This window comes from Myxine glutinosa, chromosome 2 (genome assembly GCF_964187855.1).
Source record: "Myxine glutinosa chromosome 2, kmMyxGlut1.1, whole genome shotgun sequence".
In the NCBI taxonomy this organism is placed as follows: domain Eukaryota; kingdom Metazoa; phylum Chordata; class Myxini; order Myxiniformes; family Myxinidae; genus Myxine; species Myxine glutinosa.
The window spans coordinates 189,423,196-189,484,143 of NC_136262.1; the positions used below are offsets into that span (position 1 = coordinate 189,423,196).

Genomic DNA, 60,948 nt, shown 5'->3' on the forward strand with positions numbered 1-60,948 from the left:
ACGGATTTAAAACGGGTTAATGCAGTGACCAAGACCGACTCATATCCCATCCCGAGGATTGATGACTGTATTGATAGAATAGGCCCAGCTAAATTTGTCACTAAATTTGACTTGCTGAAAGGGTATTGGCAGATTCCTCTTTCTGATAGAGCCAAGGAAATCTCGGCTTTAGTCACACCAAATGGGTTGTATCAGTACAAGGTTCTTCCCTTTGGATTGAAAAACGGGCCAGCTACATTTCAACGGCTTATTAATAAGCTCATTGCAAACCATGAGGGGGTGGAGGCTTATCTTGATGATGTCATCATCCACACCATGACCATGGAAGATCATATTAAACAAATTCATGCATTTTTCAAGAAACTGACCGAGGCAGGGTTGACCATGAACTTATCTAAGAGTGAGTTTGTAAGAGCACAGGTGGTGTTCCTAGGCCATGTAGTAGGTCAGGGTCGGGTGCAACTGGTGACAGCCAAGATAGAAGCCATTGATCGCTTCCAAGTTTCAAAAGGGAAGAAGGAGCTTATGAGATTCTTGGGTATGGCAGGTTGGTACAGGTGGTTCTGCAGGAATTTTTCTCATGTGGTAGCCCCTTTAACGTATTTGCTGAGGAAAGAGACCAAGTTTATTTGGGATGACAAATGTCAAGCTGCCTTTGCCCACGTCAAAGCGATATTAAGGAGCTCTCCTGTCCTAGCAGCCCCGGATTTTCAAGAACCATTCAAGTTGGCCATTGATGCAAGTGATGTGGGGGCTGGGGCAGTTCTATTACAGGAAGATGAGGATGGAGTGGATCACCCGGTATGCTACTATTCCAAAAAGTTTAACAAACACCAAGCAAATTATGCCACCGTGGAAAAAAAGACCCTTGCTCTCTTGCTAGCACTTCAGCATTATGAGGTGTATCTAGGAACTACTACCTTTCCTATAAAAGTCTTCACTGATCACAACCCCTTAACCTTCATTCATAAAATGAAAAATAAAAATCAGAGGTTGATGAGATGGAATTTGGCTTTGCAGGAGTTCAACTTGGAAATTGAGCATGTAAAGGGCAGGGACAATGTCGTTGCTGATGCTTTATCCAGAGTGAACTAACTTTGGAAATTCCTGTAGGTTGTTTGGAAGTTTTGTTGCTTTATTTTGGGGAATATTAATTATTGTTGCTCATGTGAATTGATCATTTGGGGGTGAGTTTTACTTTTGTTTGTTAAAAGAGTTTTTGCATGCAAAGAAAGTTTTCACTATGTTCCAACTTTCTTTCTTGAGGGGGGGAAGTGTTACGGATTCATCACTTCCATTGTTGTGATTCTCATCCACTGTAAACATTTTTGGGTCCATGTACTATTATTGTTATCGTTAAGTGAATTGGAGATAACTGTTTTCAAAAGGTAAAAAAAAGTTAGAGTTCTAAAAGAAACCGGAAACCGGATCAGCAACCGGACGAAGAAGAAGAGGAAGAAGAAGAGGAAGGAGAAGAGAAAGAAGGCGAAGCGAGTGAGGTCGGAGAAGGAGCCGAGCTGCGTTGAGGTTTTGAGCAAACGCTGGCGAACGGGGGTCGCGAGTGATCTTTGGGTTTCCTGGGAAAGGGATTCCTGCGACAGAGTTGTTATCGCTGTGACAGTTAAACCTGCATGACATGTTTTGCCGTTCTAAGAGAAACATTGGAGTGCCGTTACGTCTCGAGAACGGACCGTTGGCCATTTTGCCTCGCGCCTGATTTTGCATTGCTCCAGGTTTTTCACTTCGCTCCAACCCTTTTTTTTTTTTTTTTTTTTTTTTTTTTTTGAATACAGAGTCGAGGCTCGTGAAAGAGCTAACATTTATCAAACAAACAAATCAAACAAACAAGCAAACAAAGTATATGAAAAGGGGAGCGGTCGACAAGATGGGGAGATAAGGGGAGGAAGCACACAAACACAAAATTTGAGAGCAGGGACATCGGGAGATGTGTGGGAGGGAGAGGGCCTGGGGGGCGCAGGATAGGTATAAAACGCAAGGACACCAAGGACTTCCAGGAAAGAAGTCGACACCTCAAAAAGTGGATTTGAGGTGAAATTAGCGGGGATAGAAAAGATCAAGGTTTTGGATTGGGGAAGATAAGAGATGGTGGTGAACAGCCGTTTTAAAGACCTGGAGGGAGGAGTGGGATTGAAGAGAGTGAGGGAGTTTGTTCCAGAGGCGGGAGAAAAGAGGAATGAAGGAGTGAAGGTGAGCAGAGAGTCTTGATTTTGGCAGTTTAACCATAAGAGGGTTGCAGGCAGATCTTTTGCGACCTGTAGGAATATTTGGGGGACAGAGCCCAGAGAGAGCTGGGGGAGCAAGGCCGAAGAGGAGTCGGTAGAAGACGGAAAGACCACCAACCTGCCTGCGGTGAGTAAGTGAAAGGCCCTCGGAGATAGCGTCATCGCGGGAGATTCCAATGATTCTGAATGCTTTGGTTTCAACAGCGTGAAGACGAGCTAGGTGTGAGGCAGGAGCACCAGCCCAGAGGGGAGAGCAGTACTCCATTGAGCTGCGGATAAAAGCCTTGTATGTGGTGAGGAGCTCAGGTGTGCCAAGGAAGGACTTCACACGACGGAGGATGCCCAGTCGGCGACTGGCTTTGGAGACCAGCTTGGAAATGTGGTTTTCCCAGGAAAGATCATGGCAGATAGTGAGACCCAAAAGCTTGAGAAACAGAACTTCTTGGAGAGGATTATTCAGAAAGTAGATGGGAGGGTTGTCCAGTCGGTCTTTTCGGAGAGACATCGTAAGAGTGTGAGATTTGTCAGGATTGAAAGACATGTTCCACTTGTTTGCCCAGTCTGTGATTTTGTCCAGGTCTGCAGAGAATGAGGAGGCTGCAGACTGCCGATCTGAGGGATGAGGAATGGAGCCTTGAGTGAGAGTGGAGTGAGAGTGGAGTCATTAGCAAAGAGATAGAGAGGATTTTCAAGAGAGTCAGAGAGATCATTGATGAAGACCAGAAAAGGCACAGGGCCCAGAACACTGCCTTGGGGAACTCCAGCCTGAACAGGAAGAGGAGATAAGAGAAACCCATTCAGGGCCACACGTTGACTACGACTAGAGAGGAAGTCCGCCAGCCATGAGTGGAGATTTCCATGGATACCAAAGGAAGAGAGTTTAGTGTGCAGAGCGGGGTGCCAGACCGTATCGAAGGCACGTGATATGTCGAGGGAGACAGCTCTAATTTCCTGTTTGGCATTGAGGACCTCCATCCATTGTTGAGACAGCAGAAGCAGCATGTCCAGAGTAGAGTGACCTGGTCTGAAACCAAATTGATGATCAGAGATCAAGCCATTGGAGAAGAGAAAAGATTTCATATCCGAAGCAATGATGGATTCCATGACTTTGCTGATAATTGGGAGAAGGCTGATTGGTCTGTAGTTGCTAGGATCTGTTTTTGCACCTTTTTTGTGCAAAGCGGTGATGTTGGCTGATTTCCAAGCAGATGGCAGTTGACCTTGAGCAAAAGAGAGGGTGAAGAGAACAGAGAGAGGGAGTGAAAGAGCAGAAGAACAGGATTTTAGGACCCGTGGGCTGATGCCGTCAGGTCCAGTTGCAGAATCAGAGTCGAGGGTTGACAAAAACTTTTCCACCTTGTCAGGAGGAAAGGACACAGAGTCAAGGAGCAGCTGGATATGACTGGGTATGGTGGGTACAGAGAGGGATGGGTTTGGGTCACAAGATTTAGAGGCAAACACAGAGTTGAGGCATTCAGCTCTTTCACGTGCGGAGTCAGCTGTGTAGCCGTTTGAGGTAAGGGAGGGGATGGAGGGGGAACAAACACCAGAAACAGATTTGACCAGATGCCCCCAGGAATTGGAAGAGGGAGACAGATAAGAGAGTTCGGTCTTGAGAATGGAGAGATATTGTTTCCTGGCTCTCCTGAGGGTGGACACACACTTGTTTCGGTCTTTGTGAAAGGAACTGAGATTGCCTTCAGTTGGATTAGCCTTCCAAGAGGCAAAGGCAAGTTGTTTCTGGGCAACAGCCTCACCACAAGATTCCATGTACCATGGACGGGAGGAAGGGTATGACATCGCACATCCCTTTCCTTTCATCGCACATATGACATCCCTTTCAACGCATCCAGCCGTTAGCCTTGTTTGCATGTGCAACGTGGATTTCGAGTGGGAATTTGCGGTTCACCGTGTGGGGAGCCGTTGAACATCCATACCCGAAGGTGTGATTTCCCAGTCGCCTCTTGAGGACACCTTTGCCCATCTTTGGCAGTGTGACTGTCAACCGAGCGGGATTCTGGTCTCGATACAACATCGTTCTGACAATCACTGGAGCGTGGATCGACTTTGGCTTGAAGCCGGGACAGAGGCATTGGGAATGTTCTTTTCGCTCACTTGGAGCACAGTGAGTTACATTGTACGAAACTGATGGTACCATCATAGGAATGATATATTGGTTGTACAATTGATTAATATTGTTATTGTACTGTTATTCTTGTGTGACCTTAATACAATACTTGTTTGTTGGTAACTATTGGTGTGGTTTCACCATTGATCTTTGACACACAGAATAACACATCTTTCTGCCGTGGCTCCTCTCGGGGCTCGGAGGTACACCGTGACTGGGGTTTGGGGAGGAGCACATAACAGTAGGTTGAAGCTCCGGTCCTCAGCAATTTTTTTTTTAAACGCGGCTGCTAAAATGGCCTCCATTGTCGCTCATGAGTCTCTGGAATGCCCTGCTCTGAAAATACCAGCCGCAGAATACCAATTACGTCGTTACTCGTTGCCCCTGTTGGAAGTTTTCGAACAATAAGAAACCTGGAGTACACATCTGCGAGCAGGAGTTAGTCATTTCCATCCAGGTGGAATAAGTCTGCAGCCAGTGTTTGCCATGGCCTGGTCGGGATCTTGTGTGGGATCATTGGTTCCTGGGACCGCCGACGCTGATGGGTCTGGCAGATGTGGCAGGTGCCAATCCAGTTGTCAATGTCCTCGTTCACCTTGGGCCAGAACATGCAATTGCGTGCCCTGAGCTGGGTTTTGAGGATACCGAGGTGGCCCTCATGTAGCTTCCTGAGGATTTCATGTTGTAAACTGGCAGGGATAAGGAGCCGGCCCCCCTTCCACATGACACCATCTTCAACACTCAGCTCATCATGATAATTCCAGTATGGCCTCAGTTCACTGGGCAGATCCTGGCGCCTTTCCGTCCATCCAGTCATGATGACTCTCCTGAGAGTGGTTAGAAGGGCATCCACATCCGTGGCTTGCTGCACTTGTTGCGTCTTCTGGTGGCTGAATTGGAGGTGCTCCACTTTCATGTCAAGCTGGATAGTTGGCGCCTGCGTTGGTGCCAGCAAGTGAGACAGTCCATCGGCTAGGAGCATGTCTTTGCCAGCTTTGTACTTGATGCATGTGTCATACCCCTGAAGCCGCAGTAGCATCCGTTGCAGTCGGGGTGGGGCAGCAGTGAGGTTTTTCAAGCTGATCATTTCCAGGGGCTTGTGGTCACTCTCGACAACGAAGGGCCGACCGTATAGGTAAGTGTGGAAGCGTTCACACCCGAACACGACGGCTAGCATCTCACGCTCAATGTTGGCATACCGTTGCTCCACCTCGGAAAGGTGATGCGATGCGATACTGGCCTGGGAAGTTTCCAATGTTGTCAAATTAGTCTGGATACGTGCTCAGCAGGTCGTCCAACGTGTTAACTGGCTTGTCACCAATGCAGTTCTCTTTCACCGAGCAGTGCAGGGTGAGGAGTTCAAGGTCCCTACAGGTGGGCAGGCCGAGGATTGCGGGGCCAGCGGCCTTGACTACGAATAACTCTGCATCGACCCACTGGGTATTCCTTTTCTTGCAGGGGACGACAAGGGTGCCAAATTGCCGAATTTGCGAGCCATTGTAGGCCGTTAGTATTGTCTGGGGTTTCTCCTGAATACGACCAGGTAGCGGCAGCCCAGAGGAGTCGACATTTTGGGGATACATTTGTCTGTATATCCGAAGGGGCAAGGTATTGCCCTCTGCCCCAGTATCGACCTTGACTCTCAGGGAGTGAACACCAGCTCGGTCAGGTCATGAAATGGCCAAGTCCGTGAAAATCTCTCGCCGGGAATCCATGGTCTGGCTGTGGGTTTTGATGGTGGTGAAACTCAACGTGTCGCAGTCCACGTCGGGGTCTTCATCTCTCCCCAGGGTGTGGATGGGCTTTCGGGCGAAGGATTTGTGCCCTCTGGTGTCTGGGCGGGTTGTCTGCCGGCCTTGTTCTTGCCTTGCTCTTGAGAGACAGATGGCCTTCCAGTGGTTTTTCTTTCCACATGCCTCACAGGTTGAGCCCCATGCTGGGCATCGGTTTCGGGGCTGGGGTGGATGCTGTCTTCCACAGAAACGGCACTCTTTTGGGTGGTACCCAATGGTGTGGACAAAATTGGTTGCCTGTTGGGTCTGGGTAAACTGCTGCATTAGTCCGGCAGCTAAGCTAAATATAGCATAACAATTGTGCATTTTGTGAGGAAAGCACCAAATTTGGCACACTAGCAGACTATCATATTATGAAAAGATCTGGATATTGGGACATCTCAGATTCAGAGATTTGATTTTTGCAAGATTTCGATTCGATTGGGATCGAAGAGAACACCTTCTTCATCTTCTGTACAGTGAAGTTTGGTGAACAATAGTGATAATCAGAAAAATTGTGTTATAACTTGAGAACGGATTAACGGATTTCAATAAATCCGACTGGGGTGGATACGGGCAACTTAATTTCGGGTAATTCGGGTGTTTGTGATCCCCAAAAAAAAATTTGTCCACATTATAAAAGGTTGGTACCCCGGTTTAGAATAGGTACACGGTATCCATGCATGTCATAAGAGGCGACTAAAATGGTTGGCGTCAGGAAGGGCATCCGGCCGTAAAACATTGCCTCAAAAAGGGAACCATGACCATGACAATTACATATGGGTAGGGTACAGCCCGAAGTACCCCGTGGGGTACCACACTCCCTCTCGTCAAAACTCAAGGTGGGGAACCCGATCGAAGCAAGGGTGGAAATCACTCCATTTATGACGACGAAACGTCTGAAGCCCCACGTGGAGATCGGTTTCTGAGGTTTGGGACATGGAATATGGGGTACAATGACAGGGAGATCAGGAGAAGTGGTGGAAGTATTGGTCAGAAGAAGAGTGGACATATGTTGTGTGCAGGAGATGAGATGGAAGGGAAGTGGTGTGAGAATGGTGAAGGGGAGGCAGCGACAGAAATACAAGTTTGTGTGGCAAGGGTGCGCGGAAGGCATGCATGGTGTTGGTGTCCTGTTTTCTGAGGAGTTTGTAGACAGTGTGGTGAGTGTGACTGGAGTAAGTTAAAGGTTGATGATGGTGAAAATGATGATTGGAAAATGATGATTGGTGTGAGAAGTAGGTGAGTTAGATTATTAGTGAGAATTAGTGAGAAGCTGATGGAAAACGTGAAAGATGAGGAAGTTGTTGTGGTAGGAGGAGACGTAAATGGACATGTGGGAAGGAGTATGGACGGTTTTGAGGGAGTTCATCGGGGTTACGGATATGGTGTGAGGAATGGAGAAGGTGAAAGGATTTTGGAGTTTGCTGATGGAGCTGATTTGTTGATTTGTAATACTCAGTTCCAGAAAGAGGATAATAAGCTTGTTACATACACGTCAGGTGGGTCGACGACAACCGTTGACAACCTGATGGTGCGGAGGCTTGAAAGGGGGCACCTCTGACACAAAGGTGATCCCGGGGGAGGAGGCTGTTTCACAGCACCACTTGGTTGTCTGTGACATAAGGGTGAAAGGTGCGAGGAGAGCTCGGCTGGTGAAGTACTAATCGAGAATGAAGGTGTGGAGGTTGAAAGAGGTGACAGTGAGGGAGGCATTAAAAGAGAGGCTGAGTATAGTAGAGGATGGTGTGGTTGAGCTTTAAAGTGGTTGGATGTCAATGTCTGTTGGGAGCGGTTGGTGCGGTATGTGGATGGACAAAAGGACAACCGAGGCACTCGGAAATATGGTGGTGGGATGATGAAGTTGGAAAGAGGATTCACGAGAAGAGGAAGAAGTTCAAGGAGTGGCAGAAGGCGAAGGGTATGGGGCCAGAAAAGGCAGAGCATGAAAGTTATGAGGCAGCCAAGAAGGCTGCATAGAAAGAGGTAGCAAAGGTGCAGGAGGCATGTTGGAAAATGTTCGGAGAACGCTTGGATTCGGAAGAGGGTCAGAGAGCGGTATTCAGGATTGCAAAGCAGATAGCGAAAGAGAGGTGTGATGTGATGGGGGTGAGTTGCTTGAAGGATGAAGTGGGACAAATCGTTGTGGACCAGATGGAATTCAAGGAAGATGGAAGAGATATATGGAAATGCTGTTGAATGCAGAGAATGAATGGGATGGCAACATTGAGAGTATCCCAGTTTTAGGACCGGCAGATAACTGAGAAGGAAGTTGAGTACCATGATATGTACCATGATATGCAAATTATGTGACATTAATAAATGAAGACAAAAAACGATATCGATAACATTTTGTCTGTTGATTGTGATAAAGTTAATGCAACATGGTCCAAATTTAGTCCAATTTGGACATATCTTTACGGAGAGAGAGCCTCAGTTGCAAGTACAAAATTCACGGACCCCAAGAAATAGGGCAATCTGTGAAAAAACATCATTTTGACATAGATCGAAATAGGGAGTTAAAAAAACATAGACCAAATGAGTTTTTTTTTTGTTAACATCTTTTTCCCATTAGGGGAGATACCAATAAACAAAATGACACCCAAGAAGTAGGATCATAGGGGGGGTGCACGGTAGGCCCCTCTGGCCCATGAACTAGATGAAAGTGAGTGGTTGAGAAGAGTGATGGAAATGAATGTAGACGGAAGTAGATGACGGGGAAGACCGAGAAAGACTTGGCTAAAGATGGTGGAAGAAGAAATGCGGGCAAGGGGGTTAACAAGGAGAGATGCAGAAAATAGGGCAAAATGGAGAAAATTGTCATGGGGACCGCAAGGCTAACCCCCGCTCTAGCAGGGATAATGGCCTTAAAATTCCTGTTGTTGTTGTTGTTGTTTGTATTATAAAAGGAGCCGTGTCTGTCTGTCTGTTGGTCCTGTTATAACTTGAGAAGGGATTAAGGGATTTCAATAAATCCAACTACGGTGGATTCGGGTAACTCCCGGGAGTGTTTGTGATCACAAGATTTTTTTTTTTTTTTTTTTGACGGGTACATGGACGCGCGTGTCAAAACTGCAAATACCAACACGTGACGTTGGTTATCCCTGCACGGAGAGCAGAATCTCCCAGGAATCTTTTTTTTTTCTTACCCCATTGGTTTGGTATTTGGTATTTCCGTCAGCGAAGCGACAGGTCTTATATTCTCGTGTAAATTAAAATGGCGGTCGGTGAAATCAGCCCGACTCAGCTGTCGTACGCCGTCGTACGCCGTAATGACATCACAGACGTGATGACGTTGCGTGGCAGACGGACGGACAGAAAACTGCCGCTACTTACATTTATAGATGACGTTTTGCCGGCTTGCCGATGACGTTTGGTAAATATATAGATTTATAGATGAATACAGACGGACTGCCGCTACTTTCATTTAATTTAATATATAGATGGTGAATTTTACGCTGTATTTTGTTGTGTTAATTGTGTCAATAGGTCGGATTGGTTGTCATGTTATACGAAAAGACTGTTTATCAGGGGGCGGATCCAGGGGGGCGCACCCGTCCCGCTCCCCCTAAACCCTGCTGTCAAAAACTAATTAAAACTAGAAAGCATCTGAAAACGAAAAGCCAGTCCACGCCCGTTTGTTTTAGTCGTCTTCTTCTTCTTCTTCTTCTTTTGAATGCTCAAACGAAAACAGTTTTTAAAAACTTTTGACCCTTTACATCTAAAAAAAAATCAGCTTCTTAATTTTGATTGGTGAACCAATTCAGTGTCCCAATGTGCAATTTTTTTTAAATTTCAGGTCAATCGTATGAAAATTGATGATTCTATGTCTCGCTGTCCCTTGACCTTTTGAGGAAATTACCAGAATAATGCTTTGTTGAAAATTTGATGACAAAACTCAAATGGTAAATTGAAATTTCAGGTCAATTGCATCAATCAATCAATCAATAATCAGTTTATTACAAAAAGACTTTTGCAGCCATGTGTTGAATTAGTCAACTAGTGATGTACTATGTGCTATGCACGGGTGGGAGGTGTAGAAGAAGAAAATTAATTTGTGTACGTAATTTGTGTAAATCAAGTAGATTTACCTGAGCCTCGACTTTGCCATTGAAAATACGTAAACTTAATGAATATATATACAGACTTGGCATTTAATATGGAATATATTTTTTGTGGGGGTGAACTTACTTTTCAAGATGACTTAGAACCCAAAGTTCATTGGAATTATGTTGAAATTATTCTAGATTTTGTTAATGTGACCTTTAAAAAAAAAAAAACCCCACATTTGACATTTCGAAGCAAATAAATTGATCCTTGAAAGTGATGTAAACTGATATCGAACTCAATTCACGGACAGCACTGTGTTAAACTTCTGTGAGTTTTCCAGAAGTATCTCTTTATTTTGCACATTAGCCAAACATTTTTTTTAACAAAAACAAAAGTTAAATTACGACTGGGATTACGGACAGTAAAATTACAGTTCAGTACTTCGTGTAACCCCCACGAGCATTCAGGAGAGCACGTACACGTTGAGGCATGCTGTTCACGAGATTTGCCAAGGTTTGGACAGGAATCGCTTGCCATGCAGTTATAATAGCCTGCTGCAATTCACGCACAGAGGCAGGCTGCTGGTCCAAGTTGTCGATTTGACACGTTAATTCTGCCCACAAGTTCTCTATCGGATTCATATCCGGGGACATGGCAGGCCACTCCATATGCTCTACACCACGGTCAGCAAGAAAGTGTTGGATCATGCGAGCACGATGAGGCTGTGCATTGTCATCTTGGACGGCAAAGTTTCCTCGAAAGGCTGCACGAACAAATGGAAGCAATGTTTCTTCCAGAATGACCGTGCTTGAACTGGTTCAGGTTTCCATTCAGAACAACCAGGTCAGTTTTGTCCCCTGCATGAAAAGCAGCCCAAACGGTCACCCCACCACCTCTAGCTTGGACTCTTGACACTATACAATCTTCGTTGTAGGCTTCATGCACTTGTCTGCGCACTCGGACGTGGCCATATTGACGATAGACCAGAAATCTAGACTTGTCACTGAAGATCACGTGATTCCAGTGTCCTGGCTGCCATTGACGGTGCTCTCTGGCCCACTGAAATCGGCGCTGGCGGTGTCGTCTGGTCAGACGTGGCTTTCTCAGGGGATGCCTGGCACGATAGCCTGCTTGAACCAGTCATTGGTTGACTAGCCTTCTGGATACAGGCACATTTGTCAGTTGCTCCCACTCAGCCCTAAGCTGATTAGCTGACTTGGTACGGCCATTGCGGACTAACCGGTGCAGCTGGCGATCATCCCTCATTGTGGCTCTGCGGGGATGTCCTGACCTCGGTATTGGAGTAGGGACACCCCTCTGAGCATTTCGTTTCAGGATCTTTGATACCTGACCTTGAGTGATGCCATACTGCCGAGCAATAGCACGCTGTTTCATGCCGGAATTTCGTAAAGCCACCACTCCATGACAAACAGCATTGTCAAGTTGACGGACCATCTCCAGGGGAAGCAGCAATAACTTTTGTAGATGTGCAGCAGTTGTTTTCCACGAATACAGAACGCAACAACCCTTATATACCCGATTGTGAAGCCAATCGTCAAATGTACCTGTCCGTACATTTTGTCACGCCACCTGTGATATAATCCTGTTATTGACTTCTTGCTGCGACAGACAATCAGTGACATGGTTCTTTTAACAAATAAATCACCAAAGTGTAAAAGAAACTCACCAGATTGATATACTGAGTTAAGAAAGTAAACCCAAGTCAAGAAAAAAAAATATTCCATATTAAATGCCAAGTCTGTATATTAATCGGTGTTAACTGCATTCTATGAACTATATAACAATTCAATAGGCTCGCATTAGAGGCAGACATTCAACCCAAGCTGTGATGCCTATCTCGTTTTATAACCACGCAGCAAAGTAAGTTCGATGAAAGAATAGAGAGATATAGTCCTTTGTTAGCCTGATATTGCATATATAGTATATTTTATATGATACAACTTTTCATACGACACCTTTATACACATATGTATTAAAAAGATTTCATACATAGAACTTATAAGAATGATGTATATTCGAACTTTCTCCGACCCTGTTTTTCTTCTTTAACCGATGTCTCCATGCACGCTATCAGAAAGAGCAGGAGGCTTTGTTTACATTTGATGAAGAAAGAAAATAGCTGACCCGAGGATTGGAGACTCACGCAATGCTTGTTATCTTTCTTGAACCTTACCTGACCCCTCTCTTTGATCTCTGACTATAAAAAAAAAAAGCCATTTCACGGCACCCTCAGAGGAGTTCTTGGTTCAGTTGTGATGTATTAAATGTAGTGTTGATCTTTGTCGAATGTAGCGTAGTGATTTCGTTTTATTTGTGTATGTGTAACTCAAATGGAAGTGTATACTGTAAATACCTTTGGTGAAAGTGAATCAAGTATTACTATGTGTCATTAAATCATTAATTGTCTTCTGAGATGAAATGTGGACATTTAATTATCTTGAGTCTTGTCAAATCAATTCAAAGGCTAATAGGCTATTAAAAATTCCACAACAGAGGCCAGAGGCAAACAGACAATGCAGAAACGGCAAATGCTAAAGCATGAAACCAATTTATTCCACATTACTGTAGCACCTTCAGTCACACGTCAGACATGGACAGCAAGTTCGTGAAGGACTTCCATGAAAAACGTACCTGTTCGCAAACAAACGGGTATGTTTGTTCCATATCCAGTCAATGACGAATCTGCATATGCCGATCCGCTAATTTCACATTTAGAAAGTAGAAACCGTCACGGCATTTCGTCATTCACTTGAACTCGACATCTCTTTTTTCATTCCAAACAGCATAACTCCAATCACAAATTAAATAACATTAATATAAAAAATATACTTTTAACATTCTTGACATAAACAAATATTTATATCCTGATGTGAAGTTACGTACGGTTGGGTGAATACAATTACGAATTCAAAATCGTAATTGTATTCACTCAATTCCAATCAATTGATACTTAAACAAAATACTGTTTTAAATGACGGTTGTATTGGGATATTATCAAACCAGCTCATTGCCGTAACCTGCCCACTTCCGCATACGCGGAAGGTTCATAATTCTCATAAAAATCTAAACAGTATTTGTAGAATTTCAATAAAAGCCACATCACTGTTCATATCGGTAAACATACATTTGCAAATGCTGTTCAATTCCATTGTGTTTGGAAAAACTGGAAAATTACAAAATTGGAAAAAATGGAAAATTGGAAAAACAATACAGCCTATTTTACTCCAGGGAGGTTCCAGGATTACCCACCCCAAATTTTGTTGCGGTCGGTTCAGCCGTTTTTGCGGTACCTGGGAACGGATAGACGGACATTTGGTGAATTATTATAGTTAGATTTACAAATATTGCAGGGATAAGAACAAAAAATGGCAAATAAATGAGATAAATTGATGATTTTATGTGATCCTGGCCTTTGACCTTTTGAAAAATTTGCCTTCTCCGTATTATCATAACAAAGGTTTGGTAAAAATTTGATGACAATAGCCCAAATGGTAAAAAAAAAGAAGTTATGGCCCGGACAGACAGACAGACCCACAGAAGTGGTTACAATACCCGTCTCCTGCCGCGCAGGGGGCGTGCCTAAAAAAGTGTGTGTACCTCGAATTTAGACCAACCTGCCAGCGCTAGACTTCTCGAAGTATGCACACTTGCTTTTGAGCTGTAAAGCTTGGGTTCGAATCTCGACACAGCTATTAAACTGTTCGAATAGACGTAATCTATTCGAACAGTTTTGGGTTCGAATAGACGTAATCTGTTTTAACAAGACTGATCATGTCTTGTCATCTGAGCAAGACTGATCACATCTGATCATGTGCTTGTCAAAGTGGACATCTCTCTGACCATTCTCAGAGAGCCTCCTCAGCGTCGACGAGTCTGGCATTTCACTCAGGCCAACTGGCACGGTCTTCAAGCAGCCATCAATCATCTGGACTGGTCTCCCATCTCCACCGCCTCTGACATCAACTCATCCTGGGAATTCTTTCAAAGTAAATTGCTCTCTCTCATGCACAGATTTATCCCATCTCGTCTTCAGTTGTCATACCCTTCCTCCCGTCCATGGTACACGGAATCTTGTGGTGAGGCTGTTGCCCAGAAACAACTTGCTTTCGTCTCCTGGAAAGCAAATCCAACGGAAGGAAATCTCATTTCCTTTCACAAAGCCCGAAACAAGTGTGTGTCCACCCTCAGGAGAGCCAGGAAACAATATCTCTCCGTTCTCAAGACCGAACTCTTATCTGTCTCCCTCTTCCAAATCCTGGTGGCGTCTGGTCAAATCTGTTTCTGGTATTTGTTCCCCCTCCATCCCCTCCCTCACCTCAAACGGCTTAACGGCTGACTCCGCACGTGAAAAAGCTGAATGCCTCAACTCTGTGTTTGCCTCTAAATCTTGTGTCCCAAACCCATCCCTCTCTGTACCCACCATACCCAGTCGTACCCAGCTGCTCCTGGACTCTGTGTCCTTTCCTCCTGACAAGGTGGAAAAGTTTCTGTCAACCCTCGACTCTGATTCTGCAACTGGTCCTGACGGCATCAGCCCACGGGTCTTCAAATCATGTTCTTCCGCTCTTTCACTCCCTCTTTCTGTTCTCTTCACCCTCTCTTTTGCTCAAGGTCATCTGCCATCTGCTTGGAAATCAGTCAACATCACCGCTTTGCACAAAAAAGGTGCAAAAACAGATCCTAGCAACTACAGACCAATCAGCCTTCTCCCAATTATCAGCAAAGTCATGGAATCCATCATTGCTTCAGATATGAAATCTTTCCTCTTCTCCAATGGCTTGATCTCTGATCATCAATTTGGTTTCAGACCTGGTCACTCTACTCTGGACATGCTGCTTCTGCTTTCTCAACAATGGATGGAGGTCCTTAACGCCAAACAGGAAATTAGAGCTGTCTCCCTTGACATTTCACGTGCCTTCGATACGGTCTGGCACCCTGCTCTGCTCACCAAACTCTCCTCCTTTGGTATCCATGGAAATCTCCACGCATGGCTGGCGGACTTCCTCTCTGGTCGTAGTCAACGTGTGGCCCTGAATGGGTTTCTCTCATCTCCTCTTTCTGTTCAGGCTGGAGTTCCCCAAGGTAGTGTTCTGGGCCCGGCGCTTTTTCTGGTCTTCATCAATGATCTCTCTGACTCTTGAAAATCCTCTCTATCTCTTTGCTGACGACTCTACTCTGTCGCTCCATTCCTCATCCCTCAGATCGGCAGTTTGCAGCCTCCTCACTCTCTGCAGACCTGGACAAAATCACAGACTGGGCAAACAAATGGAACATGTCTTTCAATCCTGATAAATCTCACTCTTACGATGTCTCTCCGAAAAGACCGACTGGACAACCCTCCCATCCACTTTCTGAATAATCCTCTCCAAGAAGTTCTGTCACTCAAGCTTTTGGGTCTCACTATTTGCCATGATCTTTCCTGGGAAAACCACATTTCAAATCTGGCCTCCAAAGCCAGTTGCCGACTGGGCATCCTCCATCGTGCGAAGTCCTTCCGTGGCACACCTGAGCTCCTCACCACATACAAGGCTTTCATCCGCAGCTCTATGGATTTCTGCTCTCCCCTCTGCTCTGGTGCTCCTGCCTCACACCTATCTCATCTTCACGCTGTTGAAACCAAAGCGTTCAGAATCATTGGAATCTCCCGCGATGAAGCTAACTCCAAGGGCCTTTCACTCTCACTGCAGGCAGGTTGGTGGTCTTTCCGTCTTCTACCGACTCCTCTCTGGCCTTGCCCCCCCCCCCCCCCAGCTCTCTCTGGGCTCTGTCCCCCAGATATTCCTACAGGTCGCACAAGATCTGCCTGCAACCCTCTTATGGTTAAACTGCCAAAATCAAGACTTTCTGCTCACCTTCACTCCTTCATTCCTCTTTTCTCCCGCCTCTGGAACAAACTCCATCACTCTCTTCAATCCCACTCCACCCTCCAGGTCTTTAAAACAGCTGTTCACCACCATCTCTTATCCTCCCCCATCCAAAACCTTGATCTTTTCTACCCCCGCTAATTTCGGTCCCCTTGTGTTTTATACCTCTCCCCGCCCCCCCCCCCCCCTTCTCACGCCTCCTCCCCCCAAGCCCTCTCCCTCCCACACTTCTCCCTGCTCTCAAATGTTGTGGTTGTGTGCTTCCCCTTCTCTCCCCATCTTGTCTTCCGCTCCCTCTTTTTGTATATTTTGTTTGTCTGGTTGATTTGTTTGTGAAATAAATGTTAGCTCTTTCACGAGCCTCGATTCAGTATACAAGACATGGACTCCCCGTTGTGGATGCGCCGAATGGCTTCTCCCAGGATGCTGCTTATGTCTGTGTTGAAATTGTCATCTAAGTTACGACCCTGGTGTTATTGTACTCATTGCCACTACGCGCAGGGGCGCCGCCAGGGATTTTGGGCCCCATGAAAAGATATCACAATCACAATGGGCCCCTATGAAGCACGCGCGCACATTTTTTCCCCGACATTTTTTCCAGGTTGAAGCAATGTTTACATTTCTGCACACTATGGAATTCACTATTTGATGCAAGACTGATACCCACACAAAAAGTGCTGAAGGCCATCTTTTAGTCTAAATGTAATTTTAATGGTAAGAATTACAACATACATTAACCTCTTCAATTAAAATAAATTAACATTATCTATAGAATGATATAACAAATAAAATAATAAAATCAGCAGCAGAGTATACATACCAAGTGTAGTGATCCAATATCCATGCCATTTAGTTATGACTGGTCCTTGCTCAGCCTCACACACCAAGAGCCCAGTGCCGAACCTTGTTGCTGGCAAAGTCACTGATCAAGACTTTGAAGTCCAGCTTTCTAGCCAACTGAGTTTCAATGGACAGAAGGGCAAGACTGCAAAGCCTGGTTAATATTATATTGAGAATATTTAATATTGAGAATGTTTACCTAATGTTCTAATAATTTTTAGGGCCCCTGGAATCATCCGAACTTTCCCCCCCCCTTACAGCGCCCCTGACTACACGACTCCTATAAAAGAGACTGCCGTTCAGCGCAGAAGGTAGTTCTGTGCCATGCAACTCTAGCACCTCCGGGCTTCCGTAGAATGGTAAGGATTCTGCATTGTGCGCTGCATTCTCGCTTGACTAGATATCACCTGTATGCACCTATATGTTTCTGTAGTAACACTAATACTATGAGTGCTGGTTCTCTCTTTAGATGCTGTCTGAGATCGATGACGATTAAACTCTACTCTGAGACAATGTTGTATCAGTGATTATTACAACAATGTCTAGTGTTTGTCTTGTGGCACTGCACTTTCTGCACCTCGTGTGGAATAGTACTCGTCCCCACCACCTGTGGCACAAGCGAATCGGGCATGACGACCAGAAATGGCATTGCAAATGGGTTCAGTCGATCGGTACGGAAATAAAGCAAAGGTAGGAACTGGGAGAGTCGTAAGCGGCACAATTACATGCAAAATAAATGTACTAATCCCAGGACATTCAGAGAATCCCTTGAAATGCAAAATGAACAAAGAAGTTCATTTTAACGTTTTGATCGGACATAGTCTTCATCAGGGAGGGTCCATACTGGGCTGGCAGGATTGGCCGTGACACACGCACCTTCTCCTCGAAGCTGTCAACCCTGGGTTAGAATCCCGACTCGGTTATAAGCTGTCATCCCGGTGTTTCACAGGCAGGGTGAATCAATGTCTGCAGTCCCTCGGATGGACAATAAACAGGAGTCCCATCTGCCAGGATCCATCGGTCGACGTTAAAGATCCAACAGTGTCCTTTGGGAAGAATAGACGAGCTATCGCTGGACACCATGGCCAAACTACAAATTCCTGCCATATCCAGCAGAGGGCATTGCATCAGCGGCCCAGCCGCACCCTCGGCCAATGACGCAACCGCACGGTCTTGTGCTGCACGAACGAAGAGGAAGAAGACGACGACGTGGACACCAGAATGTCAAGACCACGGACGATATACATGTTGTACAGATGATAGGATGCATTGCAAAAATGTGGAAAACAACCTTTATCGGTGTCACACACCATCTACTGGTTACACCAGCACTTTCAGGTATGCTTGCCTGCACTTCAACAACCATCTACACTGTACATCACCTGAACATAATCGAGTTATCAAAAGAGCGTACGCTGTGTCGGCACTGGGAAAAGCGCAGGCCAAATAACGACCACGTGATGGTCTGCTTTTGCATGACGCGCTTCAGCTTGCAGACAAAGTCCTTCCGCAACCAAAAACATTCATAGACCGATCGTCCATCAAACACACTCGAGATAAAAAGTTACGGCGTGCACAATTTCATGAAAACAAGCCAACGATTTTGGAATTATCTAATCCAAAAGAAGCGAGGACCAGAGCTCAAGCAATCACAGGTAAACAATTGCATTCGAAGGTGGACAGGTGCATCGCCAACAGCAGAATTCAAAGCTATCAAAACAGATGTAATTCCAAGACCAAGACTTTTACATCGGGTTCAGTTTGTCTCCATGAGGACACAAAGATATACATGCAAGGAACTTTGAAGCACAAGACCATGCGCTCTATCAATACTACATTACAAACTCACCTGTCTACCTCCGTCATTACCAGGTTTAGTGCATTCAGTGACGTGATTATTGAGCTGCCCATGTGACACGACGTCTCGTGAGCAGCCAGCTACTTCAAGGTGCAGACTAAGCATTATGGACCAAAGAAGTCCTTCGCATGGTGTACAAGGTATTTGGCTGAAGCAGATTAGAATAGATTTCTCTTGGGGGCCGAACTAACTCAGCGGCGGAAAGTGTGGAGACATGAATACTGCACTGCCACGAGTAGTGACTTGTATTACCCTCCTACCTGGAGGCAGCGCTACACGATATGCATTTACATAGAGGATTGGCATCATTATTCGATCCTCCTCCCCAAGACCACCGGCAAAGATAAACATAGGGGCAATACCCCTGGCACAATCAACGGTATACTGCACTGACTAAAGGTATTTTAAACCAATTAGAGCGAGGAAGAGTTTTTGATAAAGATAGCCACCCCACCACCAGGACGAGGACGAGGCTCAGGTCTATCATACCGGAGGAGGGAGTCACCAGGAAGAGATAAAGGAATCCGAGACATCTTGAAGGAGGAAAGTTAAGCAGATTGCATCTGGTTTGTCAGAAGCAACCTGTAGGGAGAGATCAATCAGGTTTGAGCGAAGGCCCCGGATGTTTGAGGTCCATACCGTTAACGAAGAGGGAAGGTAAGATGAGGAGTGGGAGGAGGAGGTAGGGAGAGCTGTTGATAGTGTGTCAGATTGCAGAAGAGTTAGGAGAAAGGGAAGGATGAGGAGAGACAAAAGGTTTGATGAAGGGATGAGGCACAGTGAGGTGTTGTTTGAGGGGAGGGGGGAGCAGTGCAAAGTAGAAGTTTGGAGGGCGTAGAGGTATATGATGGAAGGGAGAGGAAGTGGGAAGGAGACCCTTGAATGAGGTGATGAGGGGGAGCTTTGAAGGAGGTGGTGAGGGGAGAGTTTTAAAGGAGAGGTGGTGAGGAGGTAGTTTTGAAGGATGAGGGGTGGTGAGGGGTAGTTTTGAAGGATGAGTAGTGAGGTAGTTTTGAAGGAGGTAGTGAGGAGGTAGTTTTGAAAGAGGTAGTGAGGAGGTAGTTTTGAAGGAGAGGTGGTGAGGAGGGGGGGGGGGGGTGAGTTTTGAACCTGAGGGATGAGGGGAGTTTTGAAGGAGAGGGGTGATGGTAGAGTATAAAGGGGGTGATGGTTGAGTATAAAGCCAAAGGGGGTGATTGTAGAGTATAAAGGGGAGGGGTCATGAAGTTCTGAAGGGGGAGGAGGAGAGATGAGGGATTAGTTTTGAGGGGGGGGGGGGAGACGAGTTTTGAAGGGGAGGAGACGAGTTTTGAAGGGGAGGAGAGACGAGTTTTGGGGGGGGGGGGAGAGAGACGAGTTTTGGGGGGGGGGGGAGAGACGAGTTTAAGGGGTGGGGGAGATTGAGGGAGGAGACGAGGGGGAGAGTTAAGGGAAGGGGCAAGTTTAGGAGGGGAGGGGCAATGGGGGGGGAGAATTGAAAGGGGGAAGTTTAGAAGGGGAGGGGTGAGGGGAGAGTTTGGAAAGTGGACGATTAATGACAAACGAACATTACAAACTGTTTGTGATTTTCAAGTCAGATCAGTTTGAAAACAATAGAGGGGTTCAATGAAGGTGTTTCGAGAATGTCGAAAGGAAGGACTAAGACAATTTTTTTTTTGAAATGGAATGAGAAAATTTAAATAAAATAAATAAACCGAAAAAAAAGCCTTTTTAGGAAGAAAAACAGCGTGTTGTAATGAACCACTGAATAAAACACTGCAGGGGAAAGTTTAAGCATATTTAAATAATATTTAAAGAAAACTGAAAAACAATCTGGGAAAATTCCCTGAAGTGAGGGCATGGATCTAAGAAAGGAGAAAAGGTTGAACGAATATGGTGGAAACGAAAATTGGAAAGGCAAGTATCGGCTGGAGATGGAAGAGATGGAAGAAAAGGAGATAAAGGGGGTGGGGAAAGACATCAGCACACATGGGCAAGGCCCACAAAGAAGGAATTTTTTTATATTTTTTAAACGTTCGACAAAGGATAAGATGTTCGGGGAAGTTAGGGGGAGAAGAGAAAAATCAAAGAGCAAATACAACGAAGGAAAGAACTTAAATTCACAAAACACCAAAGGGGAGAGGGAAGCCTCAAGGTACCATGCCACACTCGGTGCGAACAGAAAACAATTACACCCAAGTTTGCACAAATTACAAACCAAGACCAACTAGAAACACGCAGTAACAATAAAATAACCAGTGGAAATTTGACGAAGACACGAATGAGACAATACTTACACTTTGACGACGTGGAGAGATCAAAGTACGCTTCCACGCCAGGGGAACCGGAGGCGGAAGTTTGGGCAATAGATTACCATTTTTTGTTTTTGGCTATTACCATTTGCTTATAGGCTATGGCCAAATTGTATGACTTCATAATAAAATAAGTTAAATACTGTAGAAAGGGCACTATGGCGGTTTATAATCACGAGTAAAGCCACCACCGTCGTGCTTTAGGCACAACAAAATTAATGCACGATTATAGTACCCAATAATCAACTTCCACTTTTCACCAGCATAGGCCAATAGAGCACCAGTATTGGGAAAATTCCTACCTCAACAGAACCAAGTACAAAGGTTGGTTCTTCACCAGCAACATTGACATGAGCAACATGAGCAACTGTGGTCCAGGGAGAACAGACGAATCTCACTTTTATTAAAAGTTAAAGTAAATGAGTTGCACCTTAAGTGGGTCACATTCAATTTTAGTACAACATTTTGGAAAAAACAAAACAAAAAAAAACCATCAATAAAAAAAAAAAAGAGGAACTTGTAGGATGATATAAAACCCACACCAACCGATTTATCAATGAAATTCTGGGAAAAGCAAGCAGATGCCAATTTACTTGAACCACAAAACATGGAGTAAAGGGAGGTCTTGCTTTATTCGGAATTACATTTACAAAAGATTAAAACGCACAACCTCAAAATTATAGTTACATAAAAAGATGAGCATTTAAGCAAGTTTTATACAAAGTATTTACAATGTCACAGCTATGGGAGAAAGTTAAATCGATCTTTCCAAATGAATTACCCTATCACACCTCCCAATCTTATGACAGCTGCTGCGCCAGGTCCTTAACCAATTGACACTGCAAGGAGGTATTTGTGCTGATTTTCATGAACTTGCTACTTGTATACTTGTTCTTCACAGCCTAAAAGGGAAGGAAAGCAATCATGCTCAAATACACAATTTGGTGTCTGTGACCGTGATACATTCCGTCGTTACTTAAACAATCTCAACCAAAAGACTAACTTGTATGTCCTTTGACTTAGGAAAAAGGTTGGAGACATATGTCCACCTCCAAGAAAGTTTACCACCTTGAGCAAAATCAGTGTTAACATGGCTTGTCTTGACGTTTTTCCAAGGCAGTTTCGAACAACAAAAGTAACCAATTACAATAGATAATCATCATCAATTGTATATACTAGGGCATGCCCGTACTATATATATATCTAAAATTATATCCCCCCCCTCTATTTACATGAAATGGTTTGGTCCAAAGCGAACGGCTTGCGAGTACGGTGACAATCCCCCCCCTCTATTTACATGGAATGGTTTGGTCCAAAGCGAACGGCTTGCGAGTACGGTGACAATCCCCCCCCCCCCCCTCTATTTACATGAAATGGTTTGGTCCAAAGCGAACGGCTTGCGGAGTTTGGTAAAGAAATCGCCATAGCGTGCACAAACGCGCAGGAAAGCGAAAGAATCGCAAATTAGTTTTAATTAGTTTTAAAACATACTTTAACGCCAACATAGTTTGCCAACGTGAAATAAATGAATACGCTCTCAAATGTGCCGTCCGAGGCAGAGTCTGTTCGCCACGTTCGGCACACGTGATAACTCGCTGCTCTCTGATTGGTTGAATCGTTTTTTGGACATAGCTCGGTAACCACTTGTCCGATTAATATGAAACCTTTAAAAGGCACATCCTCGGGTCCCCAGCAATATACCTGGCAAGTTTCAAGTATATCGGACCCATGGTTGTCGAGAAACAGCGGTCACAGACAAACACACATACACACACACACACACACACACACACACACACACACACACACACACACACACACACACACACACACACACACACACACACACACACACACACACACACACACACACACTACTGGAATTATAGATACTAGGGCATGCCCGTACTATATATCCCGTGCCGGTACCCGTGCCCGTGCCCGGACGTGCCCGTGCATAAGCATAAAATTATATCCCCCCCCCCCTCTATTTACATGAAATGGTTTGGTCCAGCGAACGGCTTGCGTGAACGGAAAGCGAACGGCTTGCGAGTACGGTGACAATCCCCCCCCCCCCCCCCCCCCCTCTATTTACATGAAATGGTTTGGTCCAAAGCGAACGGCTTGCGGAGTTTGGTAAAGAAATCGCCATAGCTCGGTAACTACTTGTCCGATTAATATGAAACCTTGAAAAGGCACATCCTCGGGTCCCCAGCAATATACCTGGCAAGTTTCAAGTATATCGGACCCGTGGTTGTCGAGAAACAGCGGTCACAGACAAACACACAGACATACACACATACACACACACAGAGATTACTGGAATTATAGATAGATATATATATATATATATATATATATATATATATATATATATATATATATATATATATATATATATATATATATATATATATACAGTGGAACCTTGACTTACGAGTTTAATTCGTTCTGTGACCGAGCTCGTAACTCAATTTGCTCGTTTCTCAAATCAAATTTCCCCATTAAAATGCATTGAAATGCTATTAATCCGTTCCAGCCCGCCAAAAACCACACCAATTTTTTTTTAAATATGCAGTATATATAAAAATATCTCGCGCTTTATATTTCACCTGTATGCAGCATACAAGTTGGCAGGATGGCCTGGACTGGAGGTACGCACACTTGACTCTAAACTGTCCAGCCTGGGTTTGAATCCCGACCCAGCTATAACCTGTCATGTCGGTGTTTCACAGGCAGGGTGATTCATCAATGTAATGTATGTACCGCTAAACTGGGCGCCCCGTTTGCGTCCCATTAGTTGTTGGATGTTAAGGATCTCACCGTGTCTTCCACAAAGAGAAGGCGAGCTATCGCCGGCACTCTGAACAAGTTGTGGCCTGGCATGCTCTTCTCCTCTGCCGTTATATACGTCCTCCTCGGCATCTTTTTCCAGAAGAGCCCTGTCTCGTCACAGTTGAAGATTTGCTGGGGGATGTATCGTTCGGCTTCTATCAGTTCGGCAAAAGTTATAATAAAATCTTCAGCTGCCTTCACATCTGCCTCACCAAGTCGACAACACGCACACCTCGCTCATGTTTTTCGACGATTGCGTGTTTTATATCCAAGCACATCATCCTCTTCTTCTTCTCAGTACTGCCCTTGGCACTCAATTACTTAGGACCCATGGTTAAAACTAAGAAATTTTCCAAAATAACCAACATGTGAAAACAAAACAGCAGCGATATACGGCAGATATGCTTGCACGGCAAGATAACCACGTGACCGGAACCCACCTGGTGGCGGCTGGCGTAAGCTCCAAAATAACCAACATGCGAAAACAAAACAGCAGCGATATACGGCAGATATGCTTGCACGGCAAGATAACCACGTGACCGGAACCCACCTGGTGGCGGCTGGCGTAAGCTCCAAAATAACCAACATGCGAAAACAAAACAGCAGCGATATACGGCAGATATGCTTGCACGGCAAGATAACCACGTGACCGGAACCCACCTGGTGGCGGGTGGCGTAAGCTCGTAACTCAGATCTCGGCTCGCATCTCAAAGCAATAAACCGCCCGAGCGACGGCTCGTATCTCGGAAAACTCGTAAGTTGGTGCACTCGTAAGTCAAGGTTCCACTGTATATATATATATATATATATATATATATACTGAAACGCAAAAGAAACTTACCACCTTTGAAACCTTTAAATATCAATAACACTGCGTGTAGTAAATGTGTGAACTTATTTGTGGACAATAGTGTCCTCGCTGTCAGACAAAACGGTCACGGATGGTCACTTGAACCTTCAATGGTCACTTCATAGCACAGCTGTTGAACAGCCGTTTTGACTGTCAGTGATTAGCCAAGGGGTACGGGATGATTTTAATGAGCTGCACGTGATGTCTTGATATTGGCTTTAAAAAGGCCAGTGCAAAATGGGCATTTTGACCGAAAGATTTGACCATTTTGACCAACTTCAAAAAGACCGAAAACACAAAAGAAACTTACCACCTTTGAAACCTTTAAATATCAACAATAACACTGCGTATAGTAAATATGTGAACTTATTTGTGGACAATAGTGTCCTCACTGTCAGACCAAACGGTCACGGATGGTCACTTGAACCTTCAATGGTCACTTCATTGCACAGCTGTTGAACAGCCGTTTTGACTGTCAGTGATTAGCCAAGGGGTACGGGATGATTTTAATGAGCTGCACGTGATGTCTTGATATTGGCTTTAAAAAGACCAGTGCAAAATGGGCATTTTGACCTAAAAATTTGACCATTTTGACCATTTTGACCAACTTCAAAAAGACTGAAAACGCAAAAGAAACTTACCACTTGTTTGAAATGTAATAAAATTGTAACAGTTCAAAATAAAACAAACCAACAATTGCTAATTGAAACATTGGCATTTTATTGATGACATGTCAAGTTTTTGACCAAGATACACCATCTCATCAGTTTGTTCTACAGTACAGAACAGCACAGGGTGCAATGTCAGTCCCCTTTCAATCGCGTGTATGGCCACCATTGTTTTGGATACAGGCAGTGCATCGTCGGCGTATACTGCCTACCAGTCTTTGGATGGATTGCTGCTGGATTCTGTCCCACTCAGTCCTCAATGTCTGAAGCAGCTCTGCCCGTGTCCTGGCCCTGCCAACTACGCGTCTCCCAAGCTCATCCCACAGGTGCTCTATGGGATTCAGGTCAGGGGAGAGCGCAGGCCACTGCATGGTGTTGATGTTTTCGCCTTGGAGAAATGCAGTGGTAAAGCGAGCAGCATGGGGACGAGCGTTGTCATGCTGAAAGGTTCTCAGTTCTGGGTGGTCTAGCAGGAATGGCAGCAGATGAGGTCGAAGGATGTTATCCACATACCGCTGGGTGTTAAGATTCCCATCCACAACCACCAGTGGCGTCCTGTACCGGCCTGATATGGCGGCCCACACCATCACACTTGGGCCACCCCACCTGTTGGCTTGACGCACGCAACAATCGGCATATCGCTCGCCAGTTCTTCTCCAGACACGCTCACGCCCATCAGGACTGTCCACTCAGAACCTTGACTCATCGCTGAAAGCGACCTCGTTCCACTGCGCCAAGGTCCACCGCTGATGCTGCTGGCACCATCTCTGACGGTTGCGGCGATGGGCAACCGTCATCACGGGGCCTCTGTATGGTCTTCTGGCAGTCAGACCATAGTCATGCAGTCGTCTTCGTGCAGTATCATTGGAGATCCGTGGGTTTGCATGCCCCGGAGTTTCTGCCGCAGTGCGGGATGCTGGATGGGATCGATCCCGCAGGTGACTTCGGACCATCTGCCTGTCCTGCCTTGCAGTGGTGACTCTTGGCCTCCCTGATCGAGGTCTGTCATCTGCAGAGTTGTGGAGGGTGTCTCTGTCCACCAGAGCCGATATCGTCTGGTGTGAACAGCCAAGGCGACATGCCACCTCACGGTAGCTCAGTCCGCCTTGCAGCATGCCCAGGGCACGCTGCCGTTGATCCCTTGACAATCGTGGCATGTTGATTGAAATGCCCATTTTGCACTGGCCTTTTTAAAGCCAATATCAAGACATCACGTGCAGCTCATTAAAATCATCCCGTACCCCTTGGCTAATCACTGACAGTCAAAACGGCTGTTCAACAGCTGTGCTATGAAGTGACCATTGAAGGTTCAAGTGACCATCCGTGACCGTTTTGTCTGACAGTGAGGACACTATTGTCCACAAATAAGTTCACACATTTACTATACGCAGTGTTATTGTTGATATTTAAAGGTTTCAAAGGTGGTAAGTTTCTTTTGTGTTTTCGGTCTTTTTGAAGTTGGTCAAAATGGTCAAATCTTTCGGTCAAAATGCCCATTTTGCACTGGCCTTTTTAAAGCCAATATCAAGACATCACGTGCAGCTCATTAAAATCATCCCGTACCCCTTGGCTAATCAGTGACAGTCAAAACGGCTGTTCAACAGCTGTGCTATGAAGTGACCATTGAAGGTTCAAGTGACCATCCGTGACCGTTTTGTCTGACAGCGAGGACACTATTGTCCACAAATAAGTTCACACATTTACTACACGCAGTGTTATTGTTGATATTTAAAGGTTTCAAAGGTGGTAAGTTTCTTTTGCGTTTCAGTATATATATATATATATATATACTGTATACACACACACACACACACACACACACACACACACACACACACACACACACACACACACACACACACACACACACACACACACACACACACACACACACACACACACACACACACACACACACACACACACACACACACACACACACACACACACACACACACACACACACACACACACACACACACACACACACACTATGGATTTTTTTTTTTTTGTGGGGGTGAACTTACTTTTCAAGATGACAGAACCAAAAGTTCATTGGAATTATGTTGAAATTATTCTAGATTTTGTTAATGTGACCTTTAAAAGAAACAAAAACCACATTTGACATTTCAAAGCAAACAAGCGTTACGCCTAGGTCCCCCGTCGGTGGTGATGAGTTGACAAAGTTTAAGATGCAGAAAACATGCTATGATATGATATTTCGCTCACAAGGTTCAGACACACATGGAGGTGGCTATATTGGATTTTGACGTGGCCACCCAATTTTCAATAGCGTTCTTCCTTATGCCTAGATACACCCACACACCAGATTAGAAGTTGGTACTTCGCTTATTTTTCAAGATATTCTGCTCACAAGGTTCAGACATACATGGCGGTGGCCATCTTGGATTTTGACATGGCGACCCAATTTTCAATAGCGTTCTTCCTTGTGCCTAGATACACCCAAACACCAGATTAGAAGTTGGTGCTTTGCTTATTTTTCAAGATATTACGCTCACAAGGTTCAGACATATATGGTGGCGGCCATCTTGGATTTGGACGTGGCGACCCAATTTTCAATAGCGTTCGTCCTTATGCAGAGATACACCCACACCAGATTACAAGTTGGTACTTCGCTTATTTTTCAAGATATTCATCTCAAGGTTCAGACATACATGGCGGCGGCCATCTTGGATTTTGACGTGGCGACCCAATAGATACACCCACACACCAGATTAGATGATGGCACTTCGCTTATTTTTCAAGATATTTCGCTCACAATGTTCAGACATATATATGGTGGTGGCCATCTTGTATTTTGACGTGGCGACCCAATTTTCAATAGCGTTCTTCCTTATGCCTAGATACACCCACACCAGATTAGAAGTTGGTACTTCGCTTATTTTTCAAGATATGCAGGTTACAAGGTTCAGACATACATGGCATCAGACATACATAGCGGCGGCCATCTTGGCTTTTGACGTGGCGACCCAATTTTCAATAGCGTTCTTCCTTATGCCGAGATACACCCACACACCAAATTAGACGTTGGTACTTTGCTTATTTTTCAAGATATGCAGGTTACAAGGTTCAGACATACATGGCGGCGGCCATCTTGGATTTTGACGTGGGTGGCACCCACACCAAATTCGAATGCGGTCCTTCGCACGCACGCCCGCACGGAGGGGAAAGCCATAGTCCCCCTTTCGCTCCCTTGAGCGACGGGGGACAATAAATTGATCCTTGAAAGTGATGTAAACTGATATCGAACTCAATTCACGGACAGTAATGTGTTAAACTTCAGTGCGTTTTCCAGAAGTATCTCTATTTTGCACATTAGCCAAAAAATTTTTTTTAACAAAAACGAAAGTTAAATTACGACTGGGATTACTGACAGTAAAATTACAGTTCAGTACTTCGTGTAACCCCCACGAGCATTCAGGAGAGCACGTACACGTTGAGGCATGCTGTTCACGAGATTTGCCAAGGTTTGGACAGGAATCGCTTGCCATGCAGTTACAATAGCCTGCTGCAATTCACACACAGAGGCAGGCTGCTGGTCCAAATTGTCGATTTGACGCATTAATTTTGCCCACAAGTTCTTTCGGATTCATATCCGGGGACATGGCAGGCCACTCCATATGCTCTACACCACGGTCAGCAAGAAAGTGTTGGATCATGTGAGCACGATGAGGCCGTGCATTGTCATCTTGGAAAACAAAGTTTCTTCGAAAGGCTGCACGAACAAATGGAAGCAATGTTTCTTCCAGAATGGCCCTGTGCTTGAACTGGTTCAGATTTCCTTTCAGAACAACCAGGTCAGTTTTGCCCCCTGCATGAAAAGCAGCCCAAACGGTCACCCCACCACCTCCAGCTTGGACTCTTGGCACTATACAAACTTCGTTGTCGGCTTCATGCACTTGTCTGTGCACTCGGACGCGGCCATCTTGACGATACACCAGAAATCTAGACTCGTCACTGAAGATCATGCGATTCCAGTGTCCTGGCTGCCATTGACGGTGCTCTCTAGCCCACTGCAATCGGCACTGGCGGTGTTGTCTGGTCAGACGTGGCTTTCTCAGGGGACGCCTGGCACGATAGCCTGCTTGAACCAGTCGTTGGTTGACTAGCCTTCTGGATACAGGCACATTTGTCAGTTGCTGCCACTCAGCCCCAAGCCGATTAGCTGACTTGGTATGGCCATTGCGGACTAACCGGTGCAGCTGGCGATCATCCCTCCTTGTGGTTCTGCGGGGACGTGCTGGCCTCGGTGTTGGAGTAGGGACACCCCTCTGAGCATTTCGTTTCAGGATATTTGACACCTGACCTTGAGTGATGCCATACTGCCAAGCAATAGCACGCTGTTTCATGCCGGAATTTCGTAAAGCCACCACTAAATGACAAACAGCATTGTCGAGTTGACGGACCATCTCCAGGGGAAGCGGCAATAACTTTTGTAGACGTGCAGCAGTTGTTTTCCACTAATACAGAACGCAACAACCCTTATATATCCGATTGTGAAGCCAATCGTCAAATGTACCTGTCCGTACATTTTGTCACGCCACCTGTGATATAATCCTGTTATTGACTTCTAGCTGCGACAGACAATCAGTGACATGGTTCTTTTAACAAATAAATCACCGCAGTGTAAAAGAAACTCACCAGATTGATAGACCGAGTTCAGAAAGTAAACCCAAGTCAAGAAAAAATAAAATATTCCATATTAAATGCCAAGTCTGTGTATGAAGGGGCACGACGAGGGAGTTTTGAAGGGGAGCAACAAGGGGGAGTTTTGAAGGGGAGGGATGAGGAGGGTTGTGGGGGATACTGCACACGAATATAGTACCCTAATGTGCCTTATCGCTCCCATTAAAGTACAGCATAGCTGGATGGGTCATAAGTGTATGCAGGTCTCACTGTTGCCCTGATGAAGCCCCAACAAGGGCGAAACCAAGTCGGGAACTGAGTTTTTGTATGCACTTATGAAAGTATCTGAACCAAGATCTAAATTACACAGTCGGATGGTTCTTCCAGAGCTTGGCAGGCAAAGCGCACATCCGTGATGGTGACGTCACAGCGTACGGTCATTAGGCTGGAGAACTTGAATTATAATTTGATTGGTTACTCCCGGTGGCATTCAGGCGACTCAATATAATGAGTGGATAACAGATAATGCACTGCATGGCAGGCGGTGCTTAATGCTCCCATTAAGGTACAGCATAGCTGGATAGAATCCCTTAATGGTGGTTCACCACTCATGGTATGAAGTCACATAATGACACGTGTGTGTGTGTGTGTATATATATATATATATATATATATATATATATATATATATATATATATATATATCCCACATCTGTCAAGGAAGGTTTTTTTTTTTTTTTTTTTTTTTGCGCGTGTTAAGCTACCAAGCAGTGAGCAGTGTTAAGCTTGCCAAGCCAGTCGTTACTCATCTGCGGATTTGAATGGAGCGCTTGCTTAAATGCTTAAGCCACTTGGTGAGTACTCTGCAAGAAACTTTGGAATGAAACACCTGCACCTCCCCTCAACCACTTGAGGTCCAAGAAGTGTAGATCCACTGTAATCGATATTAGCAAAGACGATAACATTACTCTTCCTGCCATTCCTGGACGGAGTGGGTGCACCGGTATATTAAAATTACAACTGGGCAAAACTAAAAACCCAGGACCACCCCAATAACTCACCACAAATTTGGAGTGGCCTTCGTTCACCTTCACCAGATTTTTGGCAATGTGTTGGATCACGGAGTGTACATCAGCTTCAGCATAACCAGTGTAGACCTGAAGCGTAACAGTCTAGACAAATAGTACAGACCAAAAATAAAATTAATTAATACATATTTACAGCAAAAACCCAAACTTTTAATTGTTGTGCATTTATATAGTTATACAAGTACCCATTCCAATCCATCCAGGATTTTCTGAGACAGGCAGAGCGCAGCAGCTGCAACTTGTGAGGGATAAAAGTGTACCATGTCATAATCAACGAGGGTCAATTCCATGAGGTACTTCGCCAAAGTGTGCTGCTCAGAATCCGCCTGGAAAAAACAAGATTAAAAAGTAAAAGTTTTGGACAAAGCAGAAAATACTGAGTCACTTGCCACCATAATTAATGCCCAGTTGCCTCGTCAAGAACCACAGAACTCCATACATTTGTCAAGACTATTATAAGTGAAAAAACTAGTTTTCCAACAACTCAAATCAGAAAAAAAAAAGCCTGTACATGTTTCAAAATAAAATAAATATACATATTTATGTATATATAAAGGAATCAGATTAGGTCAATCAGGTACATTAGCATGCACTGCAGCCATGTGATGCTGAATTAACCAATAAAATGCCCGTGTGAGATATGCTTGCATTTTTGAATATTCAATTAAAAGCACATTTGAGACCGATAAGTGAGTAGTGGTCATACCAAGTGCAACTTGCAATCAATCGAATGATTGCAAGAGATTAAAGTTGTGTGGATGAGTCAACGTGACGATGTATGAGAATAATTGTCAACTCAATTTAACATCCATGTAAGTGTGTTCCACGATTGTGGAAATACTGATGCTGAGTAACATTATGTGCAATGCTAACAAACAAAGTTAGTCAACTTCCGTTACCAGAGACTTTACTATTTTACAAATATAAAGGAAGAAAAAAAGATCCCACTATTTCTACATTAAAACAATCTGTTTGGCTGAAGTCACGATCTCATCTGTTACTATGACAAAGATCAGCAATTTTTCCGTAACAGGCTGATTGGAGTGAGAGTGTGAGTGCCGATTACAGTACAAAATAAAACCCAAAAACCTGGAATAACCTTCACCATTTAGGGGAGAAATTTGAATAAATAAATTAAAGAAAATGTTGAGTTGTACACCGAGGCGTGCATAAACACTTTAAAAATACCTGGTAGTCATCACGTATCAGATGGAAAAAAATTTTGGCTCCAACTCGAGAAACAATACAGCAATCGGCTCAAATCAGGTATTAAATTTTTTTTTTGGAAACTCAAAAACAACCTCAAAAGCACACCAAATTCAAACCAATTAACCAATTGATTTTGAAGGCCTCGAGAACAAGAAAATTATCGCTCGCCCAATATGTATTTTGCTGTGTTTTGAATGAAATTTGCTTTGCACAGACAAGTATGAAACGCTTCATTTTATATCCGTCAATAGCTCGTTTGTTCAAAAATGACGATGCTGTGCCGTTCGATTAGAGCGCGATTTAAAAATGTGTCGATTCAGTCACCAACGGCAAGGTATCAGCTTAATGTGTACACAATGTACGATGTCATTATTTACCACTAATTATAAATTGGTTATTGTCCAATTTTGCACATGCACATAATCTTGGAAGCGAAAGAGCATCAAAATTGTACTCATGATAATTGGTGCAACAGGAATGATGAAGAACCTCTGACATTTTAAGAACGATCCATAGGAATATTACCACAAATGACCTACAACTGGAGGCATTTCAGGGTTCAGTGACGATCCCAAAAAGAGAACTTGGAACAAAACTGCAAAAGTTGAACAGCCTGATCCATGAACTGTGATCCCTTACTGAAGGAGGAGATGGATACTTTGGGTCCTGGGAGAACTCCGTTCCACCTCCTGAAACCTGCAAATGTAGATGACCAACGACAGGCACACGTTGTCTGTCTCCCCACAATGCATTTGAAATGCTGCCAATTGGTTGTTTTATTTTTTCATTTCACTTTGACAATATAGGTCAACTTGATTGGCCCTTAAAAATCTTTAAATGAGCATCTGGGTTAAAGTGGATTTCATGGTCGTTTGTAGAGCAACATAATATAGCCATACGTATTTTGCCCTCAAGGCAAAGCCAACCTCCACCACCCAAAGTTGCACAACCATTTCACAGTGGTTGATGCAAGTATCTGAGGGCAACACAATTAACTTTTAAAATCCAGGAAATTATTTAAATTGATCGATTAACGCAAACATTTAAAATAATTTGGGTCAGGAACTTTGGTGAGTGTTTTTACCACAGTGAATCAATTTTAAATATTGTAAAATGCCCTGAAAAAGTGACGTACCACCAACCCTCAAACCTGTCCGACTCTCAAACCTGTCTCCTTCCTCCAAATCCTGGTGGCGTCTGGTCAAATCCGTTTCTGGTGGTTGTTCCCCCCCCACCCCCTCCCTTACCTCAAATGGCTACACAGTTGACACCGCACGTGCCAAAGCCGAATGCCTCAACTCTGTGTTTGCCTCAATCTTGTGATTCTGCAACTGGACCAGACAGCATCAGCCCACGGGTCCTAAAATCCTGCTCTGCCGATCTAACTCTGCTCTTTTCACCCTCTTTTGCTCAAGGTCATCTGCCAGCATCTTGGAAATCAGCAAACATTACCGCTTTACACAAAAAGTGCAAAAACAGATCCTTACAACTACAGACCAATCAGCCTGATCCAAATTATTAGCGAAGTCATGGAATCCGTCATTGCTTCGCATATCAAATACTTCCTCTTCTCCAAAGGCTTGATCTCTGATCATCAATTTGGATTCAGACCAGGTCATTCTACTCTGGACATGCTGCTTCTGCAGTCTCAACAATGGATGGCAGTCCTCAATGCCAAACAGGAAATCAGAGCAGTCTCCCTTGACATATTGCATGCCTTCGATACGGTCTGACACCCCGCTCTGCTCTCCAAACTCTCCTCCGATGGTATCCATGGAAATCTCCATGCATGGCTTGCAGACTTCCTCCCTGGTCAGAGTCAACGTGTGGCCCTGAATGGATTTCTCATCTCCCCTCTGTTCAGGCTGGAGTTCCCCAAGGCAGGGTTCTGGCCCCTGTGCTTTTTCTGGTCTTCATCAATGATCTGACTCTGGAAAATCCTCTTTGTTGATGACTCCTCTGCCGCTCCATTCCTCTTCCCTTAGATCGGCAGTCTGCAGCCTGCAGCCTCCTCTCTGCAGACCTGGACAAAAATCAGACTGGTCAAACAAGTGGAACAAGTCTTTCAATCCTGACAAATCTCACACTTACTTTGTCTCTCCGAAAAGACCAACTGGATAACCCTCCCATCTACTTTCTCAAAAATCCTCTCCAATAAGTTTTGTCACTCAAGCTTATCGGTCTCACTATCTGCCATGATCTTTCCAGAGAAAACCACATTTCCAAGCTGGCCTCCAAAGCCAGTCGCCGACTGGGCATCCTCCGTCGTGCAAAGTCCTTCCTTGGCACACCTGAGCTCCTCACCACATACAAGGCTTTCATCCGCAGCTCAATGGAATACCGTTCTCCCCTCCTGCCTCACACCTTGCTCGGCTTCACGCTGTTGAAACCAAAGCTTCAGAATCATTGGAATCTCCCGCGATGAAGCTAACTCCGAGGGCCTTTCACTCACTCACCGCAGGCAGGTTGGTGGTCTTTGTCTTCTACTGACTCCTCTCCGGCCTTGCTCCCCCAGCTCTGTCCCCCAAATATTCCTACAGGTCGCACAAGATCTGCCAGCAACCCTCTTATGGTTAAACTGCCAAAATCTAGGCTCTCTGCTCACCTTCACTCTTTCATTCCTCTTTTCTCCTGCCTCTGGTACAAACTCCCCCACTCCCTTCAATCCCACTAATCCCTCCAGGTCTTCAAAACGGCTGTTCACAACCATCTCATATATTCCCCCATCCAAAACCTTGATCTTTTCTACCCCCGCTAATTCACCCCAGATCCACTTTTTTGAAATTCCAACTTCTTTCCTGGAAGTCCTTGGTGTCCATATGTTACACCTCTCCCACCTCCCCCCAAGCCCTCTCCCTCCCACAGATCTCTCGACTTCCCTGCTCATGTGTTGTGTATGTGTCCTTTCCCCCTCTTCCCATCTTGTCTACCGCCCCTCGTTTTGTTTTGTCGGTTTGACTTTTTGTGTGATTAATGTTAGCTTTCACGAGCCTCGATCTTTACAATAAATAAATAATAAAATTTTAAAAAAAACAGCTACAGTCACATGAGAAAGTAAGTACACCCCATGTAAAGTTTTGACTTTCAACATAAACCTATTTGATCTTCATTTCAACAATATTGATAAAGGTGATATAATATAACAAATATCATGAAACATTTACATTTTTTAGTCCATTGTAGAATTTAAATAAATATAAATGCAAATTTCACATGTGGAAAAAGTAAGGGCACCCCAACATTTATCACGACTTCAAATACCTAAAATTAGAATCAGGTGCACCAGCTCAGGTGCAAATGATTAGAACATCGTTCGAGAGGATCTTGGAGGAACCAGTCTTATTTAAACCTCAGACATTTAGTTTGGTTTGCTCGTTGTTGTTGAAGTGTGCGGCGTCACCATGCCTAGATCAAAAGAGCTCTCTGAGGCCTTCAGAAAGAAGGTTATAGATGCCTCCGAGTCTGGGAAGGGATTTAAAAAGATCTCCAAACAATTTGAAATCAATCATTCGACTGTCTGGAAGATCATCTACAAGTGGAGAAGATTCCAAACAACTGCCAACTTGTTCAGGCCAGGCCACCCAAGCAAATTCAGGCTGAGAGCAGACCGCAAGATGCTGAAAGAAGTCTCTAAGAACCCGAGAATGTCATCACGGGACCATCTTGCCACTGTTGTCAAAGTGCTCGAGTCTACCATTAGAAAGAGGCTGCACAAATTTGATCTACATGGGAGGTGTGCCAGGAGGAAACCTTTGCTGTCCAGAAAGAACATCAGGGCAAGACTAAAGTTTGCCAATGAGCACCTCAGCAAAGACCAGCACTTCTGGAACAATGTGCTCTGGACAGATGAGTCAAAGGTAGAGCTATTTGGCCACAATACCAGAAGACATGTTTGGCAAAAACCAAAGACAGCATTTGACCACAAGAACCTGATACCAACTGTAAAGCATGGTGGTGGAAATATTATGGTTTGGGGCAGCTTTGCTGCATCAGGGCCTGGGAAGCTCACAATCACAGAATCCACTATGAATTCTTCATTGTACCAGAGGGTGCTTGAGGATAATGTGAGGCAATCTGTCGGAAAGTTGAAGCTCAACCGAAGGTGGACCTTGCAACATGACAATGACCCTAAACATACTAGTAAATCCACCAAGGAATGGCTGAAAAGAAAGAAATGGAGGGTTCTGGAATGCCAAGCCAAAGCCCGGATTTAAATCCCATCGAGATGTTGTGGGGGGATTTGAAACGAGCTGTGCATGCAAGAAACCCCTCAAACATCGCACAGCTGAAAGAATTCTGCATGGAGGAGTGGGCAAAAATTTCTCAGTCGATGTCAGAGACTGGTAGACAGTTATAAGAAACGCCTACTTAAAGTTGTTTCTACCAAAGGGGGCAATACCACCTATTGGAGCCAAGGGTGTACTTACTTTTTCCACATGTGAAATTTGCATTTATGTTTACTTAAATTATACAATTGACTACAAAATGTAAACGTTTCATGATTTGTTATATTATATCACCTTTATCTATCAATATTGTTGAAATGAAGATCAAATAGCTGAATGTTGAAATATGGTGAAAAGGTCAAAACTTTACATGGGGTGTACTTACTTTTTCACGTGACTGTATGCACCCCACAATGAGTGGGAAGGGTGACGAGTGGGAGGGGTGACCGACACCCTGCCAGGACCAAAAGCAACACCTGGCAAAGGGCAGACGAGCCCCTGCAGGAAGCAAACAGCCACCCAGTATGGAGATAGTGCATCCTTATTAAAAAAAAATGGGGATGAGGAAATTCCTCTCGAGGAAATGCCCACTGGTGAGTACGGCGAGAAAAGCAGCGCCATTGTTACGTCACTGGTATCCAGAGTATCCCGGGAAGTGACGGCACTTCCGAAGCTGTGTCCACGTGTGTGCCCCATTACAAGCCTTATCCCAAGTATAAACTGGAGCTTCCAGGGAAGCAGAACTCAACTGAACTGAACTGACTGGACAACTTTAAAGTAGGTCAGTTGTCTGTACTAGATTTGACTTGAATGAAAAGCCAACAACCTTGTGTAATAATTTTAAGGTCCTTGTATCCTTATACATGTCCTTGTTTTACAATTGATACAATGTTACACTTTGCAACAACAACAACAACAACAACAACAACAACAACAACGACGACCATTTTGTGACGGATCGGGTTGGAATGCAATAGCAACCTACCTTGTGTGGTAAGGGTTAAACATTCTACGTTTGATCAAAATCTTAATATTTGTGGACGCTGGAGTGTTAACATCGAAAAGTTAATTGACGACAGATGCCGGAGGGTTCAGTATGTGATGAACTCAAATGGACGGTAGTCCAGGTGAGTTTAAAAAATAAAAAAGTACAATTTAAAAAAAAAGTAGGGGGGAGGGTGTATATAGGGAATTTGAAAGCAATCTTCAGTGGAAGGAGAGATCGATTTTGTCTGCATCGACATCGTGGAACACCGATTTAGTCATGAAAAACCAATACACTTCCATTGTGCTTTGCTTCACGATGACGACGACGACGACAACAGGCATTTTAAGGCCATTTTCCCTGCAAGAGCGGGGGTTAGCCTTGCGGTCCCCATGAAAATCTTCTCCATCTTGCCCTATATTCTGCATCTCCCCTTGTTAACCCCCTTGCCTGCATTTCTTCTTCGACCATCTTTAGCCAAGTCTTTCTCGATCTTCCCCGTCCTCTACTTCCTTCTACATTCATTTCCATCACTCTTCTCAACCAGTCACTTTCATCCTTCCTCAACACATGATCAAACCATCTCAACCTGTTTCTCTTCACAGCATCCATCACAGGCTGTATTCCCATCATCTTTCGCAATTCATCATTTGTCTTCCTCTCTCAACGATACTCCACACATCCACCGAACCATTCGCATTTCCACCCTTCGTTGCTGCTCTACGTTCATTACCCATGTCTCGCTCCCTTAAATCATAACACCTCACACATGCAGCATACACCTTTCCCTTCAGCTTCAACGACAATCCCCTCCTCGTCAGCACGCCACTCAGTTCCCGAAACCTCTTCCATGCACATCTCACTCCAGCAACCGTTGCCGAGTCTGATCCACCTTCTCCATTCAGCATGTCTCCTAGGTAACAAAATGTTTTCACACCTTCCAGCTTCACGCCGTCTCCAAGATCCAACTCAACATTTCCTCCATCTGCAACTCCCTCTGTGCACACCTTACACTTGAATGTAGCTGCCACACTGGTTAATGACTCTCTCAAGCCACGACATTTTTGATGAACCCACTCAGCGCACATTGTACATTGAATGGAATTCACTCCGACACCCTTCCTGCACACAGCACACGGCACACGGCCACTTCCCAGTTCTTTTCTCATCACCACATGCTTTACCACTTGCCATCACCTTCGTTTTTCTGATATTCACCTTCAGAACTTTTGTCTCCATACTTTCCTTCCACTTGTTAATCTTCTCCTTCAGTCCATCCATACTTTCTGCAATCAACACCAGATCATCTGCATACAACTCCCAAGGTAAACTCTCCCTTACGTTCTGAGCCAGCACCTCCATCACAGCTACAAATAGTAGTGGACTTGGTACCGACCCCTGATGCACTCCCACCTTCACCTCAAACTCACCACTGTTCCCGTCCTTCGTCCTAACAGCTGTGCGCGCTCTTTTGTACATTGCCATCACCACTCTGATCAACCATTCCTCCACTCCTAACTTCCTCAATGCCCATGTCAATACTTTGCATGGAACCCTATCGAATGCTTTCTCCAGATCAACAAACCCAAGAAACAACTTCTTCTTCTTCTCCTGCCTCACAATAAAAAGCACGTCTGTCGTTCCTCTTCCTGGCATAAATCCAAACTGCATTTCGTCAATCTTCACTTTCTTCCTTATCCTCCTCTCCAACCCTTCCCAATACCTTCATTCCATGCTCCAATAACTTTATCACTCGATACGAGCCACAGTCCAGAGGGTCACCTTTCCCCTTGTATAGAGGGACGAGGGTACTCAGTTCCCAATCCACTGGAATGCGGCCTTCTTTCACCACCAGATTGCAGATCACTGTCATTCGCTTCACACCCCAATTTACCGTTGCCTTCAACATATCTCCCACAACTCCCGTTGGCCCTCCCGCTTTTCTACTCTTCATTGCTTTTATCGCTTACTCAACTTACTTCTCGGTTATCTTCTCTGCCGGTCCTAAAACTGGGTTACTCTCTATGTTGCCATCCCATTCATTCTCTGTATTCAACAGTATTTCCATATATCTCTTCCATCTTCCTTTAATTCCATCTGGGTCCACAACGATTTGTCCCACTTCATCCTTCAAGCAACTCACCCCCATCACATCACACCTCTTTCACTATCTGCTTTGCAATCCTGAATACCGCTCTGACCCTCTTCCAAATCCAAACGTTCTCCGAACATTTTCCTACATGCCTCCTGTGCCTTTGCTTCCTCTTTCTTTGCAGCCTTCTTGGCTGCCTTATAACTTTCATGCTCCTCCTTTTCTGCCCCAATACCCTTCGCCTTCTGCCACTCCTTTAACTTCTTCCTATTCTCGTCAATCTTCTTTCCAACTTCATCATCCCACCATGTTTCCGAGTGCCTCGGTGGTCCTTTTGTCCATCCACATACCTCACCAACGGCTCCCAACAGACTATCTTTCATTCACATCCAAAACCACTTTCAAGCTCAACCACATCATCCTCTACCATATTCAGCCTCTCTTTTAATGATTCCCTCACTGTCACCTCTTTCAATCTCCACACCTTCATTCTCGGTTGGTACTTCACCCGCCGAGCTCTCCTTGCACCTTTCACCCTTATGTCGCAGACAACCAAGTGGTGCTGTGAAACAGCCTCCTCCTCCTTTGTGTCCCGGAGGTGCCCCCTATCTCGCCTACGCACCAGCAGGTAGTCAACGGTTGTCGTCGACCCACCTGACGTGTATGTAATAAGCTTATTATCCTCTTTCTGGAACTGAGTATTACAAATCAACACCATCAGCAAACTCCAAAATCCTTACACCTTCTCCATTTCTCACACCATATCCGTAACCCCCCATGAACTCCCTCAAAACCGGCCATACTTCTTCCCATATGTCCATTTAGGTCTCCTCCTACCACAACAACTTCCTCATCATTTCACGTTTTCCATCAGCTTCTCTAGAGCACACCAGAACTTGTCTTTCTCATCGCTCCGACCAACCTGCGGAGCATATCCTGAGATGATGTTCACCAAGAGCTTTCCAATCATCATTTTCACAATCATCAACCTTTCACTCACTCTAGTCACACTCACCATTGTCGACAAACCCCTTAGAAAACAGGACACCAGCACCATTCACAACTTCTGGGCTTGTAGTTGTTGTGTTTTTTTTTTTTGTTTTTTTTCAATACTGAATCGAGGCTCGTGAAAGCTGACATTTACTTCACAAACAAATCAACCAGAAACAAAATATATTAAAAGAGGGAGCGGAAGACAAGAGAAGGGGAAGCACACAAACACTTGAGAGCACACAACATTTAAGAGCAGGGAGCTGTGTGGGAGGGAGAGGGCTTGGGGGGAGGAGGCGCGGGAAGGGGGGGGAGGTGGGAGAAGTATAAAACACAAGGACACCAAGGACTTCCAAGACAGAAGTTGGTATTTCAAAAAAGTGGAATTGGGGTGAAATTAGCAGTGATAGAAAAGATCAAGGTTTTTGATGGGGGAAGATAAGAGATGGTGGTGAACAGCTGTTTTAAAGACCTGGAGGGAGGAGTGGGATTGAAGGGAGTGTGGGAGTTTGTTCCAGAGGCGGGAGAAAAGAGGAATGAAACAGTGAAGGTGAGCAGAGAGCCAAGATTTCGGCAGTTTAACCATCAGCGGGTTGCTGGCAGATCTTGTGCGACCTGCAGGAATATTTGGGGGACAAAGCACAGAGAGCTGGGGTAGCAAGGCCGGAGAGGAGTCGGTAGAAGACGGAAAGACCACCAACCTGCCTGTGGTGAGTGAGTGAGGCCCTTGGAGTTAGCTTCATCGCGGGAGATTCCAATGATTCTGAACGCTTTGGTTTCAACAGCGTGAAGACGAGCTAGGTGTGAGGCAGGAGCACCAGCCCAGAGGGGAGAGCAGTATTCCATTGAGCTGCGGATGAAAGCCTTGTATATGGTGAGCTCAGGTGTGCCAAGGAAGGACTTCGCACGACGGAGGATGCTGTCGGCGACTGGCTTTGGAGGCCAGATTTGAAATGTGGTTTTCCCAGGAAAGATTATGGCAGATAGTGAGACCCAAAAGCTTGAGTGACAGAACTTCTTGGAGATTATTCAGAAAGTGGATGGGAGGGTTGTCCAGTCGGTCTTTTCGGAGAGACATCGTAAGAGTGTGAGATTTGTCAGGATTGAAAGACATGTTCCACTTGTTTGCCCAGTCTGATTTTGTCCAGGTCTGCAGAGCGTGAGGAGTCCCCCCTTGCCACACAATCTTGTATTTCTGTCCCTGCCGACCCTTCACCATTCTCACACTACTTCCCTTCCATCTCGTCTCCTGCATACAACATATTGTTGCGGTTTTGAGAACCCACACTTGTAAATAAATATAACATCATTAAAGGTTAAAGGTAGCACCCCATAGATAGGCCACAAGCAACACATCGGTCACCATAGGACATCAGTTATTCCTTAGTATGTGTATAGATAAGGCCATTTTTCCAATAGTTGAATCTGCGTTGTGTCAATCAAATAAGGAGTAGGCCCCTCGTCCATTCTGCAGCCTCCCTCCAAGTGACGCCATTAAGCGCTAGCCATCGCCCTCGCCCTTTCGGGCCAGCGGCGTTTACAACCTCACTGGGCTTCCGCCCAAACCAGCCTTCGCTGCCCTTGAGCTTGCTCAACACCGCCATAAGCCACGAGGTGAGGTCCGAAAAAAGGGGGCAGAGCGCCAGGGAGGTGTGGCCACGTCACCCAGCCGTCAGGGCGGGGCCGGTAAGCGATAACCAGCCAACCAGGGCTGGAGTGACATCGCCCGACAGAGCGTGGTTGGGGCTTGCGGAGCGATTGCAGGCTTGACATATAAAAGCCAGCGCACAAATCCCTCGTAAGGACTGTGCGGGAAGGACTGATCGTTGTGAAAAGCGCTGATGGTATTAAAGAGGACTGCAAGTAAGCACGCCAATTACAGAACTGCACAGAGGAAGCTTATGCGCTTGATCAAAGAGGGCTCGCTGGCATTGGTATTTCAAAGCAAGACATTGGAGCGGGGGGCGCTTGGAGCGAGTAGTGCGCATACTACGTACGCGAGGCTATCAGCTTTCCCCCCCTCCCCCATCATTAAAAGTGTCCGCTCGCGTTACGCTACACGAAGAGCTGCCTGCCGGGTTTCGTCTGCTGGACCAGAGCCGGACTGGAGCCTGGACGCGCTGGTGACCTTCCAACCTCCATCTGCAATCCCCGTGCGAGTGTCTGTGTGAGACGGGCCCGTTTGTCCAGGGAATAAGTTAAGACTGTAATTAAGACTGCCCTGTGTACTTCTCCTTCCTCTTTCTTTCTTGTACATTTTTCATTTCCTCTTCTTCTTGTACATTTGTTAATAAATTGCTCTGTTCTTCCTATTTTCCTCTCCATCCGATCGCATCAGTCTTTTCTCTAATTGGGTAAGCGTGGCACAATCGCTACCGCTTAGAATCGGGTCTAGTCACTTGTTAACAGCTCGGGTCGCGGATTGCTATCCGCTCGGCAATATTCCATCCATATCCGTGATTCGAGCAGATTATTCCCTCGTTTCCGGTCAGCGTTAGTACTTAGGTAGTAGTGAATCCCTAGACCTAACAAACCCTACCTAACGCCATGCCCGGAAGGACGTTATAACTTCCAGGACTTGCGTTGGCCAGATAAAAGGACAAGGGGATTAACCCCCCCCCCCCCCCCTTGATAAGGGGAGAGCAGACGTTTGAGATCCGCAACAATATGTCCACTCTCCTTCTGACCAATACTTCCACCACTTCTCCTGATCTCCGTCATTGTCCCTACATTCCATGTCCCAAACCTCAGAAACCAATCTCAACGTCAGGCATCAGACGTTTCGTCGTCATAAATGGAATGATTTCCACCCTTGCTTCGATCGGGTTCCCCACCTTGAGTTTTGACGAGAGGGAGTGGGGTCCCCCAGGGGTACTTCGGGCTGTACCCTGCCCATATGTAGTTGTAATTGTCATGGTTCTCTTTGAGGCAATGTTTTTATGGCCGGATGCCCTTCCTGACGCCAACCCTTTTAGTCACCTCTCACGACACGCAGAGATAAGGTGTACCTATTCTAAACCAGGGTACACATCGGGGACTCACAAATCTTGGGACCATCTTGGGACCACTCACACAAACACTGATCAATGCAAAAGTCCACGGCAGTCTTGGCTTGACCTGCAATTTGTACAAGCTCCAAAACGATCCGGTTGATGCACAGTCCATTCAAAATAAGTTTTTCTTTCGTCATACCTTCGCTGCCATGGTCGCACGTCGGAGGAAGTGAAGGGGAAGTGGCCGGCCAAGGTTGAAATCTAGTTCCCTCAGCATGACTCTTTCCATCTTGCGGATCTGGATTTTCTGGAAGGTATTGTCTGTGATGTACACAAAGTCTTCAATAGTCGGTGCATACATTTCCTCATACTTGGAGGCAATAAACATGCCTGTGACCCCGACAAGCTGCAGTTCTTTCGCCAATACTCGGTGCTTCTGCAAGGTTTGAAGCATAGTGGAAAAAAATTAAAATTAAAATAAAGAAACTTCAGGTATGATAAAACATATTGATATTTTAAAAAAGAAAAAAAAAAGTGTGTATATATATATATATATATATATATATACGTATACATACACAATTTGTTCTCCAGCTTAATGAGCGCACGTAATGACGTAACCGTCATGTACGTACGCTCTGCCTGTCAAGCTCTCGGAAGAACCATCCGACAAAGCATAATTTGATCTTAATTCAGATACAGTCATAAGTGTATGCAAAACACAGTTACCGATCTGTTTTCGCCCTGTTGGGGCTTCATCAGGGCAACGCAGCAAGTCCTGCATACACTTATGACTGAAAACATTTCAGTTATGTACCAGTTATTATGCGATTTCATGCCATCAGTGGTGAACCGCCATTAAGTGGTGAACCAGTGACATTAAGTGCGCTCATCAAGCTGGAGAAACTGAACTTATATTTAGATTGGTTACTCCCGGCAATTCCATATAATGAGTGGATACCAGAGATAATGTGTGGTGTGGCAGACGGTGCTTATCACTCCCATTAAGGTACAGCATAGCTGGATGGATACCTTCATGGCGGTTCACCACTGATGGTATGAAATTGCATAAAAACAAAAAAATAACCACCTTTAGAGGCCATTTTTCCCCGCAAAGCGGGGGTTGGCCTTTTTCGGGGACCGTGGTTGTTTTTTGTTTGTTTGTTTGTTTTTTGTATACAAGATCGAGGCTCGTGAAAGAGCGAACATTAATCACACAGAAAGACAAAGACACATAAAACAAATAACATCGGGAGCGGTAGACAAGATGGGGAGAGAGGGGGAAGGACACAAACACAACATTTGAGAGCAGGGACCGAGAGACATGGAGACATCGAGAGAACTGTGGGAGGGAGAGGGCTTTGGGGGGGAGGCATGGGAAGGGGGGGTGGGAGAGGTATAAAACATATTGACACTGCCAGGACTTCCAGGAAAGAAGTTGGAATTTCAAACAAGGTGGATCTGGGGTGAATTAGTGGGGGTAGAAAAGATCAAGGTTTTGGATGGGGGAAGATAAGAGATGGTGGTGAACAGCTGTTTTAAACACCTGGAGGGAGGAGTGTGATTGAAGTGAGTGTGGGAGTTTGTTCCAGAGGTGGGAGAAAAGAGGAATGAAAGAGTGAAGGTGAGCAGAGCCGAGATTTCGGCAGTTTAACCATCAGAGGGTGGCTGGCAGATCTTGTGCGACCTGTAGGAATATTTGGGGGACAGGGCACAGAGAGCTGGGGGAGCAAGGCCGGAGAGGAGTCGGTAGAAGACAGAAAGACCACCTACCTGCCTGCGGTGAGTGAGTGAGTGGCCCTCAGAGATAGCTTCATCGCGGGAGATTCCAATGACTCTGAAAGCATGTTTTTGAAGCAATGTTTTACGGCCGGATGCCCTTCCTGCCGCCAATCCTTTTTGTCGCCTTTTACGACAAACAGGGAATTACCAGTGAACTGGTACTCAACTAGCCGACCTCGGAAGGATGACAGGCTGAGTCAACCCCCCTGGCGTTAATTCAGCGATCGACCGGGATTCGATCCTAGGATCCTAAGCTGGCACCCTAGCCGCTAGCCCAACACCAGGGTCGAGGTATGAAATTTCATAATAACTGATATATATATATATATATATATATATATATATATATATATATATATATATATATATATATATATATATATATATATATATATATATATACCAAAAGTTTTTAACCAAACAAGACCTCTGACCTCTTAACCCAAAAGTCTAATCGGTTCATCTTTAGATCACGATGCATGCCTGGACCAAGTTTGACTAGGATCCCTTCAGCCGTTCTGAAGCCATCACAGTAATGAAAACCCATCAGACAACCCAAAAACTGCCTCCGGCGACCCACCCCAATCCCCCTTTCCAAATGTCTAGTTTTCCACACCAGAGTTTCTGCTGAATCAATCTTGTCCATCGCATGCATCCTCTCCTGCCCCTCACTCATGTCAGCCTCCACCTTTGCTGTTGGAATCAACCCTGTCTGCCTCCATCTATCCATTCAGTATACCAATTATTGTAACTTCTGCGAGCCTCGACGATGCATACCAAAAAGAAAAAAATATAAATAAAAAAAACCCAGAATGTGCAAAGATTGCTAACTTGCGTGCGAGATCTCAAAAAGTTGGACAGATTCGGACGAAATTTTGGAGGTAACGTATGTTACAAACACTAATGGATTTGATTTGGTGAAGATCTGAATATGGATTCGGATATCAGATTTTTCTTAATTTCAAGTGATTCTTCACCATTGGGAGATCAAGTCCAAAATTGGGATAAAAATCACAATGTAGGTCATTTCACTAGGTTGGGACACCGACATGAAAGTGAATTTTTTAATGGCAATGAATTACATCCTCTTGCACCTCAAATGACAGAGTACATACATTGCTTTCATATTCCAAGAGATTGTGGAAAGCTTGTTGCAAAAAAATGTAAGCAGGTTGTTGATGACTGCACATATTATGCAGACGAAACATTGGCCATCCATCTCAGCGATGCTGCTACCACGGAAACGACCCAATATCATGCCAAGAAAGTCGTCTGACAGAGTAGAGATGTTTGCGCTACAATCATTGGTTGATACCATTTCCAGAGAAAGTGTGAATTTTATTCTTAAGATGAATTACTCCGATGAAACGCAAATAAACAAGACACCCACGTGGCAAATATTCTTTTTATGAGTTGGTGAGGAAAAAAAACAAAAACCTTTCAGAACAACTTTATACAATCATTCTCTGTATTCACCCCCTCAGTTAAAGTAGTTAAACTTGCCGAGACCAACGAATATCATAAGGGCTCTTGATAACGGGCCGGTTCATCGATGTAACAAGGATTTTTATTAATGGACACCATGCATGGTTATATGTTGCATGATTAACGGGGTTACATGATTGAGTGCACCGACATGACATGTAATATTCAGACTTGTGCACACATGTCTGATACTGATCTACTATTCAAGAGTATTGCTGATTATTGTCAAAACGTTTTCGTCGTGAAATGTAAATTTGAATCGATCACAGAAATGTCACTTTGGTACCTTTTTTTTTGCCCTGGACACCAGTAAGGTTTTCAAATCTAAAATATAGCATTTTCTAAAATTTTGTATTGTTCATGATATACAAGCATACACACACCTTTTACCACAAACCAGTTTACATCAGAAAATAGAATGCGATATTTTGCCCCTTTCATACATGAACTATGCCCAAGTCGGTGTGACCCAAGCTGGTGAAATGACCCGTATCTCAAAACTTTATATGGCCAGTTTCGGACGAAACTTGGTGGACAGTTTGTGTGTGACCAGGAAGAATCGATTTAATTTTGGTGAAGATCCGGATAATATAAATGTTTTTTTTTTTTAAGCGATTCACCATTGGGAGATATAGGGCAAAAAACAATACAAAGCAGGATATCTCATAAAGTTGTGGATGGATGATTTTGATTAAATGAGATCCTGTAGTGATTTTCTAGTCTACTCAAGGAAACAAAACGTAAACTGTTCACCTGGCGGAGGTATGTTCTTTGAGTGTCGTTCTAATTATAAGCAAAAAAGCCCATCAAAAATGATGGGTCAGAACAGTTTATTCGACGGTGCAGCCTCATGAGCATGCCAAAGTCTGAAGCCTCAGCAAAGCTACTCTTATGAAGGGAGACAGACATCTTTACAAACACAAACCGATTGTTTTATATCATAGATTGATCATTAAATCTTTTAAAGTATGATATCGGTAGATGGATTTCAAGGCAGCCCACGGAAAAAAAAAAAAATTGATCGAGCAGACAAAGGAAAAGCAAGAGCAACAATGTGAAATTTGGACAGAACTTTGCCCTTCTCGGGTTTGAAAAACAGTTGAAAACTGAGTGGGCAAGGTGGGGATCAAGGAAGAATAGGTTGGGTACATGAGGTTTAGAGAGAAACACTGATTTTAGCATTCCTGCCTCATCTTGAGTATCATTTAAAAGGCTGCTTGATGTAAGCAATGGGATGGAAGGGGAACAAACTAATTTACCTCTCACCAGCCATGGCTCTTCAGCAAAGGACTTCTGCGACTCACTGGGACTGACACAATCTGTCAATTTCCCGACCCGGATCTCAGTCAACGGAGCATCTTCTCTTCTGGACTTGGTTATGACAAACTTCCCTTAAAATGTCTGCTGCTCTTCTTCTGCTCCAATCGGCTCATCTGATCATGTGCTTGATAAAGTGGACATCTCTGACCATTCTCAGAGCCTCCTCAGCGTCGACGAGTCTGGCATTTCACTCAGGCCAACTGGCACGGTCTTCAAGCAGCCATCAATCATCTGGACTGGTCTCCCATCTCTACCGCCTCTGACATCAACTCATCCTGGGAATTCTTCCAAAGTAAATAGCTCTCTCTCATGCACAGATTTATCCCATCTCGTCTTCAGTTGTCATACCCTTCCTCCCATCCATGGTACACGGATTCTTGTGGTGAGGCTGTTGCCCAGAAACAACTTGCTTTCGTCTCCTGGAAAGCAAATCCAACGGAAGGAAATCTCATTTCCTTTCACAAAGCCCAAAACAAGTGTCCACCCTCAGGAGAGCCAGGAAACAATATCTCTCCGTTCTCAAGACCGAACTCTTATCTGTCTCCCTCTTCCAAATCCCGGTGGTGTCTGGTCAAATCTGTTTCTGGTGTTTGTTCCCCCGCCATCCCCTCCCTCCCCTCCCTCACCTCCCTCCCTCCCCTCACCTCAAACGGCTGACTCCGCACGTGAAAAAGCTGAATGCCTCAACTCTGTTTGCCTCTAAATCTTGTCCCAAACCTATCCCTCTCTGTACCCACCGTACCCAGTTGCTCCTGGACTCAGTCCTTTCCTCCTGACAAGATGGAAAAGTTTGTCAACCCTCGACTCCGATTCTGCAACTGGACCTGACGGCATCAGCCCACGGGTCCTAAAATCCTGTTCTTCCGCTCTTTCACTCTCTCTGTTCTCTTCACCCTCTTTTGCTCAAGGTCATCTGCCATCTGCTTGGAAATCAGCCAACATCACCGCTTTGCACAAAAAGGTGCAAAAACAGATCCTAGCAACTACAGACCAATCAGCCTTCTCCGAATTATCAGCAAAGTCATGGAATCCATCATTGCTTGAGATATGAAATCTTTCCTCTTCTCCAAAGGCTTGATCTCTGATCATCAATTTGGTTTCAGACCTGGTCACTCTACTCTGGACATGCTGCTTCTGCTTTCTCAACAATGGATGGAGGTCCTCAATGCCAAACAGGAAATTAGAGCCGTCTCCCTTGACATATCACGTGCCTTCGATACGGTCTGGCACCCCGCTCTGCTCACCAAACACTCCTCCTTTGGTACCCATGGAAATCTCCACGCATGGCTGGCGGACTTCCTCTAGTCGAAGTCAACGTGTGGCCCTGAATGGGTTTCTCATCTCTTCTTCCTGTTCAGGCTGGTGTTCCCCAAGGCAGTGTTCTGGGCCCTGTGCTTTTTCTGGTCTTCATCAATGATCTCTGACTCTTGAAAATCCACAATCTCTTTGCTGACTACTACTCTGTCGCTCCATTCCTCAGATCGGCAGTCTGCAGCCTCCTCACTCTCTGCAGACCTGGACAAAATCACAGACTGGGCACACAAGTGGAACATGTCTTTCAATCCTGACAAATCACACTCTTACAATGTCTCTCCGAAAAGACCGACTGGACAACCCTCCCATCCACTTTCTGAATAATCCTCTCCAAGAAGTTCTGTCACTCAAGCTTTTGGGTCTCAGTATCTGCCATGATCTTTCCTGGGAAAGCCACATTTCAAATCTGGCCTCCAAAGCCAGTTGCCAACTGGGCATCCTCCGTCGTGCGAAGTCCTTCCTTGGCACACCTGAGCTCCTCACCACATACAAGGCTTTCATCCGCAGCTCAATGGAATACTGCTCTCCCCTCTGGGCTGGTGCTCCTGCCTCACACCTAGCTCGTCTTCACGCTGTTGAAACCAAAGCGTTCAGAATCATTGGAATCTCCCGTGATGAAGCTAACTCCAAGGGCCTTTCACTCACTCACCGCAGGCAGGTTTGGTGGTCTTTCCGTCTTCTACCGACTCCTCTCTGGCCTTGCCCTCCCAGCTCTCTGGGCTCTGTCCCCCAAATATTCCTACAGGTCGCACAAGATCTGCCTGCAACCCTCTTATGGTTAAACTGCCAAAATCAAGACTCTGCTCACCTTCACTCCTTCATTCCTCTTTTCTCCTGCCTCTGGAACAAAATCCCTCACCCTCTTCAATCCCACTCCTCCCTCCAGGTCTTTAAAACAGCTGTTCACCACCATCTCTTATCTTCCCCCATCCAAAACCTTGATCTTTTCTACCCCCGCTAATTTCACCCCAAATCCACTTTTTTGAAATACCAAATTCTGTCCGGGAAGTCCTTGGTGTCCTTGTTTTATACTTCTCCCACAGACAGATTTCTCCCACCCCCCCCCCCCCCCTTCCCACGCCTCCTCCCCCCAAGCACTCTCCCTCCCACACATTTCCCTGCTCTCAAATGTTATGTTTGTGTGCTTCCCCTTCTCTCCCCATCTTGTCTTCCACTCCCTCTTTTTATATATTTTGTTTATCTGGTTGATTTGTTTGTGAAATAAATGTTAGCTCTTTCACGAGCCTTGAGTATACAAAAAAAAATATAAAAAAAATTAAAAAAAGACAACATCCGGCCACAAAAAGTGAGTCCTAGTCAAGGAATCTTCATGTTGGTCCTTATGCATACTTGGTCAACAGACGCCATCAAGGGCAGTACCAGTTCTACTATGTGGCAATGGCAGCCCTCCCAGGAAATCACAAACATGGTTTTGGCTGTCAGAAGATCATGGGTTTTCCCTCTGGGAATAAAGCTGGCATGCCATTGTGTGGAAATCCAAATATCACCGCAACCACAGCACTTGCTGGAAATGTCCCGATGCCAACATTGGTACCACCTGTTGGCCAGAAACCTTACAGCATGTACCAGCACTATGGCTATGCAAGGGGAGGTGATATTTGTACAAAGTGAAAGCATCACTGTAGAAAACAAGCAATGGAATTACCTGAAGGAAGCGGTCAATTACAGCAATTGCCATGTACAGAGTCTCCTGAAGGAGCCGAAACTTGAAGTGCACCTGAACAAGCCAATCCACCAGGATGGCTCTCATGCGACGCGTCACGACTTGGCCAGCAAGGTAATCAGGCTTGATGGACTGCTTCATCTGTGGCGAGACAGAAACCGATCATACCTGGTCATGTCTTTGCACAAAGATCCATTGAGCAAATAGAATGAAAGGCTGCGTTGAGTATGGTCCACAGCATCCCAAAAATTCATTAAAGACGATCAAAACTCACCAAGTAAAATTAATCTAACCACAAAAAAAAAAAAAAAAAAAAAAAAATAAATCTGACCTCAAGTTCCCTCATGTACTTGTAAATGTCCTTCACATACACACTGCACAACTGCGGATCAACACAGTCTGCATCAATGTCTTCCACATGAAGATCGAACTCGGAAAATGCCTGGCAAAGTGCAGCTTCTTTGGCAGCAATTACCATGGGTGCCGGAGAAGGTGGATGCTGTGAAGGGGGAAATAAACAATCAATGCCAACACCCATTAACTGAGCTACAGAGAAAGGCCACGTTAGCTGCAAAGCCAAACCAACACGGAGTATTTTCCCATTCGTGTGTCAAATTTCCACTGGTTGTTTTATTGCGTGTGTTAGTGCGTTTCTAGTTAGTTTTGCAATTATTGCAAACTTGTGTGAAATTAGTAGTTTTTGTTCGCACCTCGTAAGGGGCCTAGTCTCTCGAGGCTCCCTCCCCCCTTCAGTATTTTGTGAATAAAAGTTCTTTCCTTTGCTGTATTTGCTCGTTTGATTTTCTTTTCTCCCGCTACCTCCCACAAACATCTTACCCTTTTAGGGTAAGTCTAACGTTTTAAATACCAAAAAAATAAAATAAATAAATTCAAAAAACCCAGACATCTTCTCACCCCCTTGACTTGCCTTGTGCCCCACCCCCTTTATCTTCCACCTCTCCAACTCTAGTTTCCTCCATACTCATGCAACCCTCTCCTTTCTCAAATCCACATCCTCACTTAGGGACTTTCCCCAGATTGTTTCACAGTTTTGTTTAAATACTATACAAATATGTTTCAACTTCCCCTGCAGTGTTTTATTACAACATAGTTTTTCTTCCCATTTAAAAGGCTTTTCAATTTATTCAAATCATTCCACCAAAAAAAAATAAAAAAAATTCCAGTTGAGTTTGGCCTTCTTCCACATTCTCGAAACTCGCCTTCATGCCACCCCTCTAGTTTTTAAACTGATCTCTGGCTTGAAAAATCACAATGAACCCAGCTAGTAATAAATGTTCGTTTTTCATTTATCATCCACTTTCTAAACTCCGCCACCCCTCCCCCCCTCCCCGACTCCATCCTCCCACCCCCCCCAAAACCCCTCCTTCCTCCCCCCCCCAAATCGCCTCCATCCTCCCCCCCCCCCAAACACCTCCATCCTCCCCCCCCCAAAACGCCTCCACCCCCCCCACAACCTCCCCCCCCAAAAACGCCTCCATCCCCCCCACCCCCCCCCAAAACGCCTCCATCCCCCCACCCCCCCCAAAAACGCCTCCATCCCCCCACCCCCCCCCCAAAACGCCTCCACCCCCCTCCCCAAAAACGCCTCCATCCCCCCCTCCCCCAAAACGCCTCCATCCCCCCCCCCCTCCAAAAACGCCTCCACCCCCCCCCCCCTCCAAAAACGCCTCCACCCCCCCCATCCCCCACCCCCCCCCCAAAACGCCTCCATCCCCCTCACCCCCCCCTAAAACGCCTCCATCCCCCTCACCCCCCCCCCCAAAACACCTCCATCCCCCTCACCCCCCCCAAAACGCCTCCATCCCCCCCTCCCCCAAAACGCCTCCATCCACCCCCCCCCAAAACGCCTCCATCCTCCCCCCCCCAAACACCTCCATCCTCCCCCCCCCAAACACCTCCATTCTCCCCCCCCCCCCCCAAAACGCCTCCATCCTACCCCCCCCCCCCCAAAACACCTCCATCCTCCCCCCCCCCAAAACGCCTCCATCCTCCCCCCCAAAAGTCCACCATCACCCCCCCCCCTCACCCACAAAACCTTGACCCCCCCTACCATCTTTCTCCAATTCTCCCCTCAAAGCTGCCTCTCCACTTCATCTTCCTTGTCTCATACCTCCAACTTTGCTCTGCTCCCCCTCAAACAACCCCACAGTGTCTCATCCCATCATCAAACCTTTTGTCCTCCTCATCCTTCCCTTTCTCCGAACTCTTCTGCAATCAGACACTATCAACAGCTCTCCCTACGTCCTCCTCCTCCCACCCCTCATTTGACCCTACCCCTCCCTCCTGTCCTGCACCCAATGGTCTGCCCCCCTCAAAGTCTCATCCCATCAACAAACCTTTTGTCCTCCTCATCCTTCCCTTTCTCCGAACTCTTCTGCAATCAGACATGATCAACAGCTCTCCCTACATCCTCCTCCTCGCACCCCTCATCTGAACCTACACCTCCCTCCCATCCTGCACCCAATGGTCCCTCCCCCCACCCCCCTTAACGTTATGGACCTCAAACATCCAGGGCCTTCGCTCAAACCCGATTGCTCTCTCCATACAGGTTGCTTCTGACAAACCAGACGAAATCCACATAAACTTTCCTCCTTCATGATGTCTCCGATTCCTTAATATCTCTCCCGGGCTACTCCCTCCTCCGGTACGATAGACCTGGGCCTCGTCCTGGAGGTGAGGTTGCTATCTTTATCAAAAACTCTTCCTCACTCTCCTTGCACTGCCCTCTCTCCACCCCACCCCCAGGAGTACCTCTGGCTACGGCTTCCTCTCCGCTCCCACCTTTTGTTCACGTGTTCTGTCCGGTCCTCCAAACAGTGATGACTCAATTTACATTTCGCTGTCTGACAACATGGACCAACTTCTATCAACTCATCCCAACTCTCTTCCTCACATGTGGCAACTTCAACTGTTATCATGCCAGCTGGCTATGTGTGGGTACCTCACCAGCCATGGCATCTCAGCAAAGGACTTCTGCAACTCACTGGGACTCACTGGGACTGACACAATCTGTCAATTTCCTGACCCGTATCTGTCAACGGAACATCCTCTCGACTTTATGACAAACTTCCCTGCAAATGTCTGCTGCTCTTCTTCTGCTCCAATCGGTTCTTCTGATCATGCGCTTCTTAAAGTGGATATCTCTGGCCATTCTCAGAGAGCCTCCTCAGCGTCGAAAAGTCTGGAATTTCACTTAGGCCAACTGGCATGTTCTTCAAGCAGCAATCAATCATCTGGACTGGTCTCCCATCTCCACTGCCTCCAACACAATCTTCCTTGGAAGTCTTCCAAAGTAAACCAACCAACCTCTCTTCTCTCTTCTCTCTTTCTCTCTTTCTCTCTCACACACAGAGAGAGATTTATCCCATCTCGTCTTCAGTCGTCTTACCCTTCCTCCCATCCATGGTACACTGAATATTGTGGTGAGGCAATTGCCGTGAAACAACTTGCCTTTGCCTCTTGGAAGGCAAATCCAACAGAAGGCAATCTCAGTTCCTTCCACCAAGCTCGGAACAAGTGTGTCCACCCTCAGGAGTGCCAGGAAGCACCATCTCTCCACACTCAAGACTACACTCTCAAACCCGTCTCCTTCCTCCAAATCCTGGTGGTGTCTGGTCAAATGTGTTTCTGGTATTTGGTCCCCTTCCATCCCCTCCCTTACCTCAAAGGGCAACACAGCTGACACTGCACATGACAAAGCCAAATGCCTCAACTCTGTTTGCCTCAAAATCCTGTGTCCCAAACCCATCTCTCTGCACCCATCTCAAACCTCGACTGATTCTGCAACTGGACCAGACGGCATCAGACCACGGGTCCGAAAATCCTGCCCTGCCGCTCTATCTCACCCTCTGTTCTTTTCACCCTCTTTTGCTCAAGGTCATCTTCCATCTGCTTGGAAATCAGCAAACATTACCGCTTTACACAAAAAATGTGCAAAAACAGATCCTTGCAACAACAGACCAATCAGCCTGCTCCCAATCAGTAAGATCTTGGAATCAATCATTGCTTCGGATATCAAATCCTTCCTCTTCTCCAATGGCTTGATCTCGGATCAATTTTGATTCAGACCAGGTCATTCTACTCTGGACATGCTGCTTCTGCTGTCTCAACAATGGATGAAGGTCACTAATGCCAAACAGGAAATCAGAGCTGTCTCCCTTGATATATCACGTGTCTTCGATACAGTATGGCACCCTGCTCTGCTCACCAAACTCTCCTCTCATGGCATTCATGGAAATCTCCACGCATGGCTTGCGGACTTCCTCTCTGGTCATGGTAAACATGTGGCCCTGAATGGATTTCTCTCATCTCCCCTTGCAGTTCAGGCTGGAGTACCCCAAGGCAGCGTTCTGGGTCCTGTGCTTTTTCTGGTCTTCATCAATGATCTCGCCGACTCTGAAAATCCTCCATCTCTTTACTGAGGACTCCCCTCTCTGCCGCTCCATTCCTCATCCCTCACATCGGCAGTCTGCAGCCTCCTCACTCTGCAGACGTTGACAAAAAAGTGGAACATGTCTTTCAATCCTGACATATCTCACTCTTAATATGTCTCTGAAAAGACCGACTGGACAACCCTCGCAATCCTCTCCAAGAAGTTCTGTCACTCAATCTTTTGGGTCTCACTATCTGCCATGATCTTTCCTGGGAAAAAACACATTTCCAAGCTGGCCTCCAAAGCCAGTCGCCGACTGGGCATCCTCCATCGTGCAAAGTCCTTCCTTGGCACACCTGAGCTCCTCACCACATACAAGGCTTTCATCGACAGCTCAATGGAATACTGCTCTCCCCTCTGGGCTGGTGCTCCTTCCTGCGTCACATCTAGCTCGGCTTCACGCGATTGAAACCAAAGCTTTCAGAATCATTGGCATCTCCCACGATGAAGATGTTTGTGAGGGCCTTTACCTACCTCAACACAGGAAAGTAGTTGGTTTTTGCCTACTACCGACTCCTCTCTGGCCAAGCTCCCCCAGCTCTGTGCTCTGCCCCCCAAATATTCCTACAGGTCGCACAAGATCTGCCAGCAACCCTCTCCTGGTGAAATTGCTAAAAATCAAGACACTCTGCTCACCTTCACTCTTTCATTCCTCTTTACTCTCACCTCTGGAACAAACTCCATCACTCTTCAATCCCATGCCTCCCTCCAGGTCTTTAAAACAGCTGTTCACCACAATCTCTTATCTTCCCCCATTTAAATCCTTGATCTTTTCTACCCCGATTAATTCACCCCAGATCCACTTTTTTGAAATAAACTTTTCCTGGAAGTCCTCACAGTGTCCACGTGTTTTATACCTCTCCCACCCCCACCCCCCTTCCCATGCCTCCTCCCTCCCATGTCCCTGTTCTCTGCTGTTGTACTTGTGTGCTTCCCTCTCTCTCCCCATCTTGTCTCCCACTCCCATTATTGCATGCATCAGTTTTTATTTTTTGTTGATTAATGTTAGCTCTTACACGAGCCTCCATCTTGGATACAAAACAAAAAGCCAAAAACAGTTTTACAGCTCTTCCACCCAATTCCAGCAACATTTGCTTATATCCACAGCTTTAGCCATTTCATCCAAACCCTGGAGTTACTTCATTTATATAGTAATAAAACAGGGACTTGCAGGAGAGAGAGGCAGTGCCGGAAGAGGGTCGGAGCCATTTACAGGTATCGAGGTAGATTGGGAACGAGTCTTGGGAACCCTCTTTGCTTGCTGGGGTTTGAAATCCTGAAAGATCAGAACAGCAAGGCAGGATCAAAAAGTATCAATACCATTTTATAAATGTTAAAACTGGAAGGCTGTGGTAAACGTACCGTGATTAAAAATTTCAAAAATATTATTATTCTAAATAAATCGCATCCATGCCCTGTTCAAAAGAAACGGTTAAGCAGTTCAGTTTGGCATTTTAATATGAAATAGGCAAAGCCAAGAAACGAACGATACCCTTTACGATTACCCTTCAGAATTGAACAGTGGGTTGGAAAGGTTATTCGTTTTTTGTAGATGGAAGGACATAGTCAAACATGGAAGCAGCTTCACTGCTGAAAAAAAAAAACCCATTTATTCTTGCACTAGTTAAAAGGGCTCAAACATTTAACAGCAAAGACCTTTTTTGTGGAGTGATCGAGACAGCGTTCTGTTGCCAATACACCGCAAAGGTTCAAATATTTGTCTGAGTTCATTTATTTATAATTCTCCATTGCATTTTGATTCATTTGAAAAACTTTTACGATTTTTTTTTTTCTCTCCGACGCTGAGACGGGCAGATAGGTTTGTTTAATAAACCAAATTGGGTTTCTGCTTTAAGACTAGACTGCTGGCACGTACAAATGGGAAGTACAATTCCACCAGAAAAATCACCAGCAACCTGTTACCATTTTGCCTAGTCTGCAAACCACTGTCATTTACCAAGCACTAGGGCTGCATTTCAACCTTTGAGGCAGTAGACAAGGTGACAATTTTGAAATAACCATTCATAACTGAAACAGATAGGTATCAAATACTTAAATATTTTTCAAGCAGAGCAGAATGCACTGCAGGCACACCACACTTGTCAATGTGGTTTAATTTTTCAAAAAGGTAATCAAACAAAGATCAGACATTGACATCTGGTTCAAAACTTTCAGCTCTTCCACCAAATTCCAGAAACTTTTGTCTATAATCCACCTCTTCAGCAATTCTTTCATCCAAATCTTGTGGAAATGGTTCATTTATCAGGGTGGTATGCACCATTTCATGGAATTTATAAGATGCGGCATAAAGCACCTTCAGCAGGTGAGACATTTAAAAATTACGTAATTGCACTAAAAACTGAAAGTGTAAAACAAGCTAAGAAAAACCAAGGCCCATTACCCAAAAAGGCACAAACAGTTTACCGAGTGAGCAGGTGGAATCACCTTGCAGGCTTTGTTCCGGATGTCACCAAGTGCAGCACGGGTTGTAACGCCTCTTGTAGTTTGCTTTGTCTTTGGACGGAGTCCATACACATTCTCTGCGGGAATGCTCATATTCTGAAGCAGAAAACATAAGGAAAAGAGTTAACAAAATTGGATTTAAATGTCAGTCATTTGACAATCCAATAAAAGCACAATAAACAACAACAACATGCATTTTAAGGCCATTTTCCCTACTAGAGCGGGGGTTAGCCCTGCGGTCCCCATGACAATCTTCTCCATTTTCTGCATCTCTCCTTGTTAACCCCCTTGCCCGCATTTCTTCTTCCACCATGTTTAGCCAAGTCTTTCTCGGTCTTCCCCGTCCTCTACTTCCTTCTACATTCATTTCCATCACTTTTCTCAACCAGTCACTTTCATCCCTGAACACATGACCAAACCATCCCAACCTGTTCCTCTTCACAACAATCACAGGCTCTATTGCCATCATTTTTCGCAATTCATCATTTGTCTTCCTCTCTCTCAACGATACTCCGCACATCCATTGAACCATTCGCATTTCCACCCTTTCCAACCTTCGTTGCTGCTCTACGTTCATTACCCATGTCTCGCTCCCATAAATCATAACACCTCACACATGCAGCATACACGTTTCCCTTCAGCTTCAACGACACTCCCCTACTCATCAGCACGCCACTCAGTTCCCGAAACTTCGTCCATGCACACAATCCAATAAAAGCACATGGGATAGAAATGTTAGAATGAGAATAAATTAAATAAATACCATGTCCCCCCAAAAAAGAGCAAAAACAAAAACCAGAGTTCAGACACCTTACCACACAATCCTTGGGGGGGGGGGGGAGGGGGAGGGGGAAGGGGTAGGGTAGAGTGCCAGCAACAGCATCAGTGTGTGCAGAAAGATCACGTGGTGTGGCAAAGTCTCACTTTTGGCAATCAATTCAAGTGGCAAAGTCTAGCAGTGGCTGAATATGAGAACATGTTTTTGGGGGGGGGGGGCAACCATAACAACCATTACACTATTTATTGGCAACCATAACACTATCGATAGTTTTGAATGGACACAGATGGCCATATGAACTTTGACCTCAGCCGGAGGGATGAAGAAGCCTTCAGTCGAGGCGTGGCCAGGAGAGATGGGAAACATTTTAAATTGTCAAAAATTCTTTGGGAAGCAATTTATTTATTTTAATTTTAAAATAAGAATGATTAGTGAGCGAAAGAGCACAAGTGTACAACTTGAGATTTCTATGGTTGAAACTCCTTGTTGAATAGTTGAAATGTCATAGGAAGAGCAGACTCGGTGGTGTAAAGGTGTCTGGGTGGTACTGTACATGGTTCAAATCCCGGCCCGAGTCACATCAGACCCGAAATGGTCCGTGCTGCTTCCTTCCTTGGTGTTTGGAATTTTAAAAAGGTACATTGTGCACGGACCAACCATAGCAAAACACACCTGACTGTACAGGTAATTTTGGTAAAGTGAAGGATTAGATTGAGCACGGAAGGAATGAGTGGCGCACTATTTATTTTGTCGGCAGCTTGAAGTTACAAAAAAAAAAATAGAACGATTAATGAACGTTTTGTACGAATGAATAAAAATTACAACGGAAGGACAGGTAGAAGTTGAAGTTAGAAGTAAGAGGAGGACGTTTTGAGCCGGGGCTTAGACAAACGAGGTGGAAATCGACAAGGAGCACCAAGCACTGTACAATAAATAAGCCATGGCCGGACGGATTAACAGGGCAAGGAACAAACTAGAGACCAGACGGATCAGATCGAAGACTGCTAATTAGTTATCAATGAACCGAGGAAGAAGAACCCCAATGCAATGTCTCCATGCATGCATTAGGTGGACGAACCGCAACCACAAAATAAAGAAATAAATCCACATTTTAACCATCTTTAGAACCCTCGAAGGACATTACACCATTAAACAAGATGGATTTAAAATTCGTACGAAATCGATGACGGTTAAAAAAATCCATTAAAAAGTCTATAAACTTCCTCAATCGTCGATTCTCTTTTCCGATTAGTTAAAAAATACAAAAAAGTTAAACCCATCACACAACTACCATCATCAATTACAATACAAATCAACACAGAACTTTCAAACGAATCGGTGCATGTGCACAACACGTACATTTTGTACGTTCGTCTTTGTGTCTGAAGTCGTAAAACACATCACAACTAACTCAAAATACTCACTTTGTGATGCCGAGCTGTCATGGAGGATAGAATAAGAAAAAATAAAAGTACCCGCGCTAATGCCTTTTCGACTACTTAAGGACCCGAGCACTGAGAAATAAAACCACCGCTCCACCACAATCAATTAGCGAGTGAAGTGAACTCAGCCTGGAATTCAAATACATCGCTCAACACTGTGATTGGCCGGATCCAAACCAGCATTCAATCCCTATTGGCCAACAGTTCAACGGTTAGTGGGCGTGAAAGGATGGCTCCACATAAACGTGTCACATGGCTTTTTCCAAAGGTCCCAAACAAATTATTACGCTTTACAATTTAGTTTGTGAATATTATTTTGCATCTTACTTCATTGCATGCGAGTGCAACCAATTAAATGTAACATGTTCATACATACGGTTAAACATAAATGATGACGTCAGTAGATATATTAATAAAGCGTCATGATCATTAATCTCACTTCTGACTTTTATATATGTGTATACTTGGATATTATTTTTATATGGTATTTTTAATAATTTGCGTGAAATAGAAATTTGAAAGTACATCCAACGAATACTTCCGGTAATTACATAACCTCGCCCTCATACCCCGTCCT

The 60,948-nt window shown here is 45.1% G+C and overlaps 1 protein-coding gene across 2 annotated transcripts; it reads right to left on the minus strand.

Annotated features, from left to right (window-relative positions):
- Positions 1–21,440: 21,440 nt before the first annotated feature.
- Positions 21,441–60,530, minus strand: LOC137420983 (G2/mitotic-specific cyclin-B2). 2 transcript variants are annotated; one of them, XM_068106573.2, is made up of 9 exons: positions 60,354–60,530; positions 58,134–58,247; positions 56,860–56,964; positions 51,567–51,734; positions 51,218–51,376; positions 43,850–44,086; positions 31,341–31,481; positions 31,129–31,239; positions 21,441–21,969 (listed from the first exon to the last, which is right to left on the minus strand). In XM_068106573.2, the coding sequence occupies exons 1-9, from the start codon at positions 60,372–60,374 to the stop codon at positions 21,868–21,870; spliced, it is 1,158 nt and encodes a 385-aa protein (XP_067962674.1). In that variant the 5' UTR covers positions 60,375–60,530; the 3' UTR covers positions 21,441–21,867. The 2 variants fall into 2 exon arrangements, with proteins under 2 accessions (XP_067962674.1, XP_067962673.1); XM_068106572.2 differs by having other exon boundaries at positions 58,113–58,247.
- Between the last annotated feature and the right edge of the window lie 418 nt (positions 60,531–60,948).

Coding starts and splice junctions, on each gene's coding strand:
- LOC137420983 (XM_068106572.2), bottom strand. CDS start 60,374: ATGACAGCTCGGCATCACAAA. Junction 51,735..56,859: donor CGGCACTGCCTCTCTCTCCT/GCAAGTCCCTGT, acceptor CCCCCTTCACAG/CATCCACCTTCTCCGGCACC. Junction 31,482..43,849: donor GTGCGACCATGGCAGCGAAG/GTATGACGAAAG, acceptor TGTTTTTTCCAG/GCGGATTCTGAGCAGCACAC.